The 72089-nt window shown below is 40.5% G+C and overlaps 1 long non-coding RNA gene across 1 annotated transcript; it reads right to left on the bottom strand.

Moving 5' to 3' along the window:
* Positions 1-27055: 27055 nt before the first annotated feature.
* LOC146768463 (uncharacterized) lies at positions 27056-58845 on the bottom strand. The gene is made up of 3 exons (XR_014953049.1): positions 58726-58845; positions 32699-32788; positions 27056-27189 (listed from the first exon to the last, which is right to left on the bottom strand). It is a non-coding gene; the product is annotated as an uncharacterized LOC146768463 (long non-coding RNA).
* Between the last annotated feature and the right edge of the window lie 13244 nt (positions 58846-72089).

Below are 72089 nucleotides of genomic sequence, written 5' to 3'. Positions count from 1 at the left end.
CAGGTCACTTCCAACCCAGCTATTCTATGATTCTATGATTCTGTGGTCCTGTCCACTGATTCTATGATTCTGTGGTCCTGCCCATGATCACACAAAACACCAGAAACAATTTTTGTTGGGAAACCTACATAGGTGCTGTAGGGAAACTTTCTTAAGTATGGGACTGTCTCCCAAATTCTCCATGCTATATGGATCTAGCCTCAGGGCTGAAAGGAGAGCCATGACAAATTAAGAATTCTAACATTCACGCTGTATGTGTGGCTAATTCTTTCTATCCTGCCTATTAACCTCTGTTTGAGACAGATCAAGTGAAGCCCAGCTTAACAGCAGCTGCCACCACTCGCACACTGAGCAGTAAATCTCTTGCAGAGTGAAATTTATGGTTGTGTTGAAACACACTGATTTTAGTCATGTACGTAGACTGCAGCCCATCACAGTGGTTCTCCCTGAAGAATGTAAAGTGAACCAGCTCTTGTAGACAGCCCTGACAGCCCCCCTTGCTTTACTTTGGTAGTACAGATGGCTCTGGCTAACTTGAAAATCAGAGAGAAGAGGTCAAGATGTGCAGGCATAGTCAGGCTATCTTTAAACTGGCTCAGCTCACCTTGGGCCAACCCTGTCAGTGTGTTCCCAGGTGGGGACTTGTCCAGCCTGTGCTGCCACAGACCCCCTCTGTTGAGGACACTTAGTGCAAGTGTGTCTACATGTATTCCAGGCATACTTTCGATTACTTAATGTACAGGATTGTCTGGAGTTTGGAAGAAACCACCCTGAGCAAGGCTGGGAAAAAGTCGGCACATATTCACTAGTGCAGACACAAGCTGTGGCAGTGCACTGGGGAGGCACTTTGGAAAGACAGAGAAGAAAGTGTGGTCTCTAGTTTTGCACTTGGCAAACAGGGCACAGCTTGTTCTGCAGATCTTCCTGGGTCACTGTCAGCAGTGCCTGGGGTCCCCACCTGAGCTGTGCTGTGTGCTGGAGGTGAGCTGACACATCCCACAGATACCAAGGCCCCACAGTGACAAGTACAGGATGGGGGGCAGGCAGATGGTAGAATGGGATGTAGCTCTCCAAATGGTTGTGAAAGCCTTCTCAAAACTTTGGCATTTCCTGGTTTCCCTCTTGTGTAGCAGAAACCTCTGGAATATATGCATTAAGGAAACCACAGTCTGATTGACAGGCCAAATCACCACAAATTTGTGGTTGTGAAATCACATGGAACAAGGAAATGTCCGAACTCTTGGTTCCAGTTATTCCTTGGCAGATGGTTAGAAAGGATTAACATAAGCAGAGAGGTCAGGGTGGGAAGTCCTATAGAGATGTGACTCTTTTGGTAAAGAACCAGTGGTGGTAACGTAAAAATCTGGAGCTGGACAAATTGGCAGAGAGCACATAAGCACTTCCTTTATATCCACAATGCCTGGCATTCCTTGGAACTGGCAGGTTATACCTATGGTCAGGTATCTAGTGGGTGCAACAGGAGTGTATTCTTAAATAACTATTTATTACAGTACGCTCCCTATGGCCATGCTGAACAGCTCAGAAAATCTGGGAGCAAGGCAGAGGGTCAGCATATCCACTGGCATCTGTGAGTCAGCAAGCTCCTCTGCTGCTTTGAACAGTTATTTAATTTAAACTTGTCTAATTTAATTCTTTTGCTCTCAAGCTGTCAGCTCCTGTCTCTGCAATGCCAAAAGGCCAGCCTTCACTGCCCATTAATCCAATTTATGCTACAGCATCACTGCCTTCCTCTCAGGCTTCCCATCATCCAGAGAGGAGCTCCCTGTTAACTTTGCAAAGCTTCAGTGTGTTCATCTTGTGAATGGCCCTGCAGCAAGGCTGTTCATACAGCAGCCAGAGATGAGGACACCAGCCTGTTCTCTCTGCTGCCTCTCACACTGAACATGGTGGTTTGGCTTTTCCATTGTACCTCTACTGCAAAACCAATACATCCACTCTTGATCTCTCTTTCTCTACAAGAGTCAAACCGTTCACAGTATAAAGTATGTACATCCTAGTGAGCAGATATGACAGCAACTTCCTGTGCTGAGGGGACAATTATTTCTGCTCTTTGACCAGGATCATAAGGTCTTGATCCCTCATAAGGACTTCTGAGCCTTTGTAGACATTACTATCTATAATAATGTCACAAATTATTTGACCTGTGGCTGTCATTTTCAACATAAGTGAGGGTATTGCTCTAAGTGCCTGTGGCTTGCTGCAGTTTTTCACCTGACTTACAAGATCATGTCCTAGTACATTTAAAGAAAGAAAGACAACAGAGCAAACCACGGCTTTTTCTCCACTCGTTCCCTGGTCTTTAACCATTGAAGTACCAGCTAGATTAACACAGTTACTCTTAAATAGTCTCTTGACTCTTAAGTCAAGAGGAGAATTGGATGTTAATTATCAATTCACCACACGACTGGAGCTCAGGTTAGCTATAAACAAAATGGATTTCAGTAGAGTTACCTCAAATATACAAAAGCATAGCCAAGAGCTTCATTTGATCTTAAATAACATTTCAAAGACTCATCAGAGCAGTGGCTGGATTTTCAATAGCAGCACTTAACCACATTTCAGCTATGCAGTGTCATTAGAGTTCAGTGGGAATGCTCAGGTGCAATTTGTCTCACTGCTTTCAAGTAAGCTAAGTGAAGCCAATAATTCTATTAATGAAAGCTGGGGCTGTGTTTTCCACACTGGCAGAAACATAGTCCTGTGTCTATATATTAGAAGGGAAATTAATCAATGGAAAAACAACAAGAAGGTGAATCAATTATTAACTTTTACACAAAAGCAGCTATTTTGTTAACCCCGGTGTATATGCAAGGCATGAATAAGCCTACAGTTCTCTTGACAGAAAGACAGCAATCAAATCATGCAACATGTTCTTCTGCTGTCATGTTCAATACATTAAAATGTACTGCCAGGCATCAGCAGAAAACCTGCAGGACTTAGGAATAACCATCACACCACCAAGAGAAAACATTACAACTTAGTTTATACAAGAGATAATAACATCTTTATTACTGGAGATGGGGGACAGCCAGAGAACTTAGAATCCAAACTAGGACATAAGTATTCTTATAGTTTAGGGAACTTTCTTAGTGGAATTTTGATGTCAAACTTGAGCATGCTTGGGAAACTGGACTGCAAACTTTATTCACATTTATCTTTTCATTACTTAGTCAAATTGTTTACTGGCTGAAGCAGTACCAATTTCAACAGCTCACTATTCTATGCAAAAATATTCACCTTGTAATTTCTCTTATTGTTCAATTTAAAACATTATGTCTAAGGCAAGAAATGGAAAATTGTGTGTGCATTTCCATAGCATACTATATGAAGATTCTGAGAAAACTAAATAAATATTAGAGTTAATCATAATTTAATTATATCATTCATTATAACCATCTGTTGTAAGAAAATGACCTGACAGCAAAGCAAGCAGAGCTGACAAGCCAGACTGCATGTAGACAATAAATCATTTGACAAATACAATCTGTTTTCATTCCTTTTTGCTAACTAATCAGCTCTGCTGAGTTACTGGATCTTACAAAGATATTACTGGTTCCCAAAAAGTGAGATGAAAATGAAGTGAGAGAAAGGTTACATTTTACCTAAGGGCAAACTTAATCCAGCTCTATTGACATGCACTGGTAGATGCTTTGGAAATCAGTGGGAAATTAAAAATACAGAACTATTAAAGGAACATCAACAAACTTGAAGAAGTATCTGAAGTATATTCCCTTTCCCTGTTGATTGCTGTTAGGATTTTACAGTCATAAAGAGTAGACAAGACACTTGTAACCAAAATAATTAATACTTTTTATATTAATAGACTAACAGACTGAGGGAGGATGAACTTAAATGCTAGGACTCTGTTAGAAGTTTAAAGGTACATGAAATGCAAAGGTCACAAAAATGACAATGCCATGGTTGAGGATTTCCCTACAGGTGCCAGACCTACAAGCTCACAGAGGATGATGCAATGGGACCAGGGCTAGTGGCAGCTGCATCCATGGTCTGGAGGTGACCAAATGAGCTTGTGCCTGAACTTCACCCAGTGAGCTAAACCACTAATCTGCTTGGTGTCAAACCCCAGCAGCTCATTTCACTTCTCCTTTCTACAAGCTTAGTTTAGGAGCTAAGAGTGACTCTGATGCCACCTTTCCCTCTGCCAGAGAGGAGCAGTACCAACTGTGCTGGGACCAGGGCTGTCCTGATGTCAGCCAGGCATATGTTCACACCCTGTGCCACCTCTGATGCTCCAGGCTGGGCTTCTCCTCCCATTGGGCTTTGATGGATCACACCAAGCCCATTTTTCATTGCCTTGGACTCATTGTCAATGCATCATCTACTTTTAGCATCCACTCCCCACTGTTTGGGCTTTGAGTGCACACTGGAGCTGCTTCACCAGCAGCTTTCACCACCAGCCTCCCTCTGCTGAGGCCACTTTGGGTGCTGCTATGTTCATCCAAGAGCACCGAGAGCTGTTGCTGAATGTGTCCCACTGTGAATTCTCAGTTCTTCTGGCCATCCCCCATGCACATTGTCATACTCAATTGCTGTTTTTCCTGTCTTTTTCTCTGCCTAAGATTAGTATGGTCCAATAATCCTATCCTGCTAAACAAAAGTGAGTTCAGGGAGTGATCCTGATGTCAAGAGGAGTGGACTGTTTGTGTCTACATGATTTAGAACTAGGTAGGACATGGAATTTCTTTGCTCAAAAACATTTGAAGAATATTTGAAGTCAGTGATGAGATCACCTGCATAGAAGTCACAGGCCCAAAGCACAGTATGCGTTGCAGTTCTCATGAAATGATTAAGCTTGGAAAAGGCATCCTAGATCAAGTCCAGCTGATAACCCAGCATCACCACAGTTCCTGTGAGAGAACAGCACCACCACCACAATTGCTAGAGCAATGGAAGAACCCAAAGATGATCTTGATTAACAAAATGTTCTCTCAATCAATTAGAATTAATCTCACCTGTTTCAGCTCAAAGCCATAAGGGCACTGACTGTGGGGTTGATGAGCCTCTCAGCCAAAAAAAAGGCAGAGATACAGAAGACTGTAGCAAGAACAAATCATAGCTTGCCCACTGCTGAAAACCAAATGCTATAACACAGAAGAACTGTAATGAAACTCAGAAGTGGTGAAGAGTAGAGAACTGTCACATGTGATCATTTAGTATCATGGAACAAGCAATTATGTATTTCCATTTATATTCCTTAATATAAATCCAGTTTTATTCATTATGCAGCATTACAACAAAATGTTACCTCATAAAAATTACAGATCCTTGAGGCAGCCTGTCTCCTCTTCTAATCATCTAATAGAAGAAGAAAAGTCATTGTATTCCTGGAAAATCCACCCTCGGAGCATGTGCTATATTGATATGATTGTTTGATGAAGTGTGGAATGCAAGCACTTCTTTCACATTTTCCCTCACTCACTAAACTGCTAAACATGTTTGCCATGGCTGGATTTCTTTGTATTACATGTTAGATGAAACTAATCCTTCTCTATTTTATAAATTAGACTTTAGAACAACCACTCCATAAGTGACTATGCAGTGCTAGGTACTGACAGTAGCATAAAGTAGAGCACTCATTTACAAACAGTCATCACTTTGACTAGAATAATTCATACAATAAAATTATCTTGAACGCTGACTTTAATGACTACAGGTGACAAGTTCTGCCTCTGCCCCTCTGCTCCTCCAGGTAAACCATATAATTGTCATCCAGGCTGACCCAGAGCTGGTCCCTGTGACAGGGCACTACCTATTTCACCAGGATTTAAGGCAGACATTAAAGAAAAAAGATTCATTTGTGTTTTCATGTGCATTCATTACCTGATACCCTGCAGCTTGAAGACAAATCAATTCCCATGTTCTGTGGACAGTAGGGTCAGTCTCCATTGGGTATGCTGGCACCTTAGGCACCTATAGGTAGGTATCTCAGTGCAGGTGTCTTATCTGGATCCAGTTTCCACCTTAAGAGCTTTTCTGCTTCAGAGCAGACAGAGCAAAGATCAGGATATAAATAATTCTTGGATGTTTTACAGTGTAATCTAAGAAAAGGGGGCTTGTTTTTTCCCATGGCCCAGAAAAGTCCAGGACCCTCATGCCAGAAGAGAGATCACATCTAAAGGTCTACAACAGAGTCTGCAAGGTCACAGAGAGAGACTTCTCACTGCTTAGCCCAGTCACCTCCCTGGTTTCTGTTTTCCTCTCTGGATTTTGTAGGTGGCTTCTCCCTGCAGTGGTTGTGAACAACCCTTCCCTAGGGAACAAAGGCTGAGGGACCTCACGTCTCTCCTCAAGCCATTCATGTACTGTAATACATTTTTCTGTGTCTGGGCCAGCTCACAAAAGGGAACACAAGTATTTTTTTGTGAGACATGTCAAAGAATCTAAGTATTTTAAAAACTATTATCTAAAAGGTCACCTCCTGAAGCCCTTTGCCTCAATTTCCCCATTTCCCCATAGCACCATTCAAGAGACAATGGTTCTTCAGTATATGATTAGGCTTTTCCCTTCCATATTCCACAGCTTCTCTCATGACAGAAGTTCACAGATTCTGAGTGAATTGTTGGAAATTCCTCTCTAGATACTTCTTTTTGCATATATTCATAACCTTCATGTATGTGATACTGAGTCCCTGGTCAGGGAATATTAAAAGTATTATTAGATTATTTTTCCATAAAGATACAATTTTTCTACAAGGACAGCAGCAATCAGTTGCACAAAAACTGAAATTTAGGAAAATAACCTAATACTCATGTAGAAGTGGTTCACAGCAAAGTGCAAATATGGTCTTGTTCATTTCATCTCATACTCTGGCTCAGGATAGGTAAAGACAGACAGCTTCTGCTCTCACAGAACTTGGATGAAAACTTTGCAATAAATGCAAAATAAGCGTATATGTCAGAGAAAATTTTATTTGTCAGAAATACCTGATCACTGTAAGAATATCCAGCAGCTCACAACACCCTAGTGCCTGATAGCGAGCTGATATCTGTCATTTAATTTTAAAGGGCCCATAAGCACCACAAAATGGCATTGGTAGTGCAAAAGGTTCTCAATATTTCCTCTCTGTTCTCCATGGAACCTTAAGAAAACTGGTGGGGGGAAAGGATCTTCACAATTAACACTTTACTTTCTACATGTCCCTTGGGCAGTCTTGGATGCATACTGCAAGGATTTCATACGACAGGCTGTGGAAAGCAGAAATTCTGTAAACAGGCAGCAGAAAGGGTCCCTCCTCACTACTCTCAACAAGTCTAGGTAGATATATTTTCTCTCAGTGCTATTTAAAAAAACAATGCAGCCACATCTGATTCTACTGCAATAGCTTCATTTAGAGCATCCTAAACTTATATATGTTACATAAATCTGAATTAAGGAAAGCTTCTCCTATTACCCTACTTAATGTTTTCAGGGTAGAACAGGTTTTTTTGCATTTTTTTTGAAGAACTTCTCCAACAAAAGTTAAAGAATACCTGAGGCTGTGTTAACCTTGCCCCATACCACCAGGTCAATGAATAATTCAAGAAACCCAGTTTTTGAAGAAAGTTCTAATTAGACAGTTTAACTTCCATCTAAAAGTACTCCAGAAGAAAAATGGGACACTTTTCTCCTGCTTGAGTTAAAACATTGGGGAGATGATATTGTGTGAGGTGAAAATAGAACCAAAGGTGGAGTGCAACCACCAGTGGCCTAATAAAATATGAGCCTCAGTTTGATTTGTGCTTTTTTCCTGAGTGTCCTTTTGTGTATTTCATGGATCACCTCAAGGCATAGCTGTAACACAGAACTGAAATGAGAAAAAGGCTTAGAAGAAAGAGGTTCCTGTGTTCACTTGAACCCTGAGATTATCTTGCAACCACTTGTCAGCCCAAGATTCCTGCTCTTGTGCTTTCTGCTAATCCAGTGCTAGAATGTTGTTTTGCTCTCTGGAAAAAATGCTCTTGGATGATGCTCTTAATGAATCACTGCACTATTTGTTTACTAACTCAAAGGGCTGCCCAGAACTGGAGCTGCAACCAATCTTTTCAAACTGTTGTTTTTCTTTTTTTTCTTTTATGTTGTGCCAGGCCAAAATCCCACATCCTAATAAAAACCCTTTTAAACCTTGGAGGTGGAATATTAATTTTGTGCCTCGTGCCTCGGATTTATCACTAAATTTTATGTTCTGAAAAGCACAGAGTTTTATGCTAGCATTCAGCAACTGTTTGCTCTCCAGAAATATTAGCTATTTCAGGGTTCTGCTGCTGGACTGTACCTCTTATTTATAGATCATGCCAGCATGCAGATTTTTATTCATTAGAAACTCTGCACTGGACTAAAAACTAGGCCATCTATATGCAAGATGTAGGTTTAGGTAGATAAAATTATTATGCAGCATTTCAGTAACAACAGGGTAAATTCAATTAGCCCTCATAGTCTCTCTGCTATCAAGATGTAGATGACACTGCATCATGGGGTCCCATTCATCTTTGCAGTAAAGCAGATGGAAATTTGCCATTTGCTCCACTTCAATTTTCCAGGCACTTTTGCTTCCCTGCTGAACTCTGCTGAATTCCTGGATCCCAAATGCTGGGATGCAGTAGAAACTCACTGATGTCCCTCTTTGGGAGGAAGGGTGGGTATGCTGTTCCCAAGGGGCATTTCAAGTTGTGCAGTGGAAGATGCACATCCATTACTGCAGTCCAGCAGTGAAGTGTGTGAAGGGCTCAGTGTCCCCAACACCAAAACCTTTGGCACAAGCCCTGGATTAAGGACACAGGGACTTCCTACAGCATGGGAATGAAGGGACCTGGCATGGGGACTGGCAGGGATACAAGTAAAGAGAGTGCTCCAGCAGATAATGGAAATGGCAAGGGGAAGGTCACCTTCTATTCCCCCTTCCCAACAGGCTGCTCAGTGGATCTCCTCCAATGGATGACAAAGACCATGTATTTCCTGTCTCCCAAATGATAGACTGAGGAGGGTATATTGGTATCCTCTCTTTGAGTCTTTGCATCCCCCCTTGCAATAAAATGTAGCTCTACAAATTCAAGACATTTTACTGTTGCTGGTGTTAGCTGTGTTTTGAGCAGCAAAGGTATTTTCTGTCCTCGATGGAAACAAATCACCGCTTATTTCTTTAACATAAATATATTTTTTCATGGCTAAGTTAAAGACTGAATTATTTGCAAATTACCACTACTACTATATCATTAGTTCTTCACTACTCTTTAATCATTAGAGTTTTTCAGTGATGCAAGAATTACAAATTTTTGTTTCTGCTATTAAAAACCAAGCAGGTGATAACTTTAACTTTATATGCACAGAGCTGAGTAAATATCCATAAAAGTAAAACAATCTGAGGAATGCTTAGCAGAAGAGACAAACAAAATCCTATTCAAATTTCAAAGAAAATTTCACATTAAACATTTTTGTTTCAAAATGTACCATCACTATAATTTTCTGAAAATAAATAAAATTCCATTCATCCCAACAGGACAAAATTGTAATTAAACAAAAGAGCTTACATTTGCCCTCTGTCAAAAATAATACAGAAAAAAAATGAAATTTCTCATGCAATAATCTCCATTTTTCTTAAAGATATTTTTCTTTACTCCTTCTTCAATGAAAGTATCAGGTGACTATAAATCTGCACCAGATTTCATGCAATTTCAGCACCAGAACTAAGGCAGAACTGGAGGGTTGGAAAACCACTCTTTTGGAGAGACACACTTGAAGTGGTCACACAGTCTGTGCACTAAAAAAACATCATGAATACCACAAAGCATGCTTTGTGTTGCTATATAAAATAAACAGTATAAAATAAAATAAAAAGTCTAAAGAAATCACAACCCTTGTGATCTTTCTTTTTTTTTCTGTGTGTGCAATGTCATGAAGGCTGAGCTGCCACCCAGCAGGGCACCATTTTCACATCATGCAGCTGAGGACAGGCCAGTGTGACGGTGTTAGGGCATATGGAAGTGTGTTGAGCATGCAAAGCCTGGTAGGATAAAACTAGAAGACAGTACAGCAGAAAGGGAGCCAAACTTACTGCCACCTTGCCCCAGCTGTCTTTTGGGATTTCTACTGATATGGGCTATTCCCCAAACTGGGCACAGCTGTCTGGAGCCAGCAGCCATTACGAGTCAGAGTCACGGTGGCAGGGTGTTGGTTATTCAGCAAACTGGGATTTGCAGAGTCTGTGCTCAAAGTGGCACTCCAGCCCTGTTTTCTTAGCTAATACTGAGTGCTGCCAGGGCTGGAGCTGGCAGTGAGGGTGTGGGGATCAGGCTGCTCCAGAACAACACCACTGTGCATTTCATCAGAATGGAATACAAACATTTCTGTAGAGTCCAGGCCAGGGGAACTGCCTGTGTTCAGGAAGGAAGCTCAATCACGTTGCTAACTATGGGCATGTTCTCCAAGCCCTGCTGAAATCCCTGGCACTGAAGCAAGAGCTGTAAGCCCTTTCCCTGAGTCAAGGCTTCCGAGGCTGCCAGGTGATTCCCATGGGTGAGCAGTGTTTGCACTGCCTGTTCACAGAGCCCAGAATGGGGCAGAGGAGCTGCAAGCAGATCTGTGTCAAAATAGTCACGTGCATCAATCACCATCTTCAGGGACGATGTTATAAGCTACTTTCCACTATTTCTGGATCTTAGTGTGGGACTTTGTATATGTGTAATGCAGTGGGAAAACAATAGGTCTTTCTGAAATTTTATTCCAGGGTACTATTTCCTCACAAAGATCATTAAGAAATGATCTGCTAGGCATCTAAAAGCTTCCTCCTACTCTTTTATTGCCTGCTTTTTAGGTACTATTGTACATCATGTTATCAGTGTTAAAAAAATATTTTTAAATTTTCCCTCTATCAGGCAGAGAACAGCAAGAAAAAAATTCTCTTTGGATTCATACAGCAACACAGTGGTCTACTAGTCTGCATTTTGTTGTTCAAACATGATCAAATCCTCATTATCTGAAACTGTATAAACACATTAAGAAACAATCCCATACCTAAAGGGCTTTTAGTTTAAATAGAGCAAGCAGTCAGGCAAAGGATGTTTTCCATCTCATTATCTATTCTACTGATGAGGAATTGAGACACAGAGAAGTGATAAGACCAAGAAAAGTTTCACAGGAATTTCATCAGACACCCAGGAATCAAGCTCAGGTTCCCAGAATATCAGCTCCATGTCTTAATGTCAAATCAGGCCTCTGAGAGACGGGTGCATTGAAAGTGCTTCAAGTCGAGAGATGTGCCAAAACACATTCTGCCAACAGTATAAACTAATTGCATTTTAATAATTACTTCAGTTTCAGTCATTTGAACTGTTATTAACAGCTCAAACAGGGAATGTGTGGGCTGTGCTTTCAAATTAGGTTATTTAATCTTGTATTATTTGTTTTCATGTTGGACAGAAGTGACTTTATTTTGCTATATTACTCCTGGCGTGTGATTAACACCCAGGTGCTGGCCTGTAAAGCACCACAGCAATTAAAATATAGCTGAATTTCCAAAGCAGAGAGCAGTGACTGGCAGAGATACTTGGTAAAATCATGTTGAGGTAATAAAAACAACAAAAGCACTTCAGCCTTGTTAACTGCATCCAGAGAGAGAAATTGCTCAGAAACAGGTTGTGTTTTTTGACTGAAATGAAGCAGCATTTGATGCTTCTCCATCTTTGGGAACCTGGTAGTTTCCTCAGCCCAGGAGACTTCTGGATTCCTTTGGGCAATCTGTATTATTTGACCTGTTTACAGGATTTTTACCAGGCCAACTTTCTTTGCCTCTGCCTTATTATTTTTATCAGATGCAGCATTTTAGGTTCAAAACTGACTCATTAAGTCACTACTGATTTTCATGCTTGTGATGTGGTGATTTGTTCACATAAACCAAATGATAGGATGATTCACAATGAATTAATGGGTAAATTCTGAGTAAATTCTTGTGCAACACCTAAGTTGAAATGCTGTTAAGAAGAAACAATTCAATTCAGAAGGAATGAAGTAAGAGCAATAAAAAGTTTGCCAGTCTGCGAAGAGAAGATTCAGAAGTCCAAATCAAGGATCACTGAAAGTTTCCAAGGCCAGGCTGGATGGGGCTTTGAGCAACCTGGTCTAGTGAAAGGTAGTCCAGTCTGTGGCAGAGGGGTTGGAAGTAGAGGATCTTTAAGGTCTCTCCCAACACTAAACCAATTTATGAGGAGCTGGGAAATAGTAAAATAGGCCCAGTTTTTTGGTCAGTGGATCCTTCAATTTGTGCTTGGCAGGCAGTCCTAGAGAAGGGGGGAGCCCAAGGGGCTGTACTGCAGCTGCATTTTTGCCAGGCAGGCAGAACTCCTGGAGAATGTTCACCATGTGCAGCCTAAATCATCTTTCAGATATTTTCCTTTTGAAGCGACAAAATGATTTTATTTCCTTTTGTAAAATTAATTTTAAAAGAACAGAAAAACAAATAATATAAAACATAAATAAGATGCGCAGCCTGGCCTGACAGCTCAGCAGATGGTTACCTAGGACTACTACAAACATCACAAGCCAAGGAACAACTTTGCCAACTTTCTCCTAATCTCCAGCTGATTTTGTTTTCATGTGCATGCAGCAGCTTTTTCTTCTGTGTTTTAGCAGTGGTATTCTCAAATCTCTGACACTTCTCTGTTACTTTTCCCCCTCTCCCATAGGCATCACCCTGGTTTCTCTCTTCCTAGCACATGCAGGGTTCTAGCGCAGGCACAGTTTTTGTTTCAAGGTCAAATAGACTTGAGGCTGTCAGAAGAGTCCTGCAGGCACCAGAGGTAATGCCAGAGCCTTCCCATGCAGCCTCTGGATACAGACCAAGAGAAATTCTGATAATAACTCCTTGCAATAATTCCTCACAAGTTTTCCTACATCTTATATGTTCAGCCTGGTAATTTCTCACCCTCAGCATCCCCCAGAGACCAGCTGTGAAAGCCCGCAATGTGGTTTTTTGCAAGGACAAGCCACCACCATACTCCTTCAGCCTTCAAAGGCTGAAGTGCAGGAACAAAGAAGGCTCATCACTCTCAGCTTGTTTCACATTGCATGTGGGAATAGACATATTCTAAAAGACCCTCATGAATGAACTCTGTTATGATATGGGAAACATGTATGTTTATGGAAATTTAGAATTTTAGAAGCATATAATGTACTTAGGTGGGTGGACAGAAACAAAAATCTATATTGTTTATTTAGCAAGTTTGTAAAAGTAGAAAAAACAATTTGTAACAGAACACATCAGAATGTAACTTGTTAGGTAGAAACAACTTGTAACAGACAACAAAAGAATATAGTCGCTAAGTAAAGGCCATAAAGATAAGAAAACCCAGTAAAGCAAGACTCAAGTATTGTGGAAACCCAATAAAGCAGAACCTTTTGCTTAAGGAGCCAGCAAAAACCAGGCTCCTGGTTTCAGCCAGGACACACTGACCTGGGAGTTAGCCAAATCTCCACTGCACTTGCCCAGAGACAGGGTCAAGAGGCGAACACCCGAGGAAGACCTCTTACTTCATCAAGACCCCTGCCCATGACCAACAGGAGGTGTGGCACCACAGCAGAATAATTATAATATCAAGTGCAAGGAGGAGGGGAATGGGCAGGCAGGGAGGTGTGGGCTTGTGGGATCAATGTGTATTTAAACCTGAAACCTGTCTCACCTCATACACATGTATAGTGGAAATATCTCCCATGTGTCCCAGCTGGAATAGAACATACCTGCTTTACAACTTTAATTGTAAAATCCTGATTCCACAACTCAGTTAGACACTACTATGTTTGTAGAGAACACCAGTGTATCTGTCCTGACTCTTTTGTCTCCAAAGATGAAAGTGCTGCTGAGGACAGCAGATTATGCAGGCAATGGAAGGAATTAGTAGCCACCTTCACACAACCCAACAGAGATGCCCTGGTGGTGCATAGCAGTTTCTTTCTTTCATTACTGTAGAGACCACAGCCTGGCAGTTCTAAGAGGCAAGAGTGTGAATTTCATTGGTCTTTAGAGCTCTGAGAGGATTGTATACACAATTCAACTCTCTGCAACCACAACTCCACCTTCTATACAGACTCACATTACCACAACAGATCAAAGATCTATATGAGCACAATATAGTGTGACAGACTTATGGCCAAGTTCAGTCAAAAAGGTTTTCAGAGGGTTGGGTTCTGTTGCCAGTTTCTGTGTGCTCCCTTTGAAGCATGTCCCTGTGGTGGCAGAAGGCTCTTGTCCCAGGACAATTACACAGAGTGGAGTATGTAGTTTGTTAAGCTTCTTCTGAACTGTGAAATCTGTGATACTTTAAATGATTGAAGTTGATATTTTTGCACTCCAGGATTGGCATGTACTTTCCCTTCTGAAAGGACTCTGAAAATCCAGGGCTGAATTATATTGTGGTGCAGGGAACACATCCCAGGCTCATCACTGGTGGTAACAGTAGTCCCTCTGGTCTCATGTACTGCAATTCAATAATCCATTTTTAACAGTTGGTGGTGGTGATCTAGCCCATCTGATTCTTCACTTGTGAATGCAGCTAATTAGTTATGATAATTAGCAGAATAACAGCTCTCTATTACCCACTAGGGAGTACAATAGCCACAATTTTATAACCAACAATGTTACTCTCCGTCTTGGCTTCCCAAGAAACAGAGTCCAACACCTTGATTAGAATTTGAGTCTAATGGGTATAAGAAGTAGAAAAAAAGCAGTAATTCAGCAAGGCAGACTGTTAACACCATTTCAGTCCTTTCTCCTTACAAACACAGTGCTCTGTACCTAGCACAGGGCCCATACACACCCCAGTCCTGCGGGCTCTGTGGCAGCATTTGCAGGGTCTGGCTCTAAGGCAATAACCACTTCCAGTGAAAATCAAGTTCAGAATCCCTGCCAACACTAAGTGAGCCAGAATCAGCTCCTCTCAGAGGCAAGAAAGGACAGCAAATCTTTAAACTTGCTTTTGATGTTTCTTTGCTCAGCAGACACACACTGCCAAGGTGTGTCCTCTAAGATTAAGGTTTTAATTTCACTTCTCAAATGTATTAAGTATGAGTTTTGACAGTGTCAGCCCTCTCACAGGCCTCCCCATATGGCAGTTTTCATATCCTTTTCTAGGAAATCCCACTTCCAGTGCTGTTTTCTGCTTTGAACCTTCCTCTCTACCAAAGCAGACACAATGCTTTACCACAAAAATCTTTTCATATTATTACACACAAAGAGAACCTACTCAGAACAACAAACGCCTTGCATCATCTGGGGACTGTTTCTACCAGCACCAAGGATATTCCTCAGATATCAAAATCCACTCTTCCAAATCACTTGTGTGTGTGTAGGCAGTGAGTGAACTTTCCAGCTCCCTAACTTTACATCCCACTGATGTCTCTTGTAAAACTTGAAAAATGATGTTTAACAACAATGTATTCTTTGTGTCCAGAATTTCCTGAATTTTTTCCCTCTCCAAGGACACGTGAATGACAAGCAATTTTTTTTTTGGGTCCCTCTAGTTTTTTTCCCCTGCCTCTTTGTCTCTTGCTTGATGGCACACTGTCCCCCTCTACAGGGACATATTTAATCCTTACTACAATCAATTTTAATATCATTGAATATTATTATAAATTGAGATGGAAACTGGGGGATATGAGAAAATAAGCACGCACAACACAGGAAAAGGCAAAGTTCTGCGACTCCTAAGTCTGAGTAAACTCCTGTGAATTTGCCCATAAGAGGAAGGCTTAAGAAAGAACTCAAGCACTGGTTATGTTTTTAAAGCCTTTTATAGAAAGTGTACATTTTCTTCTTCCAAAAGGACAGCCAGTCTGCTCTGCTTTATGATCTCATTAGTGGAGAATTTACAGACCTCCCCAAATTGCAATGTGCAACATCCAGGTGTGGAAGATCCTGGGAACCAGAGGAACACAACAAATCCACAGAGATTATCAGGAAAGTTAATACAGCTTTTGCTGTAAATTCCTGACAGCAGTCTTATCTGCAACAGGGCTCTTAATGTGTTTCTTTCTGGACAGACATCAAATACAGATGCTCATGTGAGCTTGAGTGAAAGATCAGACTGAGGCGAGAGTACCCACTGCCAGCATCAGGGCAGATAAGGACCTTCATGCTGACATCTGGTGTCAGAGAGCCTGGGGAGTGGAAAATGAGACTGATTAAGGACAACAGGGTTTGGTCATTGTCTGCAAGTGGTTCAGGTTTCCTCAGACTGAGAAGGTAGTGCTGTAATTTAAGCTCAACAACACAGTGCACGTTTCTAGAAATGCCTGTCAAGTCACAGGCAGTCAACAGGGCTTGTAGGCTTCAAATAAAGATAGTAATTCCCCAGTCACACACAACATCTATTCCCCAGTTCTCAGAAACAGAACCACCATAAAAGGTAACAAATTACACTAAACATGAAGCTGCAAAACGTGCTATGTTATTTAACATCGACTGCTCCATTTAATTAAGGGAGCACAATTATTTAAACATGCTTGTGATGTAAACAACCATGCAAATTGCATTTCTAACTACTATGACTGTACCCACAGGTAATTAGAAGAGCAACTTATTACTCAGTGTAATAATTAGAAGTAATTACCTACAAGAAGCAATTAGAAATAGTAATTCATTTCTTAATGCAATGAGCTTCTTTTGCAGCATGTGTGTGTGTGTGTGGTGTGTGTGTGTGTGTGTGTGTGTGTGTATGTTCATGTGAATAATTATCAGTGAATTATAGAATATTTTGGTTTGGGAAGAACTTCTAAAGGTCATTTATTCCAACTTCTCTGCAATGAGCAGGTCATTTTCAGCTAGGTTAGTCTGCTGATCTAGGACACCCTGACCTGAATGTTTCCAGGGGTGGGCCACCTGTTTCAGTGTTTCACCATGCTGCACACTTAGTGTGTGACTTCAGAAAATACATTTATTCAGGACTTCTGATTCTGTCTTGCATGGAAATTACCTAATGTATGGGTAAGATTGATTATAACGCTATACTAAGTATCTCCAAACAGTATTTGTCAAGAAGCAAATATCCTCCGGCCAATATGCTGGCTTTTTTCTTTCTAAGGTCAAATAGTGGGAAGGACAGCCTCAATGAAAAAAATCTATAACAATAACCAGATCCAAGACAATTTTCATCTTTTAATTTGCTCACAGCTTCTCATGGAATATCAAGTACAGGTGTAGTACTGGAATAGAACCTAGAGTTCATTAAAAGTCACACATAATAATATTAGCAAAAGCATAAATTATCTGTATCATGGCATAACTGTTGTGTACTTACAGAATTTTAGATTGTTCCCTGGCCTAAATTAATGGGTAAGGGGAAAATAAGAAAGCTGTTCAGGCAGTCTAGTGAAAATGTGTTTTGCACTTTGTAGACCTACAAAGGTGGAGCAAGCTGGGGGTGTTCAGTCTGGAGGAAAGGAGGGTGAGAGGGGACCATATTGCTCTCTACAACGCTCTGAGAGGAGATTGTAGCCAGGTGAGGGTTGGTCCCTTCTGCCAAGTAATAAGCAATAGGACAAAAGAGAAAATGGTTGTGCCAGGAGAGGTTTAGAGAAAGGTATTAGGTATTAGACAAAATTTCCTCATGGAAAGTGTTGTCAAGCATTGGACCTGGCTGCCCAGGGATGTGGTGGGGTAATCCCTGGAGGTATTTAAAGATGTGTAGATGTGGCACTTGGGGTCATGGTTCATTGGTGGACTTGTCAGCACTGGCTTAATGGTTGGACTCAATGATCTTTGAGGTCATTTCAACCTCAATGACTCTATGATTCTATGACAAGCTCTTTGTGTGAGGTAACCCACTTCCTATCTCCAGGAGGTTACAAACATTAGAGGAATACAGCAAGGAGAACCAGACAGATTTCCAGGAGGCAAACTGGGTTTGCCTCAGGAAATATAAACAACCTATGGTTGTTTATAGGAACACCAAGTCAAAAGCAGAAAACACTGGGTTAGTCCCAGTGCAAGGAACAGTGAGACTAGGAATTAACAAATACAAATTAAAATTACCATAGCAGAACTGGAGACCTATGTCCTGATTGTCAAGTTGTTGCCTTCAGTCCAGTTTTTAGACACCTATGCTAAAATAATTTTCTCAAGTGGAATTCCCTAGACAAGAGGGAAAAGCAATCAGAAGATACTTTTTCACCATATTCCTTTTCTTGTTTAACTATAACCATAATCATTATTGCTGGGGTATAGTGAAGCACTAGAAAAGTGAAAGGAGACTCCAGTTTTGTTCATTTATTTTTTTACCACAATTTATCTGTATTTCACTTTAGCTATTGAACTTTCACTGTAATTTTTGATAACTGGAGAAAAACAACAGCTCTGCCAAAGATGTCCTGGATCAGAGAATTATCCCAGATAGGGAAAGAACAGGAATATTCACTGAAAGGTCATCTTGATCTGAAGCTGTGGTATGGCTGCCACTGAAATGAAAAGCTGCAGTCTGTTGCTAGTGTCCCTGCCCATGTCAGAGACATTGGAACTAGATGATCTTTAAGATCACTTCTAACTCAGACCATTCTGTTTCTATCATAACAGGTTAATAACTGTAGAAAATAGTCATTGTTCATGTCCTGGTGAGCACTGACAAGGATAAGGCATAATTTTCCTAAATGCACTATTAATGGACAATTCCTAATTTCCTAGAACTAGATGACTTGTAGAGTCCCTCCCAATCCAAATCATCCTATGACTCAATGTTTCTATGAAATTGCCGGAGTTGCCCTCTAGAGATTTTTTCCTTCTAAGATTCATTTATTCCAATCCCACAGCTGTAAGGGCAACTCTAAAAACAGTCTCAGCTAGACTTCAACTTTTAGGTCACTTATGTGCTCTAATAAAAGCAAGAGAGAAATTTAATTCCTAGCTGGACAATTTCTACTCCTCAGGCTACAGGTAATATAGTAAGAGGAAAGGAGGGTAGAACAGCAGTTAATCATTGCTCTCACCTGCACACGTAAGCAGGAATCCGAAATTTCAATTTTTTGAGAGGCTTTAGTTTATGTCAGTGAGGTTGAGGGTCTTTAGTTTATGTTAGTGAGGTTGCCAGTTCCACAGACAGCACTTTTCTTTTGTTTCTGGAAGAGCGAGATCAAGAGAAAATGGACTTTGGCCAAAGGATTTAGTCAGCATGAGTTGTGAAATTGCCTTTAAAAGCTGTAAGCATCTCACACTAAATCATGCTGAGATGGTTCACCCCACTTGTGATTTTAGTGGAAAAGTGTAACAAAGTTCAAAGGACAACTGAAGTCTATACTTTCCTTTAGTCTTACTGGTACTGTTCAAGCAAAGAACAAGCAGCATTTCTGTGTGAAAGGGTTTCCAAGGAATAAGGACACTGGATTCCCACAGCAAGACAGAGCTGGGAAAATCTCACTTGCACACTTGAACCATAGAATGGCTTGGGTTAAAAGGGACTGGAAAGACCATCATGTTCCACCCCTCTGCCATGGACACCTTTTACTGCACCAGTTCCTCAAAGCCCAGTCCAGCCTGGCCTTGAACACTTCCAGGCATGGGGTCTCCACAACTTATGGGAGCATCTGTCCTTGCCATGGTGGAGGTATCAACCCAGACAGAGCTTCAGGCTGTGGACACAGCCCTGCAAGTCTCAGGCTGCAGAATGTGCAGGAATGAGTGGGGGAAAACAGTAAAACAGTGTTTCCTGTGAGGGAGTGATGGATACAGTTGACAAATAAAGGATTTGGGATGATACGGACAAAATTGGAAAAAAATCAATGAACAGGACTTAAGTAGGAGCACCAAGGAAGAGCCTGCAAGGCGTTATTATGGAAATAAAAGGCTTTTGCAGGAAGAGGGAATCTCCCTCTGCAAACCAGCAAATGCTTTTATATTGTGAGGGTGACCAAGCACTCTAAAATGCTGCCCACAGAGTACAGTGTCCCTCTTGGAGATATTCAAAATCCACCTGGATATAGTCTTGGGCAATCAGCTCTGTGAGGTCCTGCTTGAGCAGGAAGGGTGAGGCCAGATGAGGGGTTAGGTCCCTTCCAGCCTCAACTGCTCTGTAGTTGTGCGAGTCATACTGTAATCAGTTTTGAAAGCTGTAAACTACTTTCAGTGTTTGAATACAAAATATTATTCAGCCTGAGTTATTTCTTTTTAATGAACAACAAAGAATACTTAACCAGATGGTTTCACTGTTATCTAAAAGAGAAAGCCTTCAGACATATTCAGCTTTCATTTAGCAAACAGCCACATTCTGTTCCTGATGACACTAAAATCAGTGGTAAGATTACCATCCATGTCAGACATGACCCTCCATATAAGCCAAGTAGAACAGCCTTGGTGTCAAAGACACACCAGAACAAGTAGATGAATGAAGATGAACACCATGGTTTAATCATACATCATAGCCAGGAGGAGAAACAGGCACAAAGTTTATCCAGCTTTCCTATAGCATGGAGAATTAAGAAACCTGCTGTTCAAATTCCACCATGCTTGTGTAAATAATAGACTCTTCACTGGTATTTGCATTCCTACAAGGTTTACAAAGCAAGACACCTCAATAGAAATAGGTGGAATCTTCACAGATTCATACCAGTGACCCTTAAACTCCTCAGACAGTTTCTGTGATCAAAGACAATCTGCTGTGCATCCACAGCAAAACAGTCCTAGAAACATGGTCACTGGAGATGAGATTAAAAGGTGAAGATAGATGCATAGACTAAAAACACATGTTAGTGTGAGTCAGGTACTAGGTCACTCATTATCAAATCTATTCAAAAATCATGCTCCATTATTCTACTGCTCACAAATTATTGTTTACAGATTTTTATTTTTGTCTTAGTGTAAACAAGTTCATGAGCTTAATTGGATATTTCCATTCAAGTTTTACCTGAATGAAATGGGGCCTTGGTTTTAACTAATCAGAAGCATTTTATTGGGGTCACTTTTACTAAAGCAATATAGAGTCATCATATTTACTGAGTGAGAAACAATTAAGTGACTGTCAGTAGAAACCTGGCATTATAAAGGACTGAGCTAGCTTTTGTGAATGCTCTGTCCTGAAAGGACTTAGGCATGACCTTCCATGGGGCTTGCATGAACCTTGCATGAACCATAACACATATTAAAGTGTGAGTTTTGTGAACACTTTAATTATAAAAAGGCAGTTCATGCATTGATTGTCCAGATCTGTCTCATTTCTCTGCTTTTTCTCCAATCTAGAGTTGTTACAGAACAAATAGACTGGGTTCCTGATTAAACTAAAGTAGATGCTGGGCTTTAAGAGGGCACCTACATAACTCACTCCAACCTCCAATGGACATTCCATCCATGGAAACAGGTGGGAGTTAATCCAAAACAGCCTGTGCACCCTGAGGAATATGGAGGGTGAACAGCAGGTCTTTGACATTCAGTGTTTCATTCTACAGATCTACTCCTATTGCACCATACTGCTTGAAAATGTAAGTATAACTCCTGTGACTGCAAACCTGGGACATGAGATAAAGCATCTCTGTAAATAGGGCCTGAAAATGAATATTTATCATGTATATGCCATTGAACTGTATGTAAATGGGTTATGACTTGTGAACCTAGTGACTTCTGGTTCTCTCTATAGAACTGAGTTTTGCACTTACTGCTTACATATAAGAAAACTCAACTCAGAGATTCCTCAAATTTCAAAAGCTTTGATTTTAGAAAGTGTTGTCTGTTTGTCACACACCCACAAACACATACATGTTCACATAAACTCATTCAAATATTTATACAGAGATACATTTGAGGAGTCATTACTGTTGTTGGCTACAATTTCTACTTCAGATTTTAAATAGCTAGGGACACCATGTACACCATTTTCATGTTTGATAATTCATTTACAAAAATGTTTTTCTAATAATACAATTGTTTTATTTTCTTTTTCATAAATGAGCAAAGAGATCTTTTGTTTTGTCTTTTGTTAACATCAGGTTAGATGAAAACAGTAATGACAACACTGCTGTTCTGATTTAGCTACAATAAAACAGAAACTCCTTCCTAATGAGGATTTTATTCCTGTGACTTCATGCAAAGAATCATTTTGTTAACAACCCACCAAGAACACTATTTTGATATTAACAAGTCTAAAATCCATTATCTAGCTAGAAAACTAAGGGACGCCAAAACCTGCATTGATTTCACAATCTCAGAATTTTTTTAATCGCAATTTTATTATCTCATCTGAGAATCTAGAAGGAAAGATATTGCAATGATTTCATGAAAATCCTGATAAAAGTGCCCTCATTTTCACCTTGAGTTAATTGGCATAGTGGGCTGTGTGAGTGTTTTACTCCTACTCGTGCCTATGGCTGGGAGCTCATTACATTCTAGTTAAAGGTGGCTCCTGGGGAAAAAAAAAACAGCAAAATTTTAAAGCATCACAGTTTTCAGTTCTATTCCTGCTATATACAGCACACACAACTGTTCTGTCTTGGTTGCCATGTCACTCTAACTCCCTTGAAATCACCAGTGTTCAGTCCTGAATCAAGTGCACCTTCACTGGCCAGACCTTGGGGACTTGCAACTGAACACCCACAGGAGACAGGCAGTGCAGCATCCCTGCCTCCTCCCTGCACTGGTAGGGGGTATCAAATGTTCCAGGCACGGTAGGATTTGCAATATAGACACAGCTCCATCACACATCCTGCACATCACTGTCCATGGAGAGAGCCAAAGTGACAACCCTTCACCCAGCATTCTTCTTTCTTCTCCATGATCTCCATAAACTCAGAACTGATAGCTGTTAGAGAACAAAGTGGATGCAGATTTGATACTGTGCTTTTTGTTGAAATTTTACTTCTTTAAAATTAAAATATGCTCCTTTTTTTCACTTAAGCATCAAGGATTTTATCAAAACCCACTCTTTTTTGATGAAAGACAAAATTACCAAAGTTCTCTTTTGTCAACAACAACACAAGCAGGGGATAGTGTACTTCTTGTCTCAGTGGCACTGGATTTTGCATGGAGACTCAAACTGGCCCAGTTTATGGCTAATTTCAGCAGGATATTTTTTTTTCATAAAAAGAAGAATCCAGTCTCTTCAGAATGCAGGCACTTGTAGTAGATGAGGGAAACATTCAATCAAAAAGCAAATGAAACATCAAGGGAGCTGGTAGAGCTAAAGAAATCCCTAATGCTTTGCTTCACTAACACTTCTCAGAAATCACTGATCTAGGGCCTAACAGGATCTTAACCACAGGAGCCAGATAAGCTCAATATTATCTTGTCAATTTGTACACTAGCTAAGGATTAAGTGAGGTTTCAAGCTCTGTAGAAGCTTTTCTCTTTCAGCCTCTGGAACTGTTGCTTTGTACAGCCAACCAGCTTTTCCACCAGCTCTGACCACTAAAGCAAACTTCAGGATTACTTGGCAGAGACTAATGTGAAGCTACAGCAGGAGCAAGCACCACACAGAGTAGACACTGTGGCCTTTGGAAGTAGTCATTTATTTTGTTGGAAGCCTGATTTTGTTTGTTATCCTTTAGAAAAACTGATAGAACACAAAGTTCTAGTACTTCCAGCCCTGAATCATTATTTTCTTGCAACTCATGGTGCTTTAATGGTGCCTAGTTCTGTCTCTTCACTTGCAACTTGTGAGAATCACTTGCAATTTAAATAATATTAGCACTAATATTACATACCTGCTGCACTATGAAAAGATGCCTCAGAAGGAAGGCTTAGCAAACAAAATTTCTTCTGCACATGCATCACTTGCCTATGAGTTCTGTGAGCTGTTATTCTTGTTACTAAGCAGGAATGTCAATCACCAAGTTTGACACTCAGAAAGAGCTAGAAGTTATCCATCAGTCAATATCAAATCAGTGTCCATCATTCAGTGCTTTGGCTGGCACGTCCATGTTGACTGTGAAAGGAATGAATGAAAATTGAGAGGCCTTTATTGGTTGTTAATGACAAGGGGAAGAGAGAGAGCACTAACAGTGCACCTTGGACATAGCCCACATTAGGTAAGGACAAGGCACCTGGTGAATTCTCTCCCATGGTTTTAATAGGTCATAGGAGGTTTTGTTCTTGCCTTTCTGCTCTTTGTTCTTGTGCTGTGCATAATTCAGCAGCAGCTGGGCTTGGCTCCAGCAACATGAGGGTTTCAGAGAAAAATAAGGAAGGGCATGTGTTGTCAGTGAAACCTAAGATTTCCAATAACTTATTCATAGAATAGGTTGGAAGAGAGTTTCAAGATAATCTAGATCTAAGCCCCCTGCCATGGACAGGGCTGCCACCACCATCAGGTTGCATTTCTTAGAAAAAGTGCAGTTAGCTTTCACCCATCTCAACTCCTGTAAAGAATTACATCTTAAATAGAGACCATGCTTGAAGGTAAGGACCTAGAAAAGTCGAAACAATGATAATGAAAAGGAGGAGTATGAGACTGGAGAAAGACCTCCCTCACAAGCAGAGTTCTTCAGGAATAAATCCAAGCCATCAGTTATAAAGGATGAAAAGAGGAGTAATCAACAACATAAAAGTGCAGGAGACTGTCAGCAAGCAAGTGGAAAACCTTGACAACTAGTTAAAAGATTAAATGATCAGAAAAGGTAGACAAGGTACAGGAAGACACAATAGCAATGAGTTATAAACTGTTGTAAAAGCAGGTGCTGCCAAAGAAGTCCTGGTGCCCACAAAAGAAAGCAAAAGCAGTCATGAAGTACTAACTGAAGTATTTTCAATGGATCTGTGCAAATATTACTACATTGTATGGATTTTAGACAGATCTCATTAGGAGTAATATGTACTGTATTGGTAATCCAGTCTCAGGTCAATTAATTCAGATTGAAGCAGGTTGGTGAGGGGAATGAGAAGCTTGTTTTAAAAGTGAAGCCTGGGAGACCTTGGTCTGTTTAACTTCCCAGATGAAAGCTGAGATGGATTGGTTTGCTTTCTACATACATTTTGAGGAAATAAGTACCAGAAGAGCTATTTAAACCATAGCAAAGAAAAACAAGGCAGCAGAACAAATGGATTTAAACAGGTCATGAATAAATTCAAACCACAAATTAGGAGTTTTCTAACAAATGGCAAATGGAAAGTAGAGATTCTGGAACAGTCTTGCCATGGGAACAATAGTATTAAAACTTGATTACTTGATTTTAAAGCAAGAAGATATTTTTCTAAAAAGGGCAGATATGTCATGGCTGTGTGCAGTAACAGAGGCCAATGGTCAGAGTCTCCTGCACTCCCTTCCTGTCCTGTGTTCTCATGAATCCTCAGTTAGTAATATCTGTGTAATTTGTACTGTGGCTGGGGACCCATCAAAAGTCTGTGTTCTCCAGGCTGTGTAAACTGCTGATGAAAAATAGGAAGTCACAGTGGCTCTTCCGTGACTTCCCTTTTCCCTCATGGGAAATGGGACGTAGCTGGTGCTACGACCCAAAAAGGGTTCTGCCTCAAAATTCATACTTCATGCAAAAATTGTGTCAGGCATAAATACACCAAATCCCATTATCATAAGGTAGTAGAGACTGGAAGGGACCTCAGGGGGTCCAACTTTTTAGCCCAAACCAGGCTTAGCTTTCAGGTGAGACTATGTTGTCAGGTTTTTATCCAGTTGGGTCTTGAAAACCCACAAGCAGAAAAGCTGTAGAATACCTTTGCATAACTTGCTTCACTGCTTGAATGCCCTCATGGGGAAAAAGTTTCTCCCTTGTAAACAGCATAAACCTCTTCTGTTCCAGTTTACACCTCTTGACTCTCATTTTCACACCATGCATTGCCATAAGAGGCTGGCTCCATCTTCTCAGTAACCTCCCCATAGGTACCAGGGGAACCCTTTCAGGTCTGTCAAAGTCTTCATTTCCTCAGAGTGGACAAGACCAGACCTCTCAGGTTGTTCACATATGGCATGTGCTCCAACTCCCAACCTTCTTGTGGACCCTTCTTCTGCCACTTTATTATAAGGTGTAAATAACAACACGCACACAAATTTCTCATGAATAAAAGAGGGAAGGACCTTCCAAGCAATGTCCTGTAATTCCTATTCCCAGTATCCAATAGTCTTTCCTCAAAAACCACCATTTCAGCATTATGCTTCATTACAAGAAGGGAGAATGCATTGTGTGGCACAGCCCTGATCACTTGTGTTCTCCTGCAAAACAAAGAGCAAGCATGGAATTCCAGCTGATGTCTTTGAGCAGAGAACAGAGCCAAGGAGACAAGCATATAGGACTTGGAGGAGATTCACATTTTAAGCATTCTTCAGTTAAGATCCTAATTACCCTTGAAGGTAGAAACTTCAGTACTGAATTAAAGAGAAACAAAAAATCACATTTCTAGATCAAATCAAGTAATCCAAAATACCTACTTCTTCAGAAGCAGTCAGCTCCAGTGATCACATGGCTAGAGATGCCACTGCCTTTTGGCAGAAGACAAAAACTACAAGGGCTTTAGAAATATAAAAAAGGGAACCTTCAAAGTAAAAGCGTACAGATTTTCTTACCTCTGTAATTAAACCTGACAAAATTCCAAATTCACTTAAGTATATAAAATAGAAGAAGAAATAAGGAATTCAAAACAGTCCACGTCACGGCAGGTGCTGACTATGCTACAGAATCCTGTCTCGGTTCTTTTCATTAGAGTTCAGCAGCTTCTGGTTTAAATATTTCAGCTGTTGCTTTGCTCTTGCCTGTTACACCTCCAGAAACACTGCAAGCCTTGAAGCACAGTGTGAAACATTAGACATAGTTTATGAGGACAGCAACTGGTAATTTGCAATCAGAAGTGAGACCAGCTTGAGCTGTTCCCTTTCTCCCCTCTTCAAAGGCTACAGCTGCTTCTGCCAGGGATAGCAGGGCTTTGGTGAACATTGCAGCTGTGGCACAGATATTGCCATCTGCACAACCACAGGTGGCTGCACAATTAGCCAAGCACATTTCCAGTGTTACACAGAACCACCTTCCCACTGCCTCCTTTTCCAATGTACATCTGCTCACTGCTACAATTAACTAGAAACAAATCTGTTTCTTAGCTAACTATGTCAGTTAACTTGCATGTGTCCCATCATGCAAATACTTGTAGGATATTACCAGTGATGATGGCTCACAAATCCTGAATTACAAGCCAATATTACTTCAGAACAGTCCTTCCTTCAGAAAGTTGAAGTCTAGGAGATATTCCCGTTAGTAATCCTTGTTATCAATGATCTGCAATAGAAAGATTAAAAAACTGACATTAAAAAAGCCACAATATTAACCAACATGCAAAATGATCCAGAGCAGAGCTTTTCTATCCTGAAGATCAATACAGGAACTTTCATTATATAGTTCTTGAATTTTCTATAATATTAGTCTTGGATGACAAGGAAAAGCCACATAGCCAAATCACTCTGTAGCAGCAAAATTTCCTGCCTTCCCAGCATTCCTGACATCTGATCCCACTCCAGTTCTAAGAACAGATGAAAGCAAGAGAGCAAAAACAAACCTTTTTGTTTATTCTGCTTTTTTCTTTTGAGCTTTCTTCAAAGCATAAAAGGTGAGATTAACTTAGAGGATGTAGAAATCACAAATTGTCTTGGCATGGCATTGTATTGGAAGGAATAGAATTGATTATCAGGATCAAAGCACCAGTGCTCTCAAGTAAATCATGTTCTGCATGCAGAGATTTAGTATGAATTATGCTTTCAAACAGAATAAAAGAAACAAAAATATAATGCAATACAGTCATGTAACAGAAGATGTTACAGAGAGGCTGAAGGCTCCAAACCTACAGGGACATAATCTATTCTGGGAAAGGCACGCTTTCAGATGAATTTACTTGTAGGAAATATCAAGATAACTGAAATGGTAGTTCAGTGGGGTTCTGGGAGAAAAAAAACAACCAAAGAACCAATATACCAAACAAAACACCAACTAATCCAGACCAGTAATAAGTATGTCAATGTGGATGCTCAAAAATTAGATATGATTCCATCCAAGCCCCAAAACCAACCCTGGCATCCATTCTCCTCCCTACAGCTGCAGTAACTGCACCTCTTCAATCAGTCACATCATGTGGACACAGACGGGAGAATGGAGCCCCAAGCCCAGCCGTGATCTCTTCTTCTACCTCTTCAATGGGGCATGTCAGCTTCTTCTATTTCCAGGGACCTACATCTGAGGCTTATGCAATCGGACTTAACGTTATATGTAGGGAAGGCTCATAAGAATTCACTCATGAAAGCCTGGAAGTACTCCATTCCTCTAAAAACCAGCATGCAAACCATGGAGACAGAAGGGTAGAACAAAAGCACACAGCAAACTCCACTTCTCTGGTCTGCCAGGTCAAGAGGCAAATCTCCTCAAAGAGCTGGGGAGGAAGTAACAAAGCTCTCAGTCCCAGTCTTTTACAGTATGTCCATATTTGCCTCAGACTGTGCAGAGCCGTCCAAGGAGTTCTGAAAAGAAGGCTGAGATCTCTGCTGCTGCAGAAAATGAGATTGCATTTGAGCTCTCTCTGCATGCAAGTTTCATAAGCGTGATAAAACACATAAAACGCCTCCTTTGATATGGGAAGAGGAGCTGCTTCAGATGACATCAAAACTTACTTGCAGCACTATCATTCTTGCTGTGTTCTAGCCATAAGACATGTTGGGGTTTTTTTATATAAACTGTTGCTCAAAAAACTTGTTTACTGTGCCATTCAGTTGTCAACAAATGAAGCATAACAAAGGTAACTTTAAAGAACATGTGTTCAAATATTTACAATTACATTAGATAGAGCTCCAACTAAAATACAATATGCTTCTGCTTCATTTACTCAGTGCTCAGTAGTCTACTGCATAACAGTAGCATCTGGCTGTGTTGAGTATCTTTTGTGAGACCTCAGAGGTGAAAACTCAGATGATAAAACAAATATCTCACAATGCAAGCTTATCTGCTAAAGCCAAGTCTAAACCCAAATATATTACGAACAGGGAAAACAGTTTTCCAGACTCTAGGACAAATTGCAGGACAACAGTGTCTTTCATGGTGTGCTATTTAACTATGAAGGCTCTACAGATGTCTCCTTCCTCTGTCCCATAAAAGTCACCCTGGCTCCATCAGTGCACCTGCAGATGAGACATGACAAAGGCAAATGAGGAGGCAAAGCTGAATTTAGCATCTGCCATCCCTCGCAGACTGGAAATGTGGAAAACAGAGGGGGTGAATATTCCCAAAGGAGTAGGGGATATCTGTCTTCTCTTTTTTCCTCCTAGAAACAGCACAGTATTTTGTGAACTACATTGGAGAAAAATCTTCTCACCATTACAGCTTATTCCAGGGGAATTAGTAGCCCTGGGAGTGTCATTCTGCAAGAAACATAAAGGTCAAATATATGAGGACAACATTGTGCCAGTCTCAAAAGCATGCTGGTCTTATTGCAATAATGGACTTCCCCAGAAAACACTGTCTGCCCACATTTACTGGCTAGTCCTGGTCAGACCAAGAGGAATTAAATACATGGTTAGAAGCACTGAGCACTTCCAAGTCAATACCTGAACTGATTGGATTAGTGAACGAACCAAAAGCTTAAATCAATTGTTCATTTTCCCATAATGATGGGAGACAAATAGGAGCAACTAAAAAACATTTTGTGGATAAAGACCACAAAATGTTTGGAGAATCAGCATCTTTGTTCTCGAAAGAAGAATGCAACCTGCTTGATGCTGCAATTTTCTGCATTTCAAGTTTGTTGTTTTTTTTCTTGGTAGTTTTTTTGCAAATATCCCTGGTGTCCTTGTTGTGAGGGAAGAAAATTATTAAACCAAGGAGTTGAAGAATAACTACATTTTTCCACAGAGATGGAAGTGAATGGGAGATGCAGGGGCTAACAAATTCTTTGAAAACTCCTGGGGGGAAAAAACTATCAGCCTGGCCCAAGTACAGAGACAGAGGCACCCTGCAAGCCCTGACATCTGCCTACAAAAGGGATGAACACCCAGAGAAAGGAGTGTTAAACCTTGCAAGGAGAGACACCTGCCTCTATCACTGTTCAGCTGCCTAAAACAAAAAAAGCAATGCCAGATGCAGCTGCACCAGATGTGCCCACTTCTGCACCAAAGCTGGAACTTTTGAGTGAGGGCAGGGCAAGAAAAGCATTGGGAATTTTCATGGCAGCTCATCCTAAGCATCAGAATTCTTTGGAGCCACCTCCACCACATAAAAGATGCTCCTTGAATAGTTTCTCCATCATGCTCTGTCACTTGAGTGACAAGGACAGCATACTGTGCATTACCCCATACCATTCTGCTTGTGGCAAACCTACCTTGGAATTTCATCCTGAATGCTAAATGGTGGCTTTTCTTTGGAGCCTGAGTGATTGTATTTCACATCTTGTGCCTGCTACGAAAACATTTATAGTAGTAATTCCTCTGGCAACTGACTATGAGCCAATCTGTGACTATTCAGCCAAGCACTGTCTTTGCTTGACTCCCACAGCTTTTAGAGTCTTGGAGCCTGGCTGGATCCAACTTCCTTGGCAAAATTACTCTCTGATGATAAATATAGCTCACAGGATGCTGGGCCTCCAAGGGAGGAAAAACGACCCCACCAGACATCTTTGCTCAGGTGTACCTGGCTGTGATCACACAGAGAGTGCCAGCCCACATTTGTGAGCAAGAGATGCAAACAGTAGAGAGTAAAAAATCTACTCTCACCTAGATTGTGGCCATTTGAAACCCTTCCCACTGGCTTTCTGAGGCTTCCTCTAAAACTTGGTATGAGGTGCTGTAAAATCAGAATCTCCAGTGTCAGATAAGAAACTGTAAAATAAAGCATTGAGCCAAACAGAAAATGGCTATTCCTTATTCTTACATATGTAGTTCCTCTTCCTAACCACCTTCTCCCACCAAAAAAACAAAAACAAAGCAAAAAAAAAAAAAAACAACCAAAAAAAAAAAACACCCTACAGCTGTTTAAACTACTGCTTGCTTTAAAGTGGGCATCAAAAGTTGACTGGGTCTTCTCAGTGCATCCTGTTTCCTGGGCTGTTTTGCCAAGGGTGGGCCATGGCAGTGCCCCCACTGTGGCAGTAACCTATGTGAGTAAACCCAACCAGGACCAGCTCTGGCTCACACTTGCTCTGCATCATTGCAAAATACCCACTCCTCTGTGAACAGACACAGCAGCAGATTGAGCAGATGCTCACTGAGAGTCTTCAAATTTCTAAAGAAATGCTTTTCTTGTCTGTGATGTTCTTTCAGAAGCAGTACAAATAAACATTCAAGGATGATAGCTAAATCTATTGTCAGGTTCCACTTAGCACTTGTTCTAAATTGAATTTTATGTGTTTGCATTAAACATGGAGCAGGGGAAAAAAAAGGAAGCCATCAGCAGAAAAATCTTTCTTAACTAAATTCTTTGCTTTTTTTCTATCTGTAAGCGAAGCCATTCAGTTCTGTGAAATACTGGCAACAGTTACTTTGCACCAGTTAAAAAGTAGATTGAAATCCTCATAAACTGGAAAAGAATATGAAAAAAAAATGTTACCAGTGTAATCAAATTGTTGATTAAATCAGAGACAAGTGTGAAGTGAAAGTAACTGCAATGGAACTATGTCACAGCCATGAGGTTTAAGTAACTCATCCTGTGCTCATCAGCAAAATACTGAGCAAGTGAAGGCTTAGTGACTGCCACAAAAGGAGGGCTTGAAACAAATGTGAGTGGCTGACAATGCTTGGCCTCTGAAATGCAAGAGGACAAGCTATATAATCAGAAAGGACTCTCTAGCATGAGAATGTATTAATTTATGATAACATCGCTCTTAGACTAGCAACAAGGCCTATCAGGTCATGGAATATGCTGATAAACTTGATAAGTAATCAGAATATATGATTATTGGAAAATGTTCACAGCTGTTAGAAGTGAGCCAAAGGTGTTCATACATGTTTATCGAAGACTTGGCTTAATGACACCAGATAATTAAAGCATTTCCCATTTAGACTTTATGGCTAGTATATTACCATTTATTTTTCAAATGCTTCAAGCTACTAAATATGGTGAGGAATTAATAATAAAAGAAATAAAGCAGGAAGATAATTCTACTGAGCCAATTTCACATATATAATTGATGGTCATTCCATTACCAGAGCCCAAACATTCTTGTTTCACTGACATGAATAGCCCCATTGATATGGTGCAAGTACAAAGTAGGATCCAGCCTCTGATGAAATGCTTATGTGGTATTCCAAGCTTGAACAATACGGTACTATTTTAAATGGATGATAAATTCTCAGGGATTGAAAAATATTGATGTGGCCCTGTTACTTTGTAGAATTAAAAAATTACACATGGTCCAATATTTTGAGTGCAGATATTTTAAAGCAACGGTCATTACTAGATATCGTTATCAACATTTCTTAAAGAGTTTGTTAAGACATTTGGAATGTAAAGTATTCACAGATAACTCGTATTTTTCTTTGGCTAAAAGGAAGCATTGAGTAAGACCACTCCTGGAAGCTTTTAAATGACACTAAGTATGGTAACCAATGCCCTTTTTTCAGGGCAGAGTAAAAGTCTGCAGCTGTTGTTGCTTTTGTTAAAATCTGCTTCTGTTTCCTTGAAGATAAGCCAAACTACATAAAAGCAAAAAAAAAAAATAATAAATTGATGCACTATCTGTGTCAGATAACAGCTCTTTCTTGTAGCTCTTATTTTTTCCTTAGTTTGAGCACAGCACTCAGTTTTACAGGCCAACCTGAGATGTTGCAGAATTGTTGTTGCATCAGGCTTGACAAAGTGTTGCTTTTCCAGACTCAGAGTGATGGTCCTGGCTGGCAGATTCAGGCTTAAAAAAAAAAATGGAAAGAATTAGCAGAAGTGATGAAACAACATGAGAAAGAGGTGACACAAGAAAATTCAAGTCCTGTGTTCTGGATAATATATGTTAACAGAAGTTTAAAGTCTGCAAATACAGCATATGAGGCCCAAACTGAGCATCCTGGTGAATGTCAAGGCTGTGTGATCCCTACTGCTGTGCAAAAATTTCCCAGGGGAACATATGAACTCCATACTGAAAAGGAGAAGTGAAATCAAATTAACTATCCAGGGTCACACCACAGAGACATTCTTCTTCTCTAAATTTAGTGAAGAGCATGAGATTATGAGTTACTTCATTCATCTGTATCTTGCAATACCCTGTATTTCCAATCATGTATCCTAGATCAGTGGAAAGCCAGCCTGAAGGATGATCCATGTATCTCATGGCATCATTCTGAAAAATTTAATAATTGCCTTTTCCTAGGCGTGTTCTCTGAAGCTGCAAATAGCAGTGACTGAAAGAAATTGAAAAGTATTCAGACTTGCAGGCACCTTCTAGAAATATCACATGTTTTTATGTCTGATTAAGAAGAAACCTTTTTGTGCTTCTTTCCCAATTCTAGTAATAGAATCCAAATGCACTATTCAAATAAACACCCCTTATACTTGAAAAGAGATTCAGAAAAGCAGGAGTCTTAGACATGTTCTGCATGTAGGTGAACTGAGGAAATCTTACCTTTTCAGTACTGGTTCTTTTTGACACCTAAACTATCTGACTAAAATCAGCCTGGTTTCAGAAATTCTGAAATCTCACCACTATCCCTACTTTTGTGTGGTAGCTTCCAAGATGAAAACCTGATTTTAAAAAGAAAGGTCAAAGCCTTATTCTGTAGTATCTGCATATGGTGTGGCTGCTTGCAACATGAGGATCAGGCAGGGCTCAGCCAGCTTTTTAATAGCCAGAACTTTCCACTCTTAGTCATAGATTCATATTTACCCTGAACACCATAACCATTTCCCCAGAATTCTCAGTGTTAAATTCCAAGTTAAAATAGCTTTTTCTGCTGAGCACAGAAGTAAATCAAAATGAAGCAATAAAATGAAAGCTTCGTTGCTGTCTAGCAAAGCTATTTTGTATTAAGAATTTAGTATACAAAACTGCACTCCTGTTGTGCAAAATGTTTGGTATACTTCGATAAGAAGCCAATGGTAATGGCTTTCTTAGACAATTTAATTTATTTTATACTGATTGCAGGACCTAACAAAACCACAAATTCTTGGTATGGCATGCATTAAAGGAAACATAATGAAAAGTGCAAAATGCCTTGTGCACAAAAAAAGTCCAACAACCGAATGAAGGAAAATGTAACTACCCATAAGGAAGCCAAGTATGTGGATACCAATAACATTGAAACTTATCTAAACTTTACATTTGCACAGGAGGAACTGCCACTTGCAGCACTTTTTAAAGAAATTTAAGTTTTGCCTTGCTAATGCAATATACTCTATCATGATAAACAACAAGGTAAAGAACTTATAGCAGAGTCTGCCTGACTTTCCTAACTAATCCAAAAGAAAATGAACTACAAGTGTCAGGCAAAGAACCCAAAGAATGCCATCTCAGTAGTTACTTTCATTACACTGGCATCAAATAATAACAATTAGAAGCCAAAGTAGGAAGGAATTCTTGCCCCAGAGGGCTCATATCCCAAGATCTCAGTTCTGCAAAAATTCAGGTATAAATAATTCTTTGGGTTTTCTAAAAAGCAACCTTGGTGTGCATGTGCAGAACCTGATGTCAGGTGTTTGAGGAGGGTTCTGTACCACAAATCTCTCTCTATCTCTCTCCAACAGATAACAACTTTGACACTGCCACACACGCACTGGTTCTCTATCTAAGCAGCAGATCTAAGAGTGCAGATGACCTGTCACCTAAACTGAAGTTCTGGGATTTTTACATTTCTATGGACATTTTTTTAAAAATTCCACTCTTGAGATTTTCTGCAGGGAAAGTCAAGAGACCTGCAGCAGGTCTGGTCTACTTTTTATTTATGTAGTCATAAATCAAGAGTAACTGCACTGAAACAGTTGAGAACTCAGGAGGGAGTCTGTGGTCATCAGGATTCCTTCCGTTTTATTTGTTATATTTACCTCTGTCATTTTCACATCAGAAAACACAGCTACATAAGCTGAAGTAGCAAGAGACTTTTGTCTCCGTTATTTGAGGGATATAGGAGTTAGAAAAGGACCCTTATTCCTTTGGCTTATAAACACAGCACACAGAGCCTTTTAGCAAGCTGAATCACCCTGTTGGAGATGTGCCCTTCACTCTGGACTCTGACAGAGTGCAGCTATTGAAATCTTTATATTTTCAGAGATTTAACTTAAGCATATACTCCAGAAACAACCTTCCCTCACTTTCCTACAGGCCCAGGCTCCCAGTCACCTTTAAAATAGACCCACCTTTGCCAATGTGTAGCACAGAAAGCCTACTCTATTTTCCCTGGTAGCTTAGAGCCCTGAACTATATCAAGGAGACACACATAAACAAGTCTTTGCTATGCCCCAGTTGGAGCAAAACATTGGACCCAAAGGGGTCCTTTTGACCACTCTATTAAGCATTCCCAGTTAAGGATTTCTAAAGCTCTGCTGAAGCTGTTAAACTTCACCAGAAAATTACTCTCTGAGCTAGAGAGGAAGGAAAACTAAATGGTTGAGAAAGGATGATTCAAGACCATGCTCTGAGGGGTAATGAATTCTTTACAAGAAGTAAAACAGTTTCACAAGCTAAATTTGTCATTTCTCCTCCAAGAGCAGCAACATCCAGTGTTGAGTTTCTGAGCACAGTCTCAAACCTGAGTCTCTTAAAACCCTCCAGGCTTATATAGCCAAACACTTAACACTTCATCCTCCAAAGGTCTTGGGTTTGTTCCTGGTAACTTCAGCTGTAAAGATTAATCCAACAACAACTATATCAGGCTACAGAAGACCACAGAGGAGAGAAGCACAGGGGATACATGATCAGAAAGCCCAAAGGGGACATAGCTGTGTGACTTTGGATACTCCCAATGGGACTGTGGGTGTCTTGGGATGTTAAAGCCCAATTTGTAGTTGAAAAGGCTTTGAGACTTTCAACAAGACCAAAACATTCAATTTAGGTACTAAATGTGGCTTTTAAGATTCAAACATCATTTATTCTTCAAACCCAAAACATTTTTGCTGAAATCCTACAGCTCCTCCACCTTCCAGACCTCTGTCCTTTATTTCCCAACCAGAGGCAACCTGTCAGAATGAATGGAAAAAATCTGACACTACAAATTCAGTCCAAATAAAAACCGCTCTACAAGTTCAGAATATGCTTATTCAGATGATTTACTGGACTACATCTAAACCTACTTTTGATTGTTAAGTGTTAATGGAAACCATTGTAGCAGTCTTTTAAGAGAGAGAATTTTTATAGAATTCAAGAATATCTTTACTAACTGGACTAAATGGGACAAACTGTTCTCTGATAGTTCAGCTACCAGTGGCAAGGAGCAGCCCGAAGTGAGTCAATTGTTAGGGGACAAACAGGGACATAGCTCTGCATGTCAGAACATGCAAATTCTGCTTCTCTCTCCTCAAGGAGAAGTTTAGCCAGAAATTGCTAAATCTGTGTACAAAGCTGCCATGGAGCTTCCACTCTCATTTTCTCTCTCTCCCACAGGTGTGGAATTAGCAGCATACCTGACTTCTGGATTCACCCTCTTTTAAAATACTGTATCTCAGCTCCTCTCCTTCTGGGGAGAAAGTCATTATCAGCTGCATACTCTGATGTCTGCAGCCTCTAAAGGGCAGCAGGTACAGGTCTAATTAATTGTCTGATAATGTTGCTATTTGTCTCAAAAAATTGTGGACAGTAAAATTGCTATAAATAGAACTTCAAAGCATAAATCCTTCAGGTTCACTGTAGAGACATGTAAACCAAAATTCAGAATGTTTTAGGAGGGAGACCAAAACTTAGACACAGGTATGGACTCTTTGGGGTAAACAGTCTTCTACGAACTCCAGGCAGTATCCCCCAGTGTGCTGGAATCCATAATGGCTGAGTACATTTCACACCTATAAGAGATGTCCATTTCCCCTTGTGGAGGGCCTGAGCTTTAAGCAAAAAATTAGGATGAAGAAAGCAACAAAGAGACCAAGGTATCACTCCAAAGAGACCTGAGGAAATGTCAGAAGTTTTACTTTAAAATAAGCAACTTACATCTTACTGCCATGTACTCCAGGGTCTGCCCCAAGCAGCACTTTGAGGTGCCCAGGCTTCTAGAATAAGGCTATGGAGGGACGCAGAGTCCCAATACATTGAGCAGAGACTCAAGTTAGGGCACCTTGGAGACAACATGGTGTAAAAGGTGCATCAGGCCTCCTTCACAAGCATTCCCATGCCTCAGCCCCCAGCAGAGCTGGCAGTGTATGCCCACTGCTTGCTCATGGAAGGAGTCATTTTTCCTAAGACTGCACCATCAGTAGTGCTGGAGGTGGTCACCATTTGGCTACAAGCCGTCATGTAGGATCACTTGCCCACTAGCAGAAAATCAGGGTTTATTTCCTGGTTCCTCTGCCTCGTCTGAAGCTGGGTTCTTCAAACTGTTCCTTGTAATTGCTTTTAGGATGTGCTTTCATCCATGGGAAATGTAGATTTTAATTCCCCAAGGGAGTTACCCTCTGTCTTCTTTGCTAGCCAACAAACACAGGAGTGGTGTTTACCCCACAGTATGACCCTCTGTGTTCCGTGGCACAATTTGTGAGAATGTATTCCCTGGGTGAAGTCCTCCAACTATCACATGGCAAAAAGAAAAGAGTTTCTGACTTCACAGGGCACTAGGATAGGAGATAAGCACTGAACTCTTCAGCTCTGAGAAGTCAAGGTATTCCTGAGCAAGATCAATGGATGGATGGAGGGAGGGATCATAAGGATGGAGTAAATTTAGGCAATAGCTGAAGTTTGAAGAAGTTTTCAGATTAAGGCCTTCCAGCCCCACCCAGCTGCATGGCATTTAGGTGGCTTGGTTGTCTATTATGACACTAGGAATTTGTGAGAGAAAACAAAGCTACATAACATCATCCTTCAGAGAAGTCTCTGGATCTCTGGACCAGCTTTCCTCCCCGGGGTCACATACAAATCCATAATCTTCTGGGTCACAGCCTGGACAATTTTATGTCCAAATAGAAGATACTGGGGGGAGGAAGTACCCTTCATTAGGGGGAGTATTTTGGCTTTGCTATACTCCTGGCAATAAATAACTTGCTGGCCACTCTGTTGACAAAGTGCAGTCCTTCAGGCAGTTCTTGGAAGTGTTACAGTGATACATCTGTTAAAATTTTCAATCCACTTCTAAATTTAAAAAAAACATTTATTTTTTTCCCCAGTTCATTCTGTTGTCAGGAGACAAATACTCTGGTCCACACTCCTTCAGACTAAACAGCAAAAAGAAACCCAAAAAACCAGCTGTCCTGATTTAGAGACAATGATTTGTTGTTCTATTTCTATTTTATCTCCTCCTTCCTCTTTATTAATCTACAGCAAGGTAGGGAACATCTCCTTTGCCTTCAGTATCAACACAGAAAAAAAGAGAGCAAAGAAGGCAATGCATCTCACCTTGTTCCTCAAAACCAAACCAATTTCCCTTTCTTTCTAAAACAAAGTAGGAACTACATCTTCCCTTTAGGGCACTTTCACTGATATGGGCAGTGGTGTTTTTCTTCTAAGCCACCTTGTCAGTCTGTTTAGAGAAAATTTCCTCTGCTCTCCCTGTTTCTAACCTCAAGATACAAAAAACTAGTTGGGTTTAAGAACATGACTGGTTAACTTTTACCCTGTAGTCCTTAGCAGTCCATGTGAAGCTGAATTCCCACTGTGAAAAGAGACTTAATTGCCAGCCCAGATTGGCTGTCTCATAGTCCCACCACAGCAGGCACTGGGCTAATTCACTGCAGGCCTTCACACAGGAGTCGAGGCAGTTTGCTTTTTAAAAAGTATCTTTGTGTTGCTGGAAATCTTCAAATTACAGATAAGAAAACCACAATCCAACTTTCCCATGGAGTCTGAAATTTCTGACTTATCTACAGGTTGCTTCACCAAGAGCCAAATTTCATACTTGGGGAGCCTATTCCCCTTTCCTCTTTGCTTGCATAAATCCCAGACTACACAAATTCATTTCAAGTTCTCTTTATATTCAACATTAGTGTCAGTCCCATTTTCTCCAAGTTTGTGCAAAATTGTGGGTTTGGCCTTTGGGAGCTCCCATGCAGCCCTGCATGAGCATGTGCTTCAAGGGATGGTCTGAAAACACATTTTCAGTGACAACCCTGACAGAACTTTAGAAGATACTGTTAGAAAGGTTCAGATCTCTTTTGAACCCAACCCCAATGCATCTTGAAAGAGACTATATAGCCATCTATAAAAACATCACCCAGTTTATTGTTGGAGATATATTTCTAAAATGTCAATGCATGCAAGAGAATTTTAGGTAATCTGTTGAGGAATTTTTTCCATTTTTCAAGTTTTCTACGATCACTTTCCACATATCTTATTGAAAAAGTGCAAGATGCTGAGTTCTGTGTTTGCAGTCATTAAGGAACTGAAAGTCACTACCAAAAGGGTTATCTGGGCTACCAGAGATATGAAAGATACTCATCTTGGTAGCAGACATTCTCTGGTATGAATAGCACTTATTTCTTGCTCACACAAATGATGGAAAATCCAGTGGAAGCAAGTGCAACTTTGTGAGAAAGTCATATTTTAGAAAACCCGTTTCAATAAACATAATCTTGCATAAGCAGAACTCAAAACAGAAATAAAAAAAACATCTTTGCCTTTTATTAAGTGTTGATTGTTAACAACTGCGACCTAGGCCCTCCCAGTTCTGTCTCTTCTTGCCTGTGGACCCTGCATCACCCCAGACACTTCTGTTTCAACACAGCCATTTGGGCTAGAGGGTCTACTTCTGCTCACAAGGATTTTTGCAGAAAGGCAAGGCTATGCTTGTATCTGGGACATAAATCTTGAGCTCCTTCATCAAAGAAATCAATATTTCAGTTATATTCTTCATTCCTGAAAACCATTTCCCTAGTTCTGAGGAATTTCCACTGAGGAAAAAGAGAAAAAAAAAATCCATATTTCAATGTGTTTATCTTTTAAGTAACCTTCATATATGAATAGCTTAAAGGATCCTTTAAATTTTCCACTATGAGTGAAAGACAATTGGATGAAGGAGCTGGAGCAGAAAAACATCCTCAAAGCAGCTGTTCCAGGATAGAACCACAGCTCTTGGAAGACTCTTGTGTTTCTTGAGTGAGTGTGGGGACAGTTGGTTTTCCAGAGGTCATTATCCTCCACTTCACCACCATTGCACTTAATAGGTTAAGTCTGAATTCCTGGAGGAATCTGAACTATGTAGCTTAGGCTGCCAGGGTGAAAGAATCAGGAACAGGTGTTTATTAAAAAGTGAAAACATATTAAAATAGAAATCTAGCACCCAGATGCAAAATATGCCTTTTAGTTCATTGCTAAAAAATAATTGATGCAAAATCCCTAGGTAAATGCTGAAATGCCAAACTCATCTGCTGCTGTAGTTGGGCTAATTATAGTGGTTTCTGAACCTCTGCAGTTAAGCAAATGACAGGGTTGCTATTATAAACTTAATTTTTAAAATTCATCAGTGAAAAAAGAGCCCTGTTTTGAACTGAAACTCACAAGCTAAAAAAAGTACATGATTTTGCAGACATAGAAAACTTGTTTTATAGCAGGAGAAGTAAAAATGTAGCTAATAATTTTGATTAGTAACTAGTTTCAAAATATCTCCTGCACCGGATTTACCTCTAGTATTTTTATGATATATTTTGCTGCATAACCTAAACATTTATATTTCAATAAGTAGGACTGAATAAATTTTAAATGGTTTGAATATAATAACTGGAGAAAAAAAAACAGCAAACAACACAATTCATTCCAGTAGAAATAAAGAGCTCATATTTCAAATAAATGTTTAAGCTTACACAATGGATATCTAAGGTATCCACTATTATTTTTCAGATTTTCCATTTAGACGATTTGAAAATATCTCCCTAAGTGTTATTCCCAGCATATTTACAAGTATTTTTCACAAGGAAATGCAATAAAGATATGATAAATAGTCCTATCTGGCCATGCCTTTCAATATTGGTGTAATCTTCTGGAGTCAATGAGTGCCAGTCTAAAACATCCTTATCTAAATATATGCTGATGGCAGGGTGCTCTCAACAGTGATGTCCAGGCTCAGAGAAATGCAGAGGCACAAACCCACTGCTTCAAAAGGAGGTTTTCTGTTTAATCCCTTACTGAACTTAGCCCTTTTCCTGTGCCATGAGCAACCACCAAGTAACATACTTAGGATCATCTCTTACTGATCCCCTGTTCCATCTTGAGCTGAAATTCAGTTTTCATGGTGATGGGCACTAAAGCAACACACAGAATAATTTCTACAAAAGCATCAAGCAATAAGATATTTTTGACCAGCAATTCAAGAAAACAGCACAGGACTACTTTTTAGTAAGAGTGTATCTTTGAAGGACCTGGACTGCACAATAAATATTCACTGTGCCACTTTTCAACATTCACTTCTCCAACTTTTGACTGCTCCAATAATACAAAGAGTACAAATAGATCTTTTACTTACTTTCTGTCCTTTTGTTGTACTTTACACTGAGTTTTTCATTCTTTGTGAAAAAAGTCTCAAAGTGACTCCTCCAAAGAATACTCCTTTGCTCCATCAATCAGCCTCTTCCAGAAATTCAAATATCTGTAAATCCCAGTAATGACACGACCCCAAAACATTCATCTACCTGCCTCCATCCAATGAGCTGGGGGCCCTTGCAAAGAGACCAGAATTCTTAAAAGATGTTGTTTAAGTATCAGTAAGCTAAAATGACATTTTTAGTATCAGGAATTCCCCTAAATACAAATATATTTTTGATTTTTAAAGATTTATCTGTATATTTATCAAAATTATTTTGCAAAGGAAGATATATTGAGCCTGGAGAGACTTCAATAATTTTACTTTAGATACCTCTACAAACCTATGCTTATCAATTCCAACAATAAAATGCAATTTTTTTCAAAATAACTGTAAAGAGAAAACAGGACAAAAATAAGGCATGGAATAACAGGTCTTTCATCACAAAATTAAATATTCTGAAAACCAGGGTCTACTTTTAATTGTAACACCAGCCCAGTATTTTTATGAGTGTTATTTGTGCACTAAATTATTTAATAATTATGCAAAAAGCCCTGAAATTATGCAAGTTCAAAGCTATTTCTCTTTAACCTTTGTTCAGTATGTAAAGTAAAAAAACTACTTGGCTTTGTGCATTTTTTCATATTCTCTGAAGACTGTAGGTTCACTTTTTCTTGCTAACATTAAAATAACAAACATGAACAGATGTTATAAATAAACAGCCTGCACTCCTGCAATAATTTGGGTACTCACATTTCCTTGGTGCCCAGTTGCTACTGGTTATTTATTTCTCTTGTTGTTTTGTTGTTGAGCCTTTTTCCCCTTTAATTGAGTACTCCAAGGATCTGCTCTCCACCATAAGCTGAGGAAACAAATCCTGAGAGGTAGGTGGTCTGTCCCGCACTGAAACAGATTGGGATGGAATAGAAAGGTTTCTGCTTTTTTTAAGTTGTGCTGAAAAAACTGTTTCATTTGAACCATTTTCTCTTTGATAAGCTCTCCATGCATGTCCTCAGATTCTTTGTGATTTGCTGGAGTTGGATGTTTTGGCCAAGAACAAATCTATTTACCAGACCTGCAGAGCAACCAGGGACCTCAGAGGTCCTCTGGCTGGTCAAAGGTCCTCTGCACAAAACTCACTGGTCAAAACTCACTGCATAACTGCAGCTCAGGAAAGTTTATGACCAGATATAAATGTTGAGGGTTTGGTGCAACTCATTCTCAAACCAAGCTGAAATAAAATTACATGAATGAATGCGGTGCATGTATTCATGGCTGGGAGGGAATAGCAGGGGGTGGAACAAACTATACCTTTCTGAGACAGTTCATTGCTGTCATCCTTGATTTTGGTGGTGTTAATATGTTCCTGATTTACCCCACAAACAGGGCAGCAAGGCTGCATGAGACATGCTGGAGAGAAAAGTCAGAGTTACAACCTAACACAGCAGGTTAAAGTTTTCCCCAGAGGACAATCTTGTACTGAAATATAACATTTTTATAGTGCTGAGCCTTCAGTGTGGAAATCCTGATTTCTATAAAAACTTTGTTATGAGAAAGTAAAACAAATCAGTGAAACCTCAAATTACAATGCTTTTATTTAACTCAATACCTATATTTAATAAGTATTTTTTCTTAAGATGTTTGTAAAATACATCTGCTACTAAAATTCAAGTAAGAATTAAAAGATATTTATTTTGTTGAAACACAATTCCTCAAGAAATCCAGCATTAAATATGTACAAAATTTCCACTCCACTTGAAATTTCAGATTTGCTAGTTTTACAGCACAGTGTAACAAGTTTTGAAACCCTTTCCCACAATATGGGAATTCCTGTCTCTTACTTGACATAAATCATACACACACACCCCTTTCATAAAGTAATGAACGTGGCTGCAATGTCAAAATTAATACATTAATTTATAGGTGCTGTCATTGTGTTCAGTGTTGCCACCCCAGGCATTCAGGGAGCACACAAACAATTGAACAGCATGCATGGATCAGTGGAGCATAGCCCAGTACCCAACTGGTCATATTTACCCAATACTAGTTATATTTGCTAGGATGGGGACAGACAAAGAGAAGATATTTACTCCTGAGTTGAAGCATGAAGAGATTAGCAACAGCCAAATAATAACTGGAATAGGGATCCCTCAGTATGATACAGCCTTACCCTAAATGAGCACAGGCCCAAAGGGTCCTGTCTCTAGAACTCTTTGTGCACCTTGTAATTTCAAATTCTTTGACAATCATATAGCCAAATATGAAGATACAGCCAAATATACTGGAGCTAAATATGAGGATCTGCTTCATGGGGGCCATTTCATAGATGTAAAATGGATCCCCTTTCCTCTTCAGTGGTGGTTACATTCTTGTTTACCAAATACATTAATGAGAAAGCAGAGATCTTGACTCATTTTAATATATGTGAATAACAGATTGAACACAAGATGGGTGATGCCAATTCCAGAATATGAATATTTGCCACCTGGATCCTCTCCATTTCTGATTTAAGAAGATTTTTCAGTGATAAGAAATGAAGCTGCAACTTCTGTATCTTTGACTCTGTAACCACGGAAACCAGCATTAATTATACGTATCACTAAGTTTTAAATGTATTCAAATTTAACACATAACTCTGAAAATATTGAGGTTGTTTTTCCTTTTCTCTCTCACCTTAATATGTTACAGTTTGCCTTCTGGCTTATTTGGCTTATAAGCAGTTTCACTTATAAAATGATAAAAGTATGTAGGTGAAAATTACACTCATTTTCTTTAATGTAACCAAGAGGTAGAGCCATGTAAATGTTTGATCACTCACCTCCTACCACTGCTGCAATCATATGTGTGGGGTTACATTTCATGTTAAGGAGGTGCCATTCCCAACATTGAGAAAGCAGCAAAGTTCTGCCAATGACTTTACAAAATAGCAGCATCTCTATGGACAACAGTGAGGACTCATGGAAACAGGAATATGAAGGAAAGGAAACAAGGAAGAAAGAACCCCAAAATTTTCTCATTCTTCCCACTGCTGTACCATAACCCCATAATAAATGTCAGAGGAAAAGCTGAAATAAACCTCTGAGGAAATCTTCATTCCCAGACTTGCAACTGACATTTTTGTTTAGTGAACTGCCAAATTTCTAATTATGTTTGCTCGGTTTTACCAAATTCCATGACTGATGCCAGAACGATCATGAACCTGCACATTCATCATTTAGGTTGTGAAATTATCAGAGACACATTTAGCTACTTCATACTTTTTTCCTCAGCTAAAAGGGCATCTGCTAAAGTCAAAATATGATGTGGAGGCACCAAAGAACTGACAGCATAAGGCTTTAGATCAAAAGCCTTATCAGTTATTATCCCTTTTTTAATTCATACCAATAGCTGAGTATGGAAATGCAACTCCAGTGCCAGAACCCAGGTGGATGACAATGATCCAGGCTTGGACCAGAGCTTCTGATTATGATCACACAAATGAGCTGAGCAGTATCTGGGATTAATCCCTGGAAGCAGAATTCAATCACAGCAGTGTTAAATTGTGAGGCACATCCTCTGGATGGTTCTGGCCAGAAGTATTTAAATTTCCAAACAATTCTGAGACACAGTTCAAGAGCTGGCACATATCCAGGACTTTTTGTAATGCATATTTTGGTTGTGGCTACTCTATTTTGGACACCAAAGACACCCATTAGCATGGACATAGCCCAGAAGTGCCAAAACAATACGAGAGACTCAATATTATATATATTATAGCAGAAAAGGGACCACTGAGGTAGACGTTTGACTTGCACACATGTACTCAGTCATGCAGAGAAACTCATTCAGTTCTCCACGACATCTGGCTGTTGGTCTCCATCTATATTTCACAGAAATTTCTCACATTGATATCAATCAAAATGAACTGAAGGAACTGCACAGGAGCCTGAGAAGGCTACAACATCCTCCAGGGCTGTGTTTTCTCTGACTATTTTAGTGTTCATAACCATCTTGCAAAAAAAACTACCCGTCCCTGGAGTCAACAAAGGACAAGAGTTGTTAGGGTATTTAGGGAGAGATCACAAGCTTTCCTAGGTTCCTTATCTTGTCAATACAGAGACAGATCCCTCCAGTAGGTGATTAAAATGAATTGTTGAAATTCAGCTGCAGTAGAGGGCAATTCAGGGCCATGAGCCTCCTAAGACAGGTTAACTTCAGGTGCTTCCCATCACAGTTGAATTCCTCAGAACATTTCAAGATAATCTTTGATCATTTATTAACTTAAATCAAACACTTTGCATTTCATAAGAAAACTTCAACAAGCAACTGCTACTTTAGAATGTCACCTCTAGCAGATAAGACAGAGGAAAAAAGAGGAATGCCAAGTGAAAATCTTCTGTTAAATGGTCACAGGCAAATCAGCTTAAATAAAACCTGATATCCATACAGAGTTTGATTCTCTGTGTTTAATAATATCCAAAAAATGGTGGGAAGAAATATGTGAGGCTATTAACTTAAAATTTAAAAGAAAAAAAAACAAAAAAAAACACAAAGCAATACTGATAGGGCTGCCTCACTTTATCCTGTCCTGGTTCACAGAAGTGACTTTAGATCCAGGTAACAAAGTACCAAAATGATCACTTCTTGTTTCAGGAAAATAACAAATTTGAGAAGCAGAAGTAGATACACCTGAACCAAAGACACTAGCTAAAATATATACCTTTTCCTTCTTATGCTATTGATCTGCTCACTGGTGTTGAGATGCAACATTTTTCTTTGGTTTACTTATTTTTAATGGCAGATTTCAAGACACTAAAATGTGGCCTCTGTAAGGAATCCCCTGAAGCCTATGGGAGCAATTTAGTAACCTCTGAGAATAACATATTAGAACTGCATAGATCTTATTTATATTGTAATAGTTTCTATCACCAGTAGACGTTTTAGAGAGAAGCTGGTGCAGCCCCTGTGCCAGGTTGGGACAGCAATTATTTGTCCTTGCTGAGGTTCAGGCACTGCACTGGTATGCCAATGGGCTAATTAAGTCCTGAAAATGCAAGCTGCCCTAATTAAAAAGCTGTAAAAACACAACACATTTTGAAACAACTTGAGTTCCACATGGGGTAGCAGTAGTTGACACTACTGAATTTTCTCCCCATTTTGAGGGGCCAAATAGAAGTTAATGGTCTGAAGGTTCCCACTCAGCAGACACTGAATCTGATTTACTCTCAGTATGTATCTCCATGCAAAAATCAATTCAACTCAGATTCCTCAGCTTAAGAAAAAGATCAGCTGGAAAGAAAGTAGTTTATACATCTGTCACAGTAGGTGTGAGAGGGAGAAACAAGGAATGACTACCAACTGTTTCTTACTATACAAAATTTAGAATCAACTAATGAAGTCACCAGGAAATAAGATGAGAATAAGTGAAAAGAAGTTGTCTACCACCAAGAAACACATGCAAAATAATAATTAAATTACACAGCTTGTCACCACAGGATAGAGTGGTTTATAATGAAGTTGAAATAGGAATAAATTCAGAGAACCCACCAAACAAAAATGGCCCAGATGTAGAATCTCTTTGAACACTGTTGTTTTACTTAAATACTTGCTGTAAGCATTTGTTACCAATCAATGACTAAGAGAGGAGGCAGAATTTGTACCTGAGTTATTGTGCCTGTGGTTCTCTTAGTTTGTCTTGGTCACATCCTCAGGACTAAAGAATGAGAACTAATTGTACTTAGTACAGACACCAAGGGGATTGCAAGGCAGTTTTGGAGACACATTTCCCTCACCCAGTGGCTCAAGGGCCTGATTATGCAGACCTATTCCCAGAATATGACCACATATTGGTCCCATACGACCACACACGCTCTGGCAAACCCACTGCAAATGTTGCTATGTTGGATCAACTTGCAAAGCTTGCTTATTGCACTTGAGAATTTAAACATCTCCATTGGTGGTTATTTTTTGCTATGTTTATTAAATATTTTCTTCCGTATTACTAGATTATTGAAGTCCTAAACTCATCCCCTTATTATTTTTCAAAAGATAAAGAGCTGAGGAAAGAGGGGGCAGAGAAAAGGATGGCAGTGCAAAATAGTGAAGTTTGCCTCCTCTTTACTCAATCCCTTTAAAAAACAACCTCTTTGTTACTACAAGCTGCTCAGTACACAAAGTCACTGCTCTATTGATCCTGAAAAATAACACTGACCTTTCATGAACTCTTCTCAGGCCCAGGATTTTCCAAATCTTTTTGGATTTTTATATTTTTTAATAAATTACATACTTTACATTCAGCTATACTTTTACAGAAAAATTACTCCAATGAGAGATTTAATGAGATTAAATCACTGGTCTCTGAAACTGAGGCTGCTGAAAAGGCTAACTCAGATGGGTTCTGAGTTCCAGTTCCATTATTTCCTATTCACTGCAGGTTGGACTGGCTGCCAAGACTCACTGATATTAACCCTACTTCTGAACTCACCCTTAATTATCTCCAGAATATCTGACAGACAACTGAGTGCAAACCTCATTGGTATTTCATCTTATTACAAGAAAAAGAAATGGGCCCATTGAACTGGCTTCTTTGTCCAAGCACAGCACTAAGCATCTGCATGAATTCCTATTCCCTTTCCCACAAAGCAAACACTGCTTTTGCTGTAAGAGGGTAGCAGCCCTAGTCTGCAGTGCAGCTCAGTATACTTCATGCCATTGTCTGCAATACATCCTCCTATAAAAGCAAACTCAAGCCCACCCCTGACTGAAAATCATATTAGGTAGTGGAATCTTAACAATCCATCCAAAAAACTGCCGGAATCCATTGTAATACAAGACTGTTTCAAGGAGGATTTACAGGTAGCAGGTCTTCGGTAGATGGTGGTGTTACACATCTGTGAATTCCCATTGCTGTGCATAATTAGGAAGTATTTACATATGCTACTGCTTTCCACTGTTCTGAGGCACTCAGAGGATGCCAAGCTATTGTGTCATAAATCTCATTGTTGAAGCAGATGGAGCTCCTTGCTCAGTTAAAACTTAGAGTTAGGCTTAATTAGAAAAGCCTGTGCAGAATATTCTTTATTTCTTTACCAACTTATCAAGTTCTTTATATTCCAAAGCAATTCAGATGAGAGGTCTTTTGAAATGTGCTGCTAATAAGCATTTTTACACTTTTTCTTGCAGACAGCTCAATCACAACACACTGAATGATTATTTCCCACCCTTGTCCAGGCACAGTTACACTGCAATTTTCCTCTCTCTTTTCCTCTTACAGAAAAATTACACAAGTAGCTGTTTCTCTAGTGTTGCCCATGTAAGGATATCAGAACACTGCTCCTGTAAATTATCACAACACTTCTTCAGGATATTAATCTCATAAGCTTTTGAAGAAATTGAGTGCAAAGAGATTAACATGAAGATTCTTTAAAAGCTGCTGAAGGTTTGGTTGCTTTTCTTTTTAAGCTCCCACTAGCCTCACTTTCAGAAGCACAGTTCAGCCACAAACTCAAGCAGTGAAAACTATGAATGCTTCAAATTTTAGTTAATTTTGCAGAGGTCAAGTTGCATCTCTTTTGGTACCCTGACTAAGGTGCTGTTGCAATTCAAACCTGTGGAACATCATTGTGTAATTTTTGGTCAAGGGGTGGGCTGGACAAGCCTGCATAGTAGGAAATCTGTTTGGTATTTTAAAAGAATTTAAGGAATTTAGTAATTTCCCCACACTGGTTCAGTTTTGCAAGGCTTCATCACTCACTCCTGGGGTTGTGTTTGAGAGTTAGAGCTTCTCCACAGCACAAACCCCACCTCAGCTGGATGGGCCATGGTGCAGCCCAGCCCAAAAAAATCACTCCTTGCCTGTAGCAGCCACACACAGCAGCCAAGAGGCTCTCCAAGTCATGTACTGGGGAGCAGCTGCAGAGACACAGCTTCTGGGAAAAATCACCTCAGATCCTGCACAGCTAGTGATATAAAACCAGCTAAAACCAGTGTTAAATGTCGTGGCCCTGGCCGCACTTGTGTTCTAGAAATACAATGCTGAGACCTGAGCTGGATCCAAAGGGATTTGTTTATTGGTCTTGGTGATGTGTTGGCAGCTGAGTTAGACAGACAAACAGCATTTCTAGCTGCTGAAGTGAGGCACCTCAGAGCAGCCCCTGCCAGATCCAAGCAAACTCTTCTATTGTGGCACTGACAGTCCACTGCTTGGGTCCAGGGCACTGGCAACTGCCAGCCAGTGCAGAATGTTGGTGTTGCACATAAAACCTTCTCCCTCCTCCCATCTGTTCACCACATCTGGATGAGGAACCTGCCCTCCAAACTGGGATCTGTGGTCCAACTCTCTCTCCCTGTCAGGCTTCTCTGCAATTTAATACACTTCCACCTTCATAGCAGTCTGGAGATGCAATCTTGTCAGAAGCACAAAGCTAATAGGAGCAATGTCAGGATAGTAGCAATGTCCTCCTTCCCCCACCCAGTAACCCCAAACATGACATTTTAAAACAAAATTTGATCAGTGTTAGGAGCAAGATTACACGATATAGGTTGCTTCTCATTCCATGTAAACAAATAGGAAACTTTCTACAGGGATTCTGAGCATGTAGCTGCACTTTCCTTGGCAGAACAAGTATTTTGAGGCTTCTGCTCTATTCAGCCCTTGAGGATATATTTGCATTCAAGACAAAATTTCTTTCCTCCATTTCACACTTCTTTATATCTCTACGTGGTTGCAGCAAGGCCAGCATCCTCTTAGGGGTATTAGACCAAACCAAAAGTAAAAGAACAGAAAGAACAGTAAGAAGGTAAAGTCCAGTCAAGCAATCAAAATGGACTTTGCACTCTGGTAATTCCCAATTTGTACCCTACTCACAAAATATAGCAAGCTATGTAAAATAATTTAAGAACTGCTGAGAAAAGCAAGCAGGTGAAACATGCAAGTGCACATAAGCTATCACCACAGCCCATCATAATCATGCTCTTCTCAGGTTCCTGCTGTGACCACCTGCGAGTCGTTAGCTCTCTTGGCATGGGAGAAATGCCAGTTTCTAGCCTCCCACCTTGGCTTCTTCTGATGTAACTTACTCGGAAAATTTTGTCACATACTACCACAGCCTGAAAATGCACATACTGTATCTGACACACCACTCCTGACCCTTCCCAAACAGGGTTATGGCTTTCAATTTTGGGATCTGCTTAGCAGCAAAATCAGCTGCTGACAGAACATGATGCATTCCACAGTCCTGAAGCCTAAGGGAGCACAACAAAGCTAAGTGGCTAGGCAAAGCCCACAGAGGTAATAAAGTAACAAAATTATTTATACTGGAAGAAATGATAGCAAATTCTCAAAAACAGATCTGTGAACATATTAACTTCTTGTTAATCACAGTAAGGAAACTGAGAGATCACATACCAGTCATTAACTCCTTCAAATGTCACCCTTTTATAATTCCCTCAAACCACAGACAACCAAAATCTCCACACACATGCCATGGATGTAGCACCACCAGCTGTGAAAGACAAATTATCTGCCTTTCCAGTTCACATCCTCCTGAGCAATGGTTCTTCCACATTCAGAGATTGTCTATTGCAGCTTCTTTCTTCCATCAACCTGTTATCTTCCAAGGATACCCATTGCTCCTCTTCAGGCCACAATGTCTGTGACGATATCTATGCTGTGAGTTCTCAGCACCATTGTTAGTGACTATTGTCTTTTCATCTTTATAGCCTTTTCTTGCTATGGCACATTCAGAGGCCTTGTCACAGCTTGATTTCTCTCCCTGGTCATAGTCTTCTTCCCATTTTCAAAAACTAACTACAAAGATTTCCCACACACCATCTTTCTTTTCTGGTAAAATATCTTTCCTTCCCATTGTGCAGGAAATGTGTACTTTGGTCTCTCCACCTGCTCAGAACTTCTTTCTTCCCTTCACACTGTGCAATTATCTTTCATAAACTGCTTTAAGCTCTGCAGCATCCCCAAGTGCTGAAAATCTCAGCAAACATCACTGAACAACTGCTTCCTCCAGTGTGAAAAGCTTATAAATGTGAGATATGCCACTATGTGCAGTGTTATCTGTACATCTTTCTCCAGTCTCCACCTCCAAAATAATCCCCCACCTCTGGAATAGAAGATGCTTAACTTCTAGAGCCAGAAGCTGCTTGCCACAAGTCTCAAATTAGCAGTAGAGCCTGAACCCTGCTGAGTATTTACAGCTTTCAAAAGCTGTGTCCCTGTCTACCTTCTGGTTTTTGAAATGATATCTCACCATTCACCCCATCATCCTATCTCATTGACTCTTTTTAATGAGTTAAAGCTGTCCTTGCATCCCATTTAATCCCTCACAGCAAAGCTCCTTGCCTGAAAAACTACAGGCACATTTGCTCCTTATATGTTATGATTCTAAGGTCTTTACAAGGGCAATTTTTAATTTTCTTTGCTCTATACAGCACCAAACACAGCAGGCCCTAACTTTGTGCATCACTAACCACTATGCAGTGAAAGCCAAAAAATGAATAGAGCTGTCAATATTTAACTTACTGAGCATTTCCCTGGGGCTCTCAACACACCTCTCAGAAACTCCTGCTTAGAAGTTCTTTCACAATGAAGAAAACCCATCCATTTATTCAACTCATTTTTTTGATTCTTCTGTGGTGTGACCTGAAAAACACCAATGATATTTCCATACCAGGTTCATCATCTCTCAGCACAAGATCTGCTGCCTTTTCACTCCCTCTCAGATCAAGGCAGCTCATTGAAGTGTGAGACTCCCTAATCTAATATCTTGAGCCTTTTCTCACCACACATTTCAAGTTCAATTACTAAGAGTGGAGAGGGGACAATACTGACATGCAGGACAGACTTGAATAGGCTTTTTCCCTTTTTTCCCTATTGTGGTTTAACCCCAGCTGGCAACCAAGCCCCAGGCAGCCACTTGCTTACTCCCCCACCAGTGAGATCAGGGAGAAATTTGAAAGGGTAAAAGCCTGAAAACTCAAGGGTTGAGATAAAGGCAGTTTACTAAGGAAAGCAAAAGCTGTGCACACAAGCTAAACCAAACAAGGAATTAGTTCACTGTTTCCCATGGGCAGGCAGGTGTTCAGCCATCTCCAGGAGAGCAGGGCCCCATCACACATGACGGTGACTTGGGAAAACAAACAACATTACTCCAAATACCCCCACTTCTTCCCTCCATTTTATATATTGAGCAGGATGTCATATGGTTTGGAATGTCCCTTTGGTCAGTTTGGAGCACCTGTGCCACTGTGAAGTGAATTAACTTTACCCCAGCTGAAACCACCACACCCCACAGAGTCTGTGCTCAATAAAAGTAGACAAGAGAGAAACTTTAATGCAAAAGTTCCTTTTTCACAATTACAATTAAATCTATGTAATCCTTAAGGAGCTCTGAATATTCCAAGGGCACCCAGACTAGTTCAATGGGCAGGAGAAATTACATGCCAACAGACTGATTCAGAAAGATGTATTCTTTCCCCAGAAAAATGGAAATTTCTGCAAACTAGAACAGTAGTCAGAGTTTCAAAAGCAGACCTCATGAGCAGAACAAGGCACAGGAAAATAAAAAACAAGGGGAGTGAGAAACTGTCATAAGAGTGTGTTTAGCAATTATGCTTCAAGGTCTTACTGAGCAGTGTATAAAATGTAGCACACCAAGACTTTTCAGCTTCAGGCACAGGGGAGGGAAGGAGGGTTAATTCTGCAGGTCCTATTGCTCACTGATGCTGAGCCAACATTCAAACAGGGGAAAACCATGAGGATAATCTCCCTTCAGATGGCAGCTTAAAAGTCCATATATGAGGCAACTTTGAAATATATTTAAGCTTCTCACATAATTTCTAACATAAAGAAAATTAAGAAAGTCAGGCTTTGTCTGAAAGAATCACTTTCTTCAAATTGAGAAAGTGCTTAAAGTTGAAAGAGTCATGAGCTAGATTCACAGTGGATACAGACATAACCAGAACTTTTGAAAGGAATTACACTGACTTTCCTCTGATGAACTTTCCTCTGTTGTCCTGGTTGCAACATCACTAGTCTCAAAAACAGATCAACTTTTTGGAACCCGAAAATGCATTTGTGTTTTTATGTTTCTGTTGTAGCTTTGAAGTATGATTGCATAGTCACTGATATATACAGGAACTTATTTTGCCATGTCTCAATGTCTGATCCTGCATAAATAGATTTTTGTTTAACAAACCCTTTGTTTCCTGTTGCTTTGTTGCCCAGGGGTTAATTTTGGCATGCCACACACTAAGAAATATATTGCTTTGAGTCAGAAAACAGCAGGGATGCTGCTTGTCTGGAATGCAAAGAGAATGGAACCAATCCCTGCATAAAATAAACACTGGGCCCTATGCTTTGTCACTGCTCTGGTTCTGAAGGTGGCACTTGGTCTGCCTAATCACAAAAATCAGACATTTTTAATACAGTGACTCAGCCCATGTGTGTTCACTGCAGAGTTATACATTGCTGTAAAACAGTGAAGGATGAGATCCAGAGGGAGGTTCTATCCCACTGGATTGAACAATTAGTGAAATTTTGCAAGCACAGCTCTATCCTGAAAGAATTCTGACTCACCAGGATACCATGGGAATCTTGCACTAGATCAGAAAATATTTCAATCAATAAGACTCAATGAGTGTTCCCAAATACCCATGCAAAGGGTGAGACCATCAAGAATTAGGGGACAACCAAGACAAGCAAAAAGGCAAGTATTGGTGGCAAAGGAGATTCTAAGACTAGCCCCATGACTCAAGAGCTGCTAGAGGATTTGGTCTGTCAGCCTTCCAGGTCACTGCACACCGGCCTCGTTCAGGTTGTCAAAGCCAAGTAGATCTGAGTTGATCGTGTCCACTTGTCTCATCTCCATGTACCATGAGATGGGTCTTAAGAGACCCCAACACCTTCAACAGGAGAGAGGTACAGACCAGGGGTCTAGCAATATGAAAGGGAAAGCTCATCCTTTGCCCTCACATTTAGCCAGAAAAAGAAATTGTAGAGACAGTTCTTTGGAGAAAAAAATAGTAGTCCATCATTTCTGTAGTGGGTGGCAACATATTCTGCCTAGTACAAGGGCAAAGTGGCATCAGAATACTTGTAAATGCCATATAAAATAGAGGAATATTTAGATCTCCAGTGTGTGGCCCTCCAGACTTTGTTTTTCTCCAGAACAGATTGGAGGTTTTTTGGCACTGGCCTTGTAAAAAGGTGTGAGAAGGAACCAGGCGACCTCACAATTTAGGGAAGAATATTTTTGTCCTTCAATTAACAGCTGCTTTAGCCAACCTTCAGTTTGGTTGCACTGGGGAAGGAGAAGTGGCCCACTGAAGAATGCCCCATGTGAGGAATCCAGGCAGAGAAGATCACCCAATGGCTACATCACTCCCCGCTCGTGCCAGGTTAGAAGCCCTGTAGGTATCAGACAGTCCTGCTGCCATCAGTCATGCTCACACAAGAGCAGCTTTCCTCTGGAACAAAGGGGCAGGAAGGTTCCAGCATCACCCACATTCCAGCCCCTGATGGAGAAAAGGGGAGAGTTTACCCACTATCTCCTTTCTCTGCCTCAAGTACTACACAGAGGTGAAACCTGTCTCACAAAACTCTGACCAGCCCCCTGGATCCCTGTTCATAAGAGAAGCAGGGAGGGTGGTGGAGGCAGTCTCTGAAAGCTCTATGTCTCACTTTGTCCTAAGGAGAGGGCAAGAAATGGGTTCAAATACTTCCAGGGTCCTTCTTTGTCATTCCCCCTCTTCTCATCTCCACCCTTGTAGTTACACCTACAGAGAGGGGTCTGAGAGACTGTCCTGCTTTCTTACTTGATGCAGATTTTCACCCTTCCTTTATCAAAAACCCTCAGCCTCTTTCTGTTTGAAAACAGTTTTCAGGCTTTCTGGATGTCCCTGCAAAATGCAATCCAAATAAAAAAGTCCTATTTCTACCTCTTAGATTTCTTCCCAGACTGGCTTTGGTTCCACATCAGCAATGCTAGCATAAACAGAGACTGCAGGAATCCTCTCAGCTCATGCAAGAGCAGCCAGCCCAGAAATCCTTTAGGATTTTCCTCCAGAGCATGCAGAGTCTTAGCCCTGAACATTTAAGCCAAAGGTCTGGTTCTCAAGCACATAAAGAGGCAAGAATCAAAGAGGTGGTGCTGGTCCCCTTCTTTTGTCTTTTAGGGCAGGGAACGAGTATAGGGAGAATGAAAGGACAAGAATAAGGAAAGGAAGGATCTCAGGATTTCTTTGCTTCAGTGACTCTCAAATGGGAAAATATGGCTGTACTGGTCCCCTGCAAGTCTTGAGAAGGTAGAAAGACTTTGGACCATGCAGGCAGAGAGACCTCAGGAGAGAGGAAGGTGTCTGCAACAGAGCCCAGAGCTTAGCTGGGTTGTACATGGTGTATTTATTAACAGCTTAGGTTCACAGTAGCCTTCAGGCTCATCCCTCTTTCCAGTCTGTGTGCTTTTTTCTCAGGTACTTGTAGAGCCTAGAGCGAATCTTGCTCCTGCTCCTTGGCCCAAATTACAGCATGTAGCCCACCAATTCCCCATGTTCTCTACTAAAAAATGCTGTCTGGACTGTGAGATCAAGGATTGAGGTCCCCATGTTTAACCACAGTGAGGTTCCTGTCACCCACAATTGCCCAGTTTCAGCTCTAGTTCCGTTCTTATTCCTCAGCATAAGTGCAGTGACAAAAGTCTCATGCTTTGGGTCATGGCCAAGCATGGGCTCCTCTGACTGCCCTGGCTGCCCTCATAGTCTCACCCCCTGGGAAATGCACACATGAAGGACCCATAACTGCAAGACCATGGAACTATGGCCCCTGCATGCCTGCCTTCTCTGTCATTCTGGCACAAGGCATCCCTCCTCATCTTTTATTAGCCAGCAGTTTTCTTATGAGAAAGAAAAAAGTGCCAAATCAGTGCCACACATCCAAGAGCACTTCTACATCCTCCTTCCCCTCTCCTGTCTATCCCTATAATTTCCAAGCACCCTCACAACCCCATCCAAAGTAACCATGGCCTCAAGATGTGCCACAAAAGCTGACACTACAAAATCAACTACTTGACTTTCAAAGTCATCCTGTCTGTGGGGAGCTATCAAACACAGCTCTTCTGGGTATTCCAGCAAAACCAGAGTGAAGCAACAGCATTACTGGGAGTTTAAATCTACCCAACATTGTTTTCCAGCAGCCATTTTCCTGGTTGATCTTTTAAACATCTCTGAAGATTTCTATGCTGTCTGAATAGAAACAGCAGCAGCTCCCAGTCCTGAGCAGCAATTCACTCACAGTGCTGCTCTGAAACCTAAACCTGTGAGCTGGTGTATTCAATCTCAAAGGACTGGACCAGCATCTATGACCCAAACTCTGCTCACAGATTCATTTTATATCAAAAGCCATAGTTTTTCACAGTTCTTGATGCTGCTAGGTTCTTTCTCCTGTTGTATATATGCAGTACTGAATAGCACTGTGGGATATGTTTACCCTGGAGGATAAACCCAAAAGAACAATTCAATCACTAGGAAGGAAAAAGGGTTTTGCTGTGGGGTAAACCTATCTGAGTGTCAGTAACTGATGCACAAATGGTACAAAGGGTTTAGTCCAACTCTCATTAATTTCTGGGACAGCTTCTTGGATAAGTTACACACACTCCTTTGAACCATATCTTAAGGCCTTCATCCCCAAAGGAAAACAGCTCTTCAGGCAAAAATTAATGCAATGAATAAAACATTTAAGCAAGATCCTTGAGACTTTATTTTCCCTGTGTGTTTGCCCAGTGGGGGTCTGGCATAAACATGCAGGTCAGAGACAAAGCTACAGAACAAATAATTGGTTATCACTTCTGCCAGCCTTAGAACTAATCACTACATAGCTATCTGTACCACTCTTTCTGTCTTCTGCTTTTGACCTCTGTTTTAGTATGCTCTTTAAACAGAGAATTCTGAAAAAGAGCTTATGTATTTTGCCACTCCACTCCTCTGCAGCTTTAGGGAAAGCTCAGCAACTCAGTTCTTTAGGTACCTTCAAAACTGCCAGCCCTGAATATTAACCCATCTCCCATTTTACCCTCACACTTCAGAGTTCTTCAGTACTAGAAAACAACATCAATAGACTTTTAATTCTCTTTTTACAATGGAAAAACATATTCCTCCTTCCTGCTGCTATGAAAAGTAAAGGATGCAAGAAACAAAAGTTAAATGTTCCAGCAGAGTCTTAGATGTTCAGCCAGTTATCAGTCTCTCTTTCTTCATGCTGTTTTTATATCTCATGTCTTTATTCCCCCTTCCTTTCCCAAGCCAATACAGGCCCACTCCTATAGCACTGTTCCCTGTCTTGGTGAAGGAGCACTTTGCTGACTAGTGAAGAAGAAATTCTTATTCTGTTTTCTTTACAGAAAGACTGGAATAGTCTCCTGAGGAAAGTCCTAGAAGGTCAATTGAGTGAAACAGTTAAAACAAGGTATGTTTTTCAGGAACAAAGGGGGAATACACTGTAGAGAACAGTCCTTAACTGGCAAGAAGTAAATGTTACACCTAAATGTACAGAAAGTGCTTGATGATAGTGGGATGATATGGTTTCCACAGGGATTTTCTGCCAAGGAGGGGAAGAATAGCTGAGATGCAAAGGGAGATGTTTGTATCACCCCATTAGCACTGCCAGTGCACAGGACTGAGGAGACATGACACAAAGAAAATGCACCCCAGCATGTCCCTTCCCTCCCCTTAGCAGAATTCCGGATCCCTTTTCCCCCCTGCTTTCCTTCGTTTGTCTCTAGAACACCTGTGCTATATTGACACATCAGCAATCCTGACTTTTCTGCTCCTGACACAATCAAATTTTGTAATTATAGAGGAAAGGAAAAAAAAAAAAAAAAAAAAAGAGCTTGTCTACCACAATCTGTAATCCACTTCCTGCATTTTTGGTGCACTTCTAATGCTTTTTGGAAATAATTATTCAGTACTGGGCCAAATAACAAGTGCTGCTATGGGAAGCCACTACAAGGAGAAAGACAACTGAAAAGAGGTAAAATCTTGTAGGTAGTGCTGTGAAGTCAATCTGACAGAAAGTATTCATTAGGATCTACAAGGGGCTTATCAAAATCAATATTAGCAGGGGAGTAGGTAGTTTTGCAAATAAGTTACAGGACAGGGAGGAAGAATCAAAGCACAGTTCTGCCAAAATCTAATCCACCAGGCATCATTCCTGACATATCCTTACCTCATGCAGGAAGTGTGGCTTCTGCCCAACATCATGGCCCCATCACATGAGACTCTGCCAGCAACTCAGATCCACCAAGCATCTGCACTGGGGACACAGTTCAGGAGGGAGGAGCACCTGGAATATGACATCTAGTTGAGTCTTACTACACACATGAAACCTGTACAACATGCTAGTCCCACCTCCAGCCCATTTTATGACCAGATAGAGGAGGTCTCACCCACTGGGGAAACAAAAACACAGCAAAAATGTGAGCATGGAGCTGTCCCAGAGATAACACTAGATCCCAGACTGAGTGTCTCTAAGCAGTGAGTGATCTAACACTAGTAGAGCACACGAGAGCATCCACAAAACATATGAAGAACAGTCAGGCCCAGCATCAAAACCAAAACTGTAGTTAAAGCGAATGCCTGAACATAAGTTCTATACCACAGCACTGACCTTACAGAAAGTCTTTCTATAATTAAATCAAACTCCACAGCAAATGTTTATGCCATACTGTAATTGGACCAGCTTCAAGATCTGCAATGATGGAAACCCTTTAAAAAGGTTAGAATTATAATTCTATAATATAAGCGTATTAATGGACATTTTATCATTTAAACAGTGAGTCAGGGAAAATACTTTTCTTTCTTTCTTTCTCTTTCTTTCTCTTTCTTTCTCTGTAGATGCAGACATTGTGAGTAACTGTCACTCATACTTTTTTTTTATTTGCAAATGTTTCTCTTCTTTTGGGAATAGCAATCATGAGATCATTTGAAAAGAGGGCTTAAAGGCTTAAAAAGTTATAGAATTTTGTGCTAAAAAGAAAGCTTTGAAAAAAAAATCTCTAAAGCAGTAGAGTTTTATGCTGAATAAAAGCTAGTAATAATAATATTTTCTTTTCTTTCTTTTCTAAATGCCACTTTGCAACTTCAGAATTTAGAAATCAAAAATCTACTTTATTCCCATCTAAATATAGCCCTGCATTTAGCCCTAGCTGAGGTTAAGGTGTTTCTACTGGGAACTCCTATTAGTTTGCCATATTCTCTAACCACAGCTACAGACAATTTTTTGTCATTATTAACATGTGGTGCTGCATTTCCCAATGTTCTTGCAGGAATATGAATCACACTGACATTCAGCAGGATTTGTGCTCCTAGACAATATTTGAAAATTCTACCCATAAATATTTATATTCAAAATATTGCCTGAAATATATCTCAATAAAGCCACTGTTGCAGAGACCAACGACAGAGTAGCATAAATAGTAACAGCAAAACCCAGGCATTGCACAGGTGAGGCACAAAGGTGGGTCTCACTGAGGGGGAAGGCTGAGCATGGTCCAGTGTGGGATAACACAGTGAATCACATCACTACAACCCTGACAGACCAGAGCAGAGCAGAAATGCCCAGGAACAGCTGGCATTTCAGTGGCATTTCAGGCCAGTACTCAGTGTACTAATTACAGCAAATGGCAATATCCTGTTCCAATGGGACAAGGAAGATTTAGAATAGATATAAAAAAGAAGATTTTTTTATAAAGAAGGTGGCAAAACAGTGGAAGAGGTTGCCTAGAGAGTGGTAGAGGACCCATTCCTGGAAACATTCAAAGCCAGTTTGGATGGAGCTCAAACACCCTGGTCTAGTGGAAGATGTCCCTGTCCATGTTGGGGGGGTGGACTAGATGACTTTTAAAGGTGCCTTCCAACCCAAACCATTCTATGGTTCTCTGATTCTATGAAATAACACAGCCCTGGCCTGTAAAGCTCAGTCAAAACTCTTGCACTCCACAGAGCACATGTACATGGGCATCAGAGGGATTTTACCCCCACAGGCAGGGCCACAGGCAGGATGCAGACAAGACAGAGGCAGAGTGCAGGCATGGCTAGCTCCAAGGGGCTGCTATGAAACCTTCTGGCTGTATAGCTGGGCTCAGTGGGCTCACATTTGTACAGCTGCACAGGACTCGGACAAATGGCAAGCCAGAAAACTCAGACTTCCATGTCCAAAGGTAGAGCTGGAGGGAGGGGAAGATAATTTTGCAAGGTTTCAGGGATACACCTGAAGTGCTGCATGCTGGGATGGAGGTGTGGAAACAGGACAGCTGGGAGAAGGCAGCCCAGAGGATGGTTCAGTGTCCTTCCAGATGGCCCCTGGATGACAGAGTAGAGTTTCAGCAGTGAAATCATTGTAGGAAAGCTTTCTTATCAGAAAGGAGGAGTGGAGGAAAGGTAAGTATGTCAAATGAATACAAAAGCTGTGGAGCTGGAAACAGCAAATTTCTGGGTGAATTAGCATCAAGGGATCAGATAGTCATCTGGCAATACCTGTCTAAGATTTATATAGCCCTCAAAGTAAAGTGAGATACACAAGAAGTAGTTGCTGCACAAGTATTTCTTACAGGTGGTCAGGGGGAAAACCCTCAGGAATAAACTCCAAAATGACCCAAAGAGACCCAGAAGCTACAAGCAGACATGTAGAGTTGAGAGAAGACTTTGATAAGCAGTTTTCCTATGTCAGAAAACAGCCTGTATGCACAGCACACATGTTCCCACGAAAGTAGTTCCAGAGTCCCATCATCTCTCCTCTCCCTCACTTGTGAGGGAAATGCACCCACATGGATCACTCCAGCAGGGAAGAAACAGCAGAAAAATTAATTCCATGGAAGGACATTTAAGAAAAGGAAGTTGCCTAAGACACAGGTATTCACAAATCCAGCTTTGCCCCTGAAACAAAGACACAAAGCTCTTAACACAAAGCAAACATCCCAGCACTCAGTGTAAGTGCAGAGCAGTGGTACTGGTCAGGTATGGGATCCTCAGCCTTGGCTCAAGGACCACATTCCCCCTAGCACTTACTCATGTTCTGGATACCCAAGAGTGGTCTAGATAATCTTAGCAGAGCAGCAGAGGTACAGCAGCTTATGCAGCCCAAAATAAGAGGCATGGAAAATTCACCTGAGCTGTGATTTGCAGCTGATCCAAAAGCCAGCAAGTGAAAAGCTGCTGAGTATCTGCACAAGACTGCTGAAGTGTCCTGGCAAAATTTCCACAGAAGAGTAGTTGATGCCCAGCAACATAGCATCCTTTTGTTAAAAAGCAATAACTTTTCAGTTTCCAAGTGTTGCATTATTTTTCTATTCATCATCAAGCAAGAGAGAGAGCAAATATACATGTGACTGATCAGATTACCTGAGTGATCCACCAATTTCCTTAGGCAAATGAAACAAACAGAAATGTTAATGCTGCACAAGAGCTGTACCTTGTGTAGCATACCTTTCTCATCTGGCCAGTGCCTGTGTCACATAGAGCAGCAAATGGGTTTACTTTCATTAAAGTCCCATCTTCAATAAATCTGTTGCTCTAGCAAGAGCTACTCAGTGCAAGCTGGTTTGAAAAAAATTAAACCCATTTTTTTTCTGCTCTAGTTGGCAGTTCTTCCTAACCCAAGTGACACACACTTTTTATAGAACCCATTCTCTGCACACCACGGTGCTAAAGCATTCCCCAGCATTGAAATACTTTTGTCTCACATCTACCATTATTATCAGGTTTTTGTATGAGTTCACCTAGCCAAGATGTCAAGCAGACCAGCCATAATCTCTACTCATGCATGATGCACTGCCCTTGATTCAGTGCTTCTGAAACAGCTACTGAGTGCAAGACTGGACTGATGCCCACATCTCAGCACAATTGCCAGGGTGACATGACCCAGCTGGGTTCCACATGATTTGGATACATACTGCAACCACATCACCCTGTTGCACTAGAAATAAACTTTCACAACTGCTATTTGATAGGGGAAGGAGTGTGGTGAAAGGGCTGAGTGGGACAGAGTTAAGGTTACAGCAAATGGGCTGTAATGTCAGAGGCAGCAATAGCAGCCATGAGATCAGTTACATGCCATTAAGAGTGGTAACTCCTCATTTCCTTGTTTTTTTCTGGGTCTGAGTCTAGCATGTGGCTGCCTGAACAAATCAGCTTAATGCGTTTCTCCATCTGTTGGGATACAGTGTGATAAGCTTGTATAATTTGTAAGTTAATGATTTACATATGTTCCTTAAACTGGAGGAAAAGAGAAAACTGCATGCAGGGAATGAGCAAGGATGGAGGAAAGGCTGGGGGACACAATGACAGCATTCACCTCTGATCTCACTGCAGCCAGGACACTTTGTTGGTTCCTGAGGATTTTCAGAAAAATAATATGAGTGAAAGAAAGGAATTCAAAATGCAGTCATTGGGTTTCCAGCTAAGAACAACTAATGCTGAAGGAACTTAAGGACTGTTATGAAGTCCAAAGTTACCCTGCTGAAGCACCAGGCTTCCAAGTCTGGCAGGAGGGAGCTGGGAGCCACTGGCACCCCGTGATCCTACTCTCCTACTGCAGCTCACCACCCTGGGAAACATGCTTAGATATGTCCATGGGCCAAACAGTCCCTCAGATAAAGGCGCTCCAGGCAATGTGAAGTGGAATCCTAACAATTTACCAAGACTTTTATAATTTCAGTGTTTACCAAAACCAGTTTTTGTGAAAGAAATATATTCCTATCAAAAGAAAATGTTGTCAAAACCTTCTACAATTTGTTTTTAGCTGATTTCACATCACCCCATCTTACACTATAAGTGCAGCCTTCAAAACTACATTGAGGTCAAGAGAAGATTCATCTGGACCAGGCTACCCTGAGATGGTGCTCTCCCTTGGCTACAGCATATTATAGTAACCGCATTCTCATAATAATTCTGGCCTGTGAGAAACAAATACAAAATTATATTGAATTAAAATTTCCTCTACACTGTCACGTTCCTCTTAAAATTTTATTCCTAATGCAGACTTCCCACCAAAATCAGTGAAACTGATCTTTAACCAATCAGAACAGATGACAATTGCTGTGATTCATTTCTGATTTCTGGGAATGAGGGTCCTGGCTGGTTTTGACAAACAGACAATGCTGAGGAGAAAATGCCACAATACTGGAGAGATTTTCTGCAGTTCTACCTCAGAGAAGAAATTCTTAACAAGACAAGTAGCACCATCCTCTGGACATCAGTGGGAATCCAGCACAAAGCAAAGAGGCTTGGTCCCTCAGGTAGTGCCAGATTCAGATCTTGCCATCTGTGAGTTCCTGGTTTCTGCAGCACTTAATGGAATTCAGCATGAGGTCTCCATCCACCCTGTGCTCAACAGTCTCACAAATTTAATTCAGTATAAAAGAAAAGCCACAAGAGCAACACATTAAAGTTATAAGGAAGAAGAAATCAGCTAAAGAGATAAAACTAAGGAAAAGCAATACATATCAGGCTGTAAGCAGAGGTCTTCTGAGAGCTATTTACCATACAGTTTTACAAAATGTAGATCACTATCACATTCTCCAGATTAACACAGAGTCATTGAGCCAAAGCATAGCACAGAATTCATTCTGAGATTTACATTAAGGAAGGTTTTGATTATTCATTAAAATAAAAGAAAATCTTGGGTTTTTTTTTTCATATTTCATTCATGAATTTAAGGACCTTGCAGCAAAATAAATCCAAATGCTAGGAAGACTTATAGTTCAAAATAATTCCTCTGTCAATAGATTCTAGATTCTAGGAGATCCCAATTTCTTTATGTCATTTTCATATTTCTGTTTATTTCTAATCCATTTTCAAGTTTTCATGCAACTGCATAAGAACAAATAAAAAACCTAACTGTTTCTTCTTAAAAACAGCACTAAATTGGGAAGTTCATTCTTGAGCAGCAATATCTGGATTTTTAACTGTCATGGGACAAAAGAAAATATTCAAATCATCACCCCAGCTGGAAAAATCAATGGAGAGGTCTTGGCAGCAGTTTATCAGAGAGCGTTGATAATTCCCTCTTGTTCTCATGATGTCTCTAACAGCATTTTAATTAAGTAACCTGCTTAAATGACAGAGCTTGAAGGCTGACATCACTTGTGCAAGATACAGAAGTATAGCTGTTACAAAAAAAAAAAAAAAAAAAAAAAAAAAAACCAAAAAAATCCCTACCTTTTGAACAAGCAGGGATAATGACAAATCTAGATCAGATGGGACTGTAAGATCATTCCACTAGGTTTTCAGACAGTGTCCTGAAAGGAAAATAATTTGGACTTTCAGGGAAAAAACCAAAGATCTTATGACTTTCAGTATAGAGCAGAAAAGAGATTTAGCCTTTAATTTCCCTAAAAACACTGCCAATGCTAGAATCTGAATGGGAATCAGATTATCAGCCTGACAGGTTGGTGTCTTCCTCTGTTTCACAAGATCGGACCCAAGTAATTGCACTATCCTTATTGAGAAACAAAAATATTTCATGCCAGCAACTGGAGTCTGTTCTGGGACACATCCTTGCAAATGCTGAGAGTCTCCAGTTTTGGTGTCAGCAATGGCAACAAATGCTCAGCTGGGCCCATTCAAGGAAATAGCACCTTACTTTTGCTCCCCTGTAAATGCCTCCAATGTAGATGTCAAGCACAGATCAATCTAGGGTTTGGGGATGGTTCCTGATAAACCTCCCAGGGTCTTTGTGCAATGGCAATAATTGATAATAGCAACAGATAGGAGTGTGGACCAAACTTGCATTATCTTCTATGTAGACCCACCTCTTATCCTGGCTATAGGAAAAAAACCTCATATTCACAGATGCAAAGACATTTTGCTCAACTTTGAACTCACTCCAGACATTGCAATTGGGAGCAGAGCTCAAAGCATTGCAGCCCTGACCTTTTGCCAGCTCCCTGCCCAGTGCAGGCTGGTGCTGCTGCTGCCAGAACTCTGAATCAGTTCAAGGCCGTGTTTCCCAGCCCAAGACAGAACTTTGCAGCACACAGATTAGGAGAGCTGAAGTCAAGGACTGCTGTCAGGGACAACTGCAACCACCTGGGCCTTGCATGGAAGGAAGGTAGTTGCTCAGTTCTGCTATTTTTGTTGGGTGGTTGTGCTCTATTAGAAGGGAGCCCACATATGTGTATGTGCACATCCAGATGTGCTGTGCCTTATTCTCCCAAAGGAGCAGACAGATGCCCTTCCCAACCTCCAGAAACTCTCCTCCAAGTGATGCTTCTTCTCTCTTGATACTGAATGAAAATCCACTGGACCATTCTTCTCCTTGTTGTGCTCCAATCCCACTCTCCAGTGAACTGCTTTAGTGATATGTTCCTTATATCTATAATTGCATGGAAATAGAAATGCGCGTCTTCCTCCACCTGCCATGCAATCTTCCAACAACACCCATCCATTCTTTGCAGACGAGTTTCTTAAATGGAAACAGTTCAGAGCATTATTATTTCTTCATGCAGTCATCCTAAAAATAAAAATCTAAAGGTGAGGGATTTAAAACATGTGGTGCAATGACTACAGTTATCAGATCTAAGGAAAATGAGAATACAAGGACTTGAGCTGCACAGTAGCTTCTAAAGAGATGAATGTACTGATTACAGTGCTGAAAACAATACTTCTGTCTTACCTTTTCTACTAAATATGCAGAAAATTTTCACATAATACCTGTGTGTTCTTCTGCAATTGATGTTGAGCTCTTATGTACATTACACTGCTTAAAGCTGAATTTGTTTCATTTAAGTTAAAAAAGCAGCCTGCCCACTTCCCATTTCTTAAATGTTACTATTGTTCAGCCTTTCTTCACAATGGTTTCCTAAAACCTCTCTAATGGCTTGGTGGTTATTTAAAAAAAACACAAAAACTATTTTATTGCACTTTTTTTTCCCCCTAGAATGTTTTGGCCACTGAAAGTGGAATTACAATCCCAGGGCATTGGTTTGGGGAGGTATCTATGCTCAACCAGTGCTGGGAACCTTAGACCTCAAGCTTCATGGCTCATTACCTACTGAAATGCAAGAAAATATGATAGAGCCCGTAAGGGATGAGGGTCTCACTCCTTTTGCTCTATGAATAACTCCCCTTCCACTTGGGAAGAGGAGCTTCAGGTTCTTCTGTGCACAATTCATATCCAGCTCAAGGACTCAGCAGCTTTTATCTGGGATGCTATAGGATAAAACACACAAAAATATCTTTTGCCCAGGTTCTGCAAACCAGAATTCTCCTTGCTCTAGTCTTCTGTTGTAATGCATGAATTGCACTGAAACAGAAAACTGTCCGGAAATCCAGAGATCACAGATACTCTAAAAATGTTCCCAGTGATTCCTGGTTTTCTGTCTGGGTGAAATTATCTGATATTTCTAATCACTTTTCTAAGTGCCTAGAATTTAAATGTCATAGTAAACATTACAAACTAGAGGAACGGTGCTTGAAATACTTGTAATAGTAAGAGAGCAGGGAATGTAACAGATGCTCATGTTCATCCTGGAGATCACTGAACTAGACCTGCCTTTACAGAGTCCCAGTGTTCAGAATGTACTATATCCAAAAGCCCTGGTTTTTCTTCAAAAAGGCAGACTGTAACAGCTTTGCCTCCACAGGTCCACTTCTGGTCCAGTGATGACTTGGATGGAGCTGGGAGAAGAAAAGGCAAATGGTAGGCACAGAAGATGTGGTGCTGATGAAGGATCATCAGGCCTTTGATCCAAAAGGCATTACCACTTCCACAAGGAGGATGTTTTATGGTGTCTGTTCTCCTACCACAAACCTCACCTCAACATCTCCCTGAGAAATTGCAGCAACTGATCTCCCCAAAGAAACCCCAGTAGTCATTTTCTCCACTACAATTCTACAATTTAGAGCTGGTTTTCTTCACTGTCTCCAGAACAGCAGTCTGAAATTCTCTAGTTTTATGGTGCTGCATTTTATAGTCCACTGGACAAAAAGTTTCAAACACCATTATTCTTCCCTTGCATTTTTTGCATAGTTACTTGGAAAGGAAATTTTAATCGCTAAGTTTTCCTCTTTCTTGCAGCCAGCCCTTGTAGTTATTCACAAGGTTTTTTGTTCCTGTTGCAGGCACAAAACTGTAAGTGATGCTAGTAAATTTGCTGTGGTGTAAGTAAAGGCTGAGATTTTCTCATCCTAGAAAACTCCTGTAGTTTCATATTGTGACCTTTCGTAAATCCTCTCCTCTGTGCTGGTCTAGATATATCTCCAAATACATGACATTTGAAAAGTAAGAACTCTACATATGCTATAATTATGCTTATTTTTGCCAAGGTCTGTGCAACTCTTTGAAACACTTGCAGTGGGCCACAATCCAGCATACCCTGTAAGGGAGAATCAACTTCTAAGGAAACAGATTAATGTATTAAATATATTTGCATAGTAGTCTGCACAAGCACATTAGTGAAATTTTCAGCAATGAACCATCTCAGAATTTTCCATGAGCTATTTTGAGCAGAGCATTACTACAGATCCTTCTGGAGCTGTTTCAGTGCATGCAGTACATCAGTCTGATGTACCCAGTGAGGAGAAAGGGAGTCCCATAGTGGACATTGGCCAAGAATCTCAATCCTTGTAATTTTGCCAGGCTACTCCAACAAGCCTTCTTCTCTTTCTCATAAATAGTAAGATGAAAAGGCTTTATCTGTTTACCAGCTTCAGGTCAGAATTCCTTTGAAATGTCTGTGTCTACTCTAGGGAAGAAGAAAAAGTTAATACTTTCCCCAACTTCTTTGCATAAGCCTTTGTGCTAATATTGTCCTGCTATTTTTTATTTGTCAGTCCCTTAAGGCCATTTCTATATGAATCTAAGCACACCACAGCTTAAACAGAAAGGTTTCCCACTAAATAGTAGTACTGGTAATTCTCTTCTTGTCAGTACTAGAAGCATCGTGTCCTTTGACATTTCAGTGATGTATAAACCTGTTGTCTGGAATACAAATGTGAGCTGAGAACTGATTTCATAACAGAGTAGATTTTAATTTTCTTGGAAAAAATGGTTTAACCTTTTTAAGTTCTGTTTCCAGCTTTTCCACTGGACAGGCAGAATTTGCTATGATTACACAGCTGTGAATGAGTACTTCAACATGAATGTTACCTGACAGAAATTATTACTGCAATGCCCAGGAAAGTCTAGTTTAAATGAAATGTCTTCTATTAGTTGCCTGGCCTTAAGGTAATTATTGCTTCTGCTTTACAGGAGGTGCTGAGCTTAAACTGCAACAGGCTCATTAAGCAGATCCATTAAAACCAAAGACTTCCAGTACATTGCTTCACTTTGAGTGAAGGCTATACACTAAAAATCAGGATGTAAAATTGTAGGTTCCAAAATTTTCTTTAAGCTTGTTTACAGAAATGAAAGACAGAGGATTGTCAGACTAACGCCAGATCTCTCCTGCAGGCAAGAGGCTGCTCACTCCCTGCTCATCCCCTGGGTGAGCCCTTGTGCTTCCAGAGGAGACCAAATAAACTTACACATAAACTCCTCTCTGGAGAAATATATTACCCTCCACTGACTGCCTAAGCCTCTTGTTTTAGAGACCCATGACTTAGTTATGAAAAGTTAGGTACTGTCTTCTCCACTACCTCCACAAAATCAAGCTCCATTTTTCTCTTTAAAAAAGATAAATAAAAGAAATGAAGAAGAGAAACCACAGATAGAGTTATAGAGCTGATATGGTAACAACAGTCTAAGATTTTAATGAGAAAAGTTACCTTAACCAAGCAATAAACCAGGTCTTCTAACATAACTTGATAAACTATGTTCTGGATAGGTTCAATTCTCTTCTGCTTGAATATCTCAACTCTAAAATTTATTGGGGTTTATTTAAAAAGTTGTCAACCAGGTTCAGACTGTGACAGTAGCTTTTTTCTAAGTTAGTGGTGAACCGTTCTTTGCAGTCACACATTTTCAAAGTGCTATTTCAGTGACAGTAATGTGACTTAAGGGGGAGGAGGGGAGGTTAATAGTCCTGACTTGTTTGATGAAGTTCATGAACAGGAGTACATTGTGTCTTTTACAGCAGCAGGCTCCACAGCATCAGTTGCTCCATAATCCCATATTGCCTGGCATACGTGTGGCATGTAACTGCAAAGCAACACTGAGGAAGGATCAGTTTTGTCCAAATCTTAATTCACCATTATCTATTAGCATGTTTCAAAAGCTTTCTGAATCTCAGACTCAGTTGTAAATTAAATAGTGTTATGGGAGGATGAAGGGGAGTTTGAAGTGTTCATTTAAATAGCCTTTGCAGGTAAGATAATTCAGGCTCTTTTCCCTGCTGCAGCTGTGTGCAATTTCCAGTCAATAAGCTGAGCAAACGGCGTCTGCTCACAATAAAGCAACCAGCAACAGCCACAGCAGCTGATAAAGAAGTAGAAACATGTCCTAGCAGGGATTGCCCTTTTCCACAAAAGCCTTCAGGGCCAGGCTTATGTAGGGGAGACCACACACAGACAAGGGAGGCAACAGGTTCCCTGTGGCCTCAGGGCTCCTCCTCCTCCCAGCAGCACCGGTTTGGCAGCCAGCACCCTGGAGAAACCAGCACGAGGTACAAGAGGTGTCAGCAACCTCCCAAATCAGACACAGGTGACAGCCCTGTGCCACCCTCTGAAGGGCTGGTGGGGCATGTCACCTCCCTGAGGGCAAGAACCCTTTGCAGTCTTTTCCCACCGTGCACAAGATCCCTTTCTTCTGCCCAGCTTACTTTCCTGACCCCTTGTCAATGACCACTCTTCCTTGCTTCATTCTTTTATTCAGTTTCTCTTTCATATACTTACAAATTATTTATTAATATACTTAAGATTCAGCAGGCCTAAAGCTCCCTCACCATTAAATGAAAAGCAGAAAGCCTAGCATGGCTCTTTTCTCAGCTGGTTCCCACTCCCCCACATCCTCCTCAGCTGTCTCCATGTGCCTCCTCTAAGACAGTGAGACTTTGCTGTCTCACTGCTTTGGCACAGAAAAGACCAGAGATTTGTCAGCAGCCTTATGCAAGTGAGGCAGATGTGACCCAAATATGGGATTTGCCAGTTGGGGTGGCCCATGAGCAAGATGCAATCCAAAAATGAATGTGTCTCAGTTCTGGTGCCATCCACCACCGGGCAATGAAGAGCACCTATGAAGCAAACCTATGACCAGACTGCTGTCTTCTTGTCCCAACAAAACAACAGGTGCTGACTCTTCCATCGTGCTGTGTCAGACACCTGTGCTTGCATTTATGAGTCTTAATCAGCACTGAGGATCCACTCCAGTGCTTGGTTCCCAGGCAAAAGTCACAGCAAAACTTGGAGAGGCAGGATCACCCCCCTGGGAGTTTCAAAAACAGCACCCTTTATTAATTTCTCAGTGGCTGTGGTTTTTAAAGGAGAAAAAAACATCTCTTTCAACATCATGGTGGAAAAAAAAAAGTGAAATACAGACTTTGAAGTGGTGGGGAAGCACCATTACCTATTCACAGACAGCAGTCTGGTGTTCACTACATTTGATAGGGAAGCTACATGCAGCAAATGCATGTAAGGACACATTTCCTCCAGAGAGCAGTAAAAGTGCACTCTTCACGCTCACATACCATATAAGCTTCTTTGCACACAAGCATCCCAGCTGGCTCCAGCTGTCCCCTGCTCTGGGGAGATGACTGCTCATCCCTCTTTATTCTTTCTTCTTTCTGAGGCATTCCAAAATTGCTGAGAATTCAGCATGCAGGCAGGTGGAATGTCATCCAGCTTTGGCCTTCTCAGTTCAGTTTCTTGTACCAAAATCTGCTTCTTCCAGCTACTTGAAAGGCTGAAGTCCTTGATCTAGTTATATTTTATGTATTTCCAATCACTGACAACATAATCAATAGCTGAGTTTTACAAGGAATACTGGATTCACTATCTACGTCCCTTATCTTTTCTCTGCTTTTACTACTGTTCCTTTGTCCACCCATAAGTTTACTATAAATCCTGTAATGCAGGCAGAATTCCCAAAATACTAAGCTGGCTTTCAAAAGTTAATACCTGGACCAGGTCTAAAGAAAAAAACAAAATCTATATTTAAATTGTTCAAGAAATTACAGTTTCTACTAAATGATAACAGAATATTAGTTGAACAGATGATGAAGATTAATAGAAAAATAAGAGTTGAGCTTTATTATTGCATTTCCTGGTTAGTCAGGAGTTTATTTTCTCCCCTTGGAGACTGCATTGGCATTGTTTGCATTGGATACTGTAGTCAGCCTGCACAGTGTGTTACCAAAGACACTCATGATGATATAGTCACTCAAAAAATAACACAGAGATATCTCACAGGGAAATATTGCAAATAATGAGAAGATTATGACTAGGATTTGACATCTAGGACTATTCTCTCCTTTTCTTGGCTTTGTGGATTATATATTTCCCTCCTACAAACCTTGCAACAAACCCACCTTGCCCACACAGCCCTGAACAGCCATAATTCTGGGGACTGCTCAGTCTGTTAAATTATGGGCAGCCATAATTCTACAGACCTGGGGACTGCTCAGTTCACTTGAAAATTTCCAAATCAGAAGGCATGCA

Source organism: Lonchura striata, chromosome 2 (assembly GCF_050655825.1).
Source record: "Lonchura striata isolate lonStrDom1 chromosome 2, ASM5065582v1, whole genome shotgun sequence".
Classification (NCBI taxonomy): domain Eukaryota; kingdom Metazoa; phylum Chordata; class Aves; order Passeriformes; family Estrildidae; genus Lonchura; species Lonchura striata.
Note: the sequence above shows the minus strand (reverse complement) of the source record. Positions and strands in the feature narration are given on the sequence as shown.